The sequence below is a fragment of the Populus trichocarpa genome, chromosome 4 (assembly GCF_000002775.5).
Source record: "Populus trichocarpa isolate Nisqually-1 chromosome 4, P.trichocarpa_v4.1, whole genome shotgun sequence".
In the NCBI taxonomy this organism is placed as follows: Eukaryota; Viridiplantae; Streptophyta; class Magnoliopsida; order Malpighiales; family Salicaceae; genus Populus; species Populus trichocarpa.
The window spans coordinates 11,245,550-11,317,638 of record NC_037288.2 but is presented as its reverse complement, the minus strand read 5'-3'; the positions used below and the strand labels follow the sequence as shown (position 1 = coordinate 11,317,638).

At 33.0% G+C, this 72,089-nt stretch overlaps 6 protein-coding genes across 8 annotated transcripts; 3 read left to right on the top strand and 3 right to left on the bottom strand.

The window, feature by feature from the left end:
• Positions 1 to 17,463: 17,463 nt before the first annotated feature.
• LOC7461180 (F-box protein At5g39250) lies at positions 17,464 to 19,774 on the top strand. 2 transcript variants are annotated; one of them, XM_002306032.4, is made up of 3 exons: positions 17,464 to 17,676; positions 17,996 to 18,046; positions 18,633 to 19,774. In XM_002306032.4, the coding sequence occupies exon 3, from the start codon at positions 18,711 to 18,713 to the stop codon at positions 19,458 to 19,460; it is 750 nt and encodes a 249-aa protein (XP_002306068.1). In that variant the 5' UTR covers positions 17,464 to 17,676; positions 17,996 to 18,046; positions 18,633 to 18,710; the 3' UTR covers positions 19,461 to 19,774. The 2 variants fall into 2 exon arrangements, with proteins under 2 accessions (XP_002306068.1, XP_052307853.1); XM_052451893.1 differs by lacking the exon at positions 17,996 to 18,046.
• A 6,849-nt stretch (positions 19,775 to 26,623) lies between these two features.
• LOC7480602 (NAC domain-containing protein 83) lies at positions 26,624 to 28,118 on the top strand. Of its 2 annotated transcripts, none has more exons than XM_024598484.1 (3): positions 26,624 to 27,021; positions 27,339 to 27,616; positions 27,776 to 28,118. In XM_024598484.1, the coding sequence occupies exons 1-3, from the start codon at positions 26,931 to 26,933 to the stop codon at positions 27,830 to 27,832; spliced, it is 426 nt and encodes a 141-aa protein (XP_024454252.1). In that variant the 5' UTR covers positions 26,624 to 26,930; the 3' UTR covers positions 27,833 to 28,118. The 2 variants fall into 2 exon arrangements, with proteins under 2 accessions (XP_024454252.1, XP_002306067.2); XM_002306031.3 differs by having other exon boundaries at positions 26,624 to 27,093; positions 27,776 to 28,051.
• A 19,376-nt stretch (positions 28,119 to 47,494) lies between these two features.
• Positions 47,495 to 50,179, bottom strand: LOC7480599 (biotin carboxyl carrier protein of acetyl-CoA carboxylase 2, chloroplastic). The gene is made up of 7 exons (XM_002305363.4): positions 49,598 to 50,179; positions 48,898 to 48,951; positions 48,661 to 48,812; positions 48,238 to 48,550; positions 48,041 to 48,112; positions 47,828 to 47,893; positions 47,495 to 47,737 (listed from the first exon to the last, which is right to left on the bottom strand). Exons 1-7 carry the CDS (start codon positions 49,760 to 49,762, stop codon positions 47,714 to 47,716), a joined length of 846 nt encoding a protein of 281 aa, XP_002305399.1. The 5' UTR covers positions 49,763 to 50,179; the 3' UTR covers positions 47,495 to 47,713.
• Positions 50,180 to 50,205: 26 nt separating this feature from the next.
• On the top strand, positions 50,206 to 51,363 carry LOC112327121 (uncharacterized). The gene is made up of 2 exons (XM_024598532.2): positions 50,206 to 50,594; positions 50,683 to 51,363. The coding sequence occupies exons 1-2, from the start codon at positions 50,588 to 50,590 to the stop codon at positions 50,994 to 50,996; spliced, it is 321 nt and encodes a 106-aa protein (XP_024454300.1). The 5' UTR covers positions 50,206 to 50,587; the 3' UTR covers positions 50,997 to 51,363.
• A 7,351-nt stretch (positions 51,364 to 58,714) lies between these two features.
• Positions 58,715 to 64,807, bottom strand: LOC7480598 (probable mitochondrial-processing peptidase subunit beta, mitochondrial). Its single transcript, XM_002305362.4, has 9 exons — positions 63,992 to 64,807; positions 63,010 to 63,174; positions 62,762 to 62,899; positions 62,520 to 62,671; positions 62,037 to 62,145; positions 61,605 to 61,703; positions 60,474 to 60,539; positions 59,511 to 59,618; positions 58,715 to 59,019 (listed from the first exon to the last, which is right to left on the bottom strand). The coding sequence occupies exons 1-9, from the start codon at positions 64,646 to 64,648 to the stop codon at positions 58,933 to 58,935; spliced, it is 1,581 nt and encodes a 526-aa protein (XP_002305398.3). The 5' UTR covers positions 64,649 to 64,807; the 3' UTR covers positions 58,715 to 58,932.
• Positions 64,808 to 66,519: 1,712 nt separating this feature from the next.
• Positions 66,520 to 68,419, bottom strand: LOC7461178 (40S ribosomal protein S19-3). Its single transcript, XM_002305361.4, has 4 exons — positions 68,197 to 68,419; positions 67,309 to 67,399; positions 66,991 to 67,174; positions 66,520 to 66,781 (listed from the first exon to the last, which is right to left on the bottom strand). The coding sequence occupies exons 1-4, from the start codon at positions 68,278 to 68,280 to the stop codon at positions 66,709 to 66,711; spliced, it is 432 nt and encodes a 143-aa protein (XP_002305397.1). The 5' UTR covers positions 68,281 to 68,419; the 3' UTR covers positions 66,520 to 66,708.
• Positions 68,420 to 72,089: the final 3,670 nt, after the last annotated feature.

Genomic DNA, 72,089 nt, shown 5'->3' with positions numbered 1-72,089 from the left:
ATCTAAACCAATCAGATTTCTTCTTGTGATCATTGTTGTTACTCTTGTTTCTCTTATTATTATTCTATGATTATTGTTCTTGATGATCATCATCATCATGATTATTATCATTCTCTTCTTGGATATGAAACTCTGATTGTTGTTGTTCGGCAGATGTGGATTGGAGGCACTCATTTTACTTGAATTTGATTGCACATTCATCCTACACATGCAGTAGCCGTGTATAGGTTTTTTCGGTTTTTGACATAAAAACCCAAACCGAAACGAATTGAAACCGGTTGGTTGGAATCGGTTTTAGGTTTATTTATTTATTTTTTACAAAATTTTAGTTTGGTTGTTTTTATAGGTAAAAACTAAACCGAACAAAAAATGATCATCCCTAACTAACAGAGCTTATCCATCATAACTTCCACTTAATTTAATATACAATAAAAACTCACACTTATAAACATTTAGAAGAAAGTGTTTCTTTATAATATAGGATAGACATCTTTTTTATTATTATTATTTATAAACTACACCAACAATGCCCTCTAATTATTTTTACCTTTTCACTTTAGCCATGTATAATTTTCACTTTTTCATGTCCAAATAACTACATGTCTGTCATCGTATGACCTATGCACCATCATTACGAAATCCTCGCTATGAAAGGAAATGCAACATTGAAATTCATACGCTATATACATTAGTTTTCTTCATTTACATGTTCGTCAGTTTTCAGATAAAAAGGAAAAGGTAAACAGTTCTCTGTCATGCCAGCTTTGTTGAAACAATGTATATATGGTTTTGGACCCAACAAGAAACACAAAGTAATCCAAAATTCAACCATGAAAATTGAGAAAAGAGAAAACAACAATCTACAAGTGTATCATGTTAGACAAAACAAGAGGGCCATGCATGAGCTCCCAGCCCAAGAAAAGGTTAGTGACCCCGTTGTTTATTGTGTTAGCGATCCCAGAAAACAAAAGTATCAAAGCAAATACCAGCACATGACTAGCGCGGCAGAAACCTCCTTTCTTTTTCTTCTCCAAAAATAGCAGCAGGAAGCAGAGAGAAAGAAGATGATGTCTCTTCACATCTCTGTCGTATATGAATTTAATAATGTCCTTTTGTCATCTTCTTCTTCAATTCCATGCATGTGTTTCTTCGAAACAAACCCAGTTGATATTCATTTATTACACAAATCAAATGTAGTTAACCCTAATTAATATAGCCTGAACCCGACTGTTTATACGAATTCACTTCTCAATTCTGTTCCCTTTAAACTAAACCATAAATCCTCCTTTTAATTATACTAACCAAATCAAAAAGTCACGTGCTGCATGTAGCTTGAAAACCAAGGGAAAACATGTGTATCCAGTCTTAAGTCCTATTGTAATTACAATATATATATATATATTTGAAAGGAAAGATGAGGAGAAAAAGAGAGGCAAAAAAGGAGAAGAGGATGCAGGGAATGTGCAGAACATGCTGTACAATTCATTCATGCTGCTTCACTGTCTCTCCCTCCCTTTGTCACATGCCAATCCTTTCCTTCCACAAAGGCAAAGATAATTGAACTTCTTCCCTCTTCTCTCTTTCCATGTGCAAACCCATGTGCTCTCTCTCTCTCGCATTTCAGGCTTTGCTGGTCCATATCACTTTCACATGCTCCCTTTAGAGGAAGCCACATTCCCAAATTAGTACAACATGTGATTTTTCACTCACTGATTTGCCCTCATCATTGCTCCATTACTTCTAAACTACCACCATATGTCTTTATTTTATGAAACCTTGAGATGATCAACCTGGGATTTTGGCGACACTGTTTTTTTTAACTACCTTTTTCTTCTTTGGATCATTTGGCTCTCAATTGTCAATTAATTTACTAATCTTTCTTGTCGCTTCACTTCCTATAAGTACTACTAGCTAGAAGCTAATTAATAAATTAGGGCAAAGCTTCTCTCCACGTTCCATGTGTAGGAATGTGAACTCTCAACCGCACCTATCAACCTTGGAAACATGTTCACCCAATATATTGATTTGTATTAAATTAGTTTGCATCAGCTGCCATCTCTATCCATCCAGTTTTATCCATTAATCTTCAGCCTATATATCAACAATATATAAACAGTACATGCGACATCATTGGATTTTGTGTGCTAACTTTTTTTTAATTATTATTATTATTACGAGAATTCAGTTACTTTACAAAACTATGCTTGCAGAATTAATAAAAATAAAAATTAAGTATTGGCAACATGATAGGGAGGGGGGTGTGGGGGGGCTACACTGGAAATGAAGAATTTGAAATCTTTACATGTGCAAATACAGATAGGCAAGCTTTTGGTGCCAGTGCCAAGGACTCTCTCCTTGTGGCTTGCAAGTAGTGCCCACCTTCCCGCTTTAACTTTTCAATCAAAATACGAAATTGGTGTCGTTTTCTACGTAAAACTGCAATAACAACCTTGAAATGCATAGAAAAATCTGTAGAAGTAGGACCTGATCCCCACTGAAAGGACCCCCAATGTTCTTATCATTAGTGACCCATCAACAACAAATTACTGTTGAATGAATCTGTCTATGTTGTAGATTTCTTGGTTCCCATATCCTACCTGCTCACCTTCACCATTCCTTTCCATCTTTCTTTTGCAATGCAAACGAGGGTCAAGGGATATATAAATATATGTACTTTGGGGTTACATGCTTAAAACATGCATGATCATTTCATGTAGATGACATCGACTGAGCAAAAGTTGTGTGGTTATTTTCTGCGATTAAAGAGTGAATATATAGCTCATGCTTGTAATTAATGTAAAAGTTAAAGGTTACAAAATTAACTATATTGGCACTCTTTTTTTAAAAAAAAAAGATTTGTTTTGTCTTAGAGGTTTTAACTTTGATCTCTAATAACTTAATTAAATTATCTAATTTTACTAGTATTTTATCAGAGTTAATCTTGTAAATTTAAAGATTTGCAAACATTTATATTTGTAGACACTGTATAATAATTGTGAAATATTTTTATCCATGCAAGGAAAAATTGTTTGATTCTTGTTGAAGATTCTAGAAATAATTTCAAGTTGGTATACTTCCATATGATTGTAAATATGTTCCTAGATTAGAGATATCTTTGCTGGCTTACATATTTGTAATCCTAAATGTTATACGCAGTAAAAATAATAAAACAAAATTATTCGGGAGTCTCTAAAATCTTATTAGACAGATTTAGAGTTGTTTAGAAATTTATTGTCTTAAGATCTGATTTTTTTCGTCTTTGAATAATTATTTAAAGGTTGAGTTGTTGCAAACCACAAGCCGTCTAATTATTCAACCTCCAACGGTAATCCACATAAACCACCAGTGAGAAATCTCTTAAATCCCTATTTAGGAGAGAGGAATTGCTATACCTAGAGTGCTAACTTTATTTGTGACTTATATAATTTTTTTTTGTTTAACAGAAAACCTTTTAAGAAATAAAAGTCATAACTTTATATTTATAGGGAATCCTAAAAACCTTATAAATGACAAAATATCTATTTGCTCCTTAAATAATATCCATATATTATTTAGAAATTTATTGTCTTAAGATCTGATCTTCTTCGTCTTTGAATAATTATTTAAAAGCTGGGTTGTTGCAAACCACAAGCCGTCTAATATTATTCAGTCTCCAACGGTAATCCACATGAACCACGAGTGAGAAATCTCTTAAATCTCTATTTAGGAGAGAGGAATTACTATGTCTAGAGTGCTAACTCTTATTTATGACTTACATAATTTATTTTTGTTTAACAGACAACCTTTTAAGAAATAAAAGTCATAACTTTATATTTATAGGGAATCCTAAAAATGTTATAAACGATAAAATATCTATTTGCCCCTTAAATAATATCCATATATTATTTAGGAATTTATTATCTTAAAATCTGATCTTCTTCATCTTTGAATAATTATTTAAAGGTTGGGTTTTCGCAAACCACAAGCCGCCTAATTATTCAGCATCCAACGGTAATCCACATGAAACCACCAGTGAGAAATCTCTTAAATTCCTATTTAGAAGAGAGGAATTGTTATGCCTAGAGTGTTAACTCTTTATTTGTGACTTCCATAATTTTTTTTTTGTTTAACAGACAACCATTTAAGAAATAAAAGTCATAACTTTATATTTATAGGGAATCCTAAAAACGTTATAAATAGCAAAATATCTATTTTCCCTTTAAATAATATCCATATATTATTTAAGAATAATTTTAGAAATTTAATCAATCAAGTCCCTATTTGATTTCTAAGACTAGAATTATAATCTGAATTAAATATATATTCTCTAATTCATCTAGAGTGATGAATCATCTCTTGATAAATCAAATACCTTCATATAGTTTATGTTATATCAAATGTCTGCCTATTTTATTTTTTATTTTTGCCTTTACCAAGATAATATGTAACATGATCAAAACATAACACTCCTTATATAAGATAACTTAGTGATCTCAAGTCTAAGGATCACTTACACAACCGTCACGTGAGCCTTTCTAAAGACACATGCGATCTCCATATAAAATTACTCATATGAGTCAGTTTAGTGTACATGTCTTATGAAAAACACATACATATTAGTTATAGGTATCATTTGTACCTCAACTTTTGAGAACAACTACTTTATTTCATAAAGGAAAGAACATAATATGTACCAGTCTCGATGACTCTAATGAATGTCCAAGTATTTAAGAGAGCATTGACTAGGAACATTTTATAAACATTTTAGGAATAATTATGATTTGATGAAATAAGAATTTCATAATTATAACAACTTCATAATTTCCTTTACAAAATATTTTTGTCCCATAGACTTTATCTATACTCTAGATTCATATATCAAATATTAGATTCATTAATCTAATATTATATGAATATTAAAGATAAATTATGTCTTTATTAATAATAAATATGTATTTACATGAATATAATAATGTCACGTGTAACCAATTGATTGGCTACAAGGCATATTAAACTAATACTAAACTCTAGCATTCTAATTATGTATAATTGCTATTTATACCCATCATATTAAAGAGAAATGAATGAATGAATGAATGATACCAAATTTTAACTTGGCATAACAGCCTTCCAAAAACCTTCATTGAAACATAAACCTCTCTTACTATTTTGAACAACCATCGCAGCAAACAATTACCATCATATGGCTCCCGAATCCTCTACTCTCAAACCATCAACCTTAGTAATCCTTATTCTATCCAAAAATTTTGGCTTTTATACCGGAGTTGTCCTCACCAAAACTAAGTATGATGTATAGTCCAAAATAATAGAGATGTAAATCGTAAAACGTGAGAAGCTCAAATATATTATGGGAAAACTGATCCACCGAAGTAAATTGAGGCTACCTATACGAAGTGATATGCAGAGAACTAAAAAGGTCAGGGGCTAGTTGTTGACCTCTATGTCGCTAGAGATAATGAAACGTTATTTGTGAATGCATATTGTAAGAGAAATCTGGAGTGCTTTTACCAAAACATTCTATGATGGATCGAATGAGACACATCTCTTTGCATTGAATCGATATGCCTTTACCATCAAACATGCTGGTAGACCTCTGTTAACTTATTATGTTGAGCTTGTTGAAATTTTCCAAGAATTAGATTATTATGATAAAGTTATCGTGAAATATCTCGATGATATTGTCACCTATAAGAAATTTATTACATGGTTAAGAGTGCACATCTTTTTTAGTGGCCTGGATACACATTTCGAATAGATTAAAGGTGAGGTTCTTTATAAAGATCTTTCTATAGACCTCGATGACACCTATGCCTATGTTCATCGAGATTATATATACAAAGTTACCTTAAATGTTGAACCCAATAATCTTGAATCTTCTACTCTAGTGGCTCAACGTGCTAAGCCACAACCTTGACAATCTGCTCACAAGATTGATTCTCACCAAACACCATCTTAGAAGGGCAGTTATAAGATAAGTACTATGAAATCTGAATGTTTGTGCACTCATTGTGATGAGACAGACCATACAAAGGAATAATGTTATGTCTTGATTGACTATCCAAATTGGTGGGATCCAGAAAAAGAACCTAGCAAGCACAATTTGAAGCCAAAACACAAAACCTCTATTTTCATGACCAAACCTTCCAATGATGTTGCAAAAACTTCCTCTTTTATTGCTACTTCAGGTAACATTGGTTAGGTTTTCCATACTTTTACATCAGATGGTAGTAGAAGTACATAGATAATTGATTTTAGTGCTACGGATCACATGACATTTGACAGTTAACATGTTCCGTTTATAAAACAGTCCACTATATATATTATCTTTACCATAAATGGCAATCCCTCACCTGTTATTGGAGAATGTTCAATTTATCTCTCCAATAATTTGAATCTTGATTATGTTTTAGTTATATCTTCTCTTAACCATAATTTATTGTTTGTTCAAATAACCAATGTGTTGTATTATGTTTTGCTTTTCTAGCATGACCTTTGAGTTTTTAAGGATATTCAAACTCAAAAGATGATTGGTTGTGGTATTAGAATGAGAAAGTTGTACTATCTAGATTGGAAACCTAGCTACTAGCTCTTATCAGTTGGCTTAAGGTTATTTTAATATATCGAATTAACAAGTCCTTCAAAATTTAGTTGTGGCACAGATACTTGGGTCATGCATCTTTTGGATATTTAAGAATATTGTTACTAAAGTTGTTTTCTCAATTAATTTTTTCAAATTTCAAATGTGGTATTTATGAACTTATAAAAAGTCATTATGTATTGTTCCCATTAAGCATGAAAAAAAGTCCAATACCTTTTATATTGATTCACTTTAATGTATGGGGTTGGCCAAACACCATTCCTTTAATACTTTGCATGGTTTATCTTATTTATTGATGATCACAGTCATATGACTTGGGTTTGCTTAATGAAATCAAAGAATGAAGTTAGGTTTTTATTTCAGAAACTTCATAAGATGATTTCCGGTCAATACCAGTCTCACATACAAGTTTTTTGCACTGATAATAGTGGAGAATTTGATAGTCAAGATTTGAAGAAGTACTTGTAAGAACATGACATATCTCACCAAATGACTTACCCCTGATTTGCTCAACAAAATATAGTTGTGGAGCATAAGAATTTCCACCTACTAGAAGTTATAAGAGCCTTTTTATTTGGATCTCACATGCCCGCTATTTATTAGGGTGAAACACTCAGTGTTACGGTTTACCTCATTAACTATATACCCTTTAGCTCATTGAATTTTTAGACTCCCTTTGAAGTCCTTTATTTGACTGTAGTGCTTATCGCTCTGAATTTATGACCTAGAATTTTCAGGTACGTGAATTTTATGCATCTTCCCAAGCCATTGCATGACAAACTGGAACCACGAGCCTTATGATATGTCTTTATTGGCTATTCCTCACTTCAGAAAGGCTAATGTTATTATCATTCCTCATCCTAAAAGATATATGTCACCATTGATGTTGTCTTTCATGAAAATGAAATGTACTATATTGTTCTTGAGTTTTCAATCCAAGGGGAGAAATGACATGAATTGCAGACTCTAAATTTAAATCCTTCTTTGAATCATTCAAAATATAAATGGTGATGTTTTGGATAAAAGTGAGCAATCTGCTTTCGACCTATCAGACCACCCATTGAATGGTGACCAACTTGTTCTTGACCAACTGATTGACCATTTGAATGGTGAACAACCTATTCTCGACCAACCAGTTGACTTTTTAGGTAGGGAAAATAATCGAAATCAAATGGAAGCAACTCTACTTAAAGTACCACCTTACGAATTATTTTATGAGGAAAATTCTTTTCTTGGACCCCAGATACAACCCTAGGTACATTCTGAATCTCAATTTGTTTTTAAAAGCACTACCCAATTGAGCTACTAGAGGTATATCTAGAGTTAACTATGAACCTGTTCTTAGTACCAATCCTAGGTACATTCTTAACTATTTATTGTATCTATTCTTACTAACATGCAGGAAGCTCTTAGAGACCCTAAGTGGAAGGAAGCTATGAATGAAGAAATGAAGTCACTTCAAAAGAACTTAGCTTGGTAAGTTATTGAATCGCTTGAAGGAAAGAAACTTGTTGGATTTAGATGGGTTTTCACAGTCAAATACAAGGCAGATGGAACCATTGAACGATTCAAAATGAGACAACTCGCTAAGAGATACAATCAAATTTATAGAATTGACTACATAGAGACATCTGCATCAGTAGCAAAAATAAATATTGTTCATATTCTTATATACCTAATGGTGAATCTTGACTAGCCATTACACCAATTTGATGTGAATAAGGCTTTTTTGCATAAAGATCTTCAAGAAAAAGTATACATGGAGTTGCCTCCCATATGCAACATTCAGTCAGAAGGTGGAAAACATGTTTGCAGATTAAAAAAGGCCCTATACAGTCTGAAGCAATCTTCAGGAGCATGGTTTGAAAGGTTTACAAAGTCAATAAAAGCTTATGGATACAAGCAGAGTAACTTAGATCATACTCTTTTTATGAAGCATAATAAAGGAATGATTACTTGTCTCATTGTGTATATTGATGATATGATACTAACAAGAAATGATTTAGAAGAAAAGAGTGCATTGTAGAACCACTTAGCTTGATAATTTGAGATAAAAGACCTTATTCCATTGAAATACTTTCTTGGTATCGAAGTGTCAATATTAAAAGAAGGTATCTTTTTATCTCAATAAAAATATGCATTATACTTATTAAATGAGACTGTTATGATGACATGTAGTCTAATTAGCATTCCCATTGAAGAAAATTTAAAGTTAGGCATATATCCGGATTAGTTTCCAATATACAAGAAGAGTTATAAAAAACTAGTTGGGACACTAATGTATCTTGCACATTCCTAGCCTGACTTGGCATATGCAATAAGTATTGTCATCCAATTCATATATTCTCCAAACGAAAAACATATGAATGTAGTTACCCGTATTTTATGTTACTTGAAGTCATCTATAGGAAAAGGGATTATGTTAAAGAAAAAAAAGAATAATCTAGATTTCAAGGGATACACTAATACTGATTGGGCTGGATCAATAAAAAATGGATGGTCTACAACAAGATATTTTATTTTTGTAGGTGAAAATCTGGTTATTTAATAAAGCAAGTTGTAATTAATTGCTCTATCTAGTGTTAAATCTGAGTTTAAAAGAATGGCTAAGGTAATATGAAAATTATTGTGGATCCATAATTTATTAGAAGATCTAAAAATTAAGCATGACAACTCCATGAAGTCATATTGTGTTAACAAGGCAACTTGTGATATTTGCCCACAACTCAATTTAGCATGATCGAACCAAATATATGAAAGTTAATAGGCATTTCATCAATGAGAAACTAGAAGCAAGGATCATTGAAACACCTTATGTCTTGTCTTAATAACAATATGGTGACCTTTTGACCAAAGTTGTATCAAGTCGAGCATTTCATGATGGTCTCAATAGATTAAGAATGAACGACATCTACGCATCAATTTAAAGGGAAGTGTTGAAGATTCTAGAAATAATTACAAGTTGATATATTTCCATTTATAGATTGATTGTAAATACGTTTTCTAGATTAAAGATATGCTCTACTAGCTGATAAATTTTTAGTTCTAATAAATTCTAGCATTTCAATTATGTTCTAAATTCTAGCATTTCAATTATGTACGGTGGTTATTCAAAGAGAAATGTATGAATGAATGATACCAAATTTTAACTATTTCTTTCTCTTAAATTTCATGAGAAGATTTGAACTCAAAACATCATTTCTTCTCTTCTTTTTTTCTCCTTTTGTAACCAACATTCTCATGCTAATACTATATATATATATATATATACACACACACACACACACTTGAACACATGTTGTATTGCGTGCCATGATTGGGTGACGACAAAATGGAAATTGCCCATGTTTTTTGTGAGACTTTCATTTGTTGTCTTCTTGCCACCGACACTTGATTTGTCTGTTTACAATAACAGGTAATATTTGTAGAAACAAACCTAAAACAAATGAGCTTAAAATAAAAAGGAATTCAAAACAGTTGAGTCGAAAAGATATACGCTCTAAACAGATAAGCTTGAGAAAGCCTGAAATACTCTTTATATATATATATATATATATATATATATATATATATATATATATATATATATATATATATATATATATATATAATATGCATAGCTTCAATATTCTATCTACATCAATAAATTTTATCATAGTTAAATTTTAAAACTCAAAATAACTTTCCAATAAATTTCTAATGAATACAAGGCTATAAAAATAAACAATTCAAAGCACAATCTTATAAATATCTAAAAGAAAAGGGGAAAAAAGCAAGAAAATAATAAGACAAGCAACAGGCCAATGAGTGGTACATTTGTAGTTAACCAACAAAACCAGTTGCCATGTGCAATCACTCCACTACTTATACCACGAGCTGACTCAAATTCTCTCCTACTATCAAGAAGGAAAACTCTATATCCTTCTTCCCCTCTCTCTCTCTTTCAGCCAAACAGCTCTCTCTTACCATGAGTTCAACTCTAAAAAAGTCCAAGGTTTCACTAGGAAGAACGGAAAGAAGAAGAAGAAGAAGACCACATGGACGTTCTTGCAGAGCTCAAAGAAGCATTTGCAGTGGTGGGTTCGTGACAAGCCCCAACAAGGTATCGGACAAGATGGAGGCTCTCAAGAACCTCATTCCAGCTACCCATAATGGAGAGGTAAAAGCTGACCAGTTGTTCCAAGAAACTGCTGATTATATTGTCCTCTTGAGGACCCAAGTTCTTGTATTGAAGGGTCTGATTGACTTTTATGGATCCAGTACCGAAAGAGACAATTAATGATTCTGTGTTCTAGTAATATCTTTAGTTTCAACATCAATGAAAAAAGAGAGGATCTCTTGGTGTTTTAGATTTATAATTAGTGGTCTTGTTTGGTGGAGGAAAGAGTGGATGGAAATGAGAAAGAAAATTTGGCACTTCAAGATATAGTGTAGTAGTACAACCATTTTATCAGGCCATATAGTAATGGTTGTGTTGTTTCCAAATTTTCTTTACTTCATGTTATTGACATCAAATTAGAGTTTTTCTTTGATGAGTTCGTGCCCCCCCACCCTTTTTTTTTTTTGAGGTAATGTTATTGGCGAAACTGAAAGAAGAACCCTAGTTCTTGCTTTGGGGTTTGATATTTGATATTTTCTCAGAAATACTCTATGTTTGGCTCGTAGATAAAAAAAAATGTATATTTATTGGGAAGAGTTTTTCAAAAATGGCCTTCAGTGTTGTTTTTGCAACTTAGAATGTGATTTGAAAGCGTACAAAGTTTAGGGAATGCTGCATCAACCCCTACTAGCTAGTAATAGCAAAGGCAACGCCATCTCTCTCTCTCTCTCTCTCTCTCTCAGACATACGCAGAGACTCACACAATTGTTATATTCTCCTTAAAGGGATTGGTGCAAAGAGAAGGGCTGCCTGGCATTTTGACAGCAGAATTCAGTATGTGTAGAGTGGTATGGGGGTCGGAAGCATGGTGACAGTCATTCACATTTGCACTGCAAAGAATGGGTGGGAGCATTCTGAATATTTGGCATGATATCTCGGCGAAATGGCCAGCTTTGTCTATGTCTCATGGCGTGGCGCACACACTGGCACACTGTGATTGTGATGATAGTGACAAGTTACTCAGCTGTCATGGGAAACCCACGTGCAAAAGCCAAATTTTAAGGGGCTTTTTGCCTTCTTTAATTTTCCTTTAAATTTCCTTTTTACCGGTGAGGGGCTTGGCTGTATGGTATGGATGAGTGTAAGATCAATTAATGATATATGGTTGCCTATGTAGATAGAAAATTAAAAAAAAAAAATTAGAAAGAGTTTGATCACCGATGTCCTCAGTTTTTCTAAAGCCAATATATTTTATTGGTTAATAGTTGTTATAATCCTATAAAGTAAAATGGGGGTGCTTAATTTCTATATATATATATATATATATATATATATATATATATCTTGACACTTGTCTTTCAAAAACCTAAAAGTATTCAATATTGAATGAAAACCGAACCAATATGCATATTATTTTCAAATGGTTTTATTATACGATAGTTTGCATCCACAGTGTTATTAGATTTTTCATTATATAATTTTTTTCTTCGACAACATCCATGCCATATTTCATATTATTTTTATATCAAATTAATTATATATATTAATGAATTTAATGAAATTTTGACGGAATTTACCCTACTCAAAATTTTGTCTTGCTAATCCCTGTATAAAAACTGCATCACAATTTTAATTCCACACCATAGCCTTAGGCGTACTCTTAATTTATTTATTCATTATTTAATCCTTTCACATCATAATTCATAATCATTATATAACACCTCCATACATCAATTTCTTACATTACACATGCACACAATATATATATATATATATATATATATATATATATATATATATATATATATATATATATATATATATATTAAAAGTAAATTATATATTACAAAGATAGTTACCATGCACATGTTAAAAACAAAATTACAACATTTAATACATAAGAAAATGAAATCATCAAACATATACAACTACAGACACTACAACATTTAACAGTTTTACCGACAAAATTTTTCTATCAGCGTGACATTACCATTCTGTTGGTGAAAATTTTTCTAACTAATTTACCGACGGAATGCATCCGTCGGTAATTCCATTTCTGTCACTAATTATATCAATAAAAAAAACTGATTGTTTTACAGATAAAAAATGCGCGTCAAAAAAAAATTACCCGCTGAAAATAGGCTGACGAAATTATTCCGTCGGCATATGTTCGTTAGTGATAGTGGTATATGTAGTAATGTTTTTCTAACTCTTTGGAATATACATAAGGATTGAGCCTGTTGGTATTCCTATCGGTAAATCACCGACGGACAAATTCTGTCGATGATAGTGGCATATGCAGTAAAGTTTTTTCAACTCTCTAGAAAATACCGACGGATTAATCCGTCGGTAACTCTGACACGATCAAAGAGTTGATGTCTTATCCCAAGTGCAGGAGTGTCGAAGTAATAAATAACCCGGCAAGACCGAAGTCGAACCATAGGGAGGTGAACTATATAAATTATAAATAATAATAATAATGATGATGATGATGATGATGATGATTTAAAGAGGACTTTGAGATGAAAAGACTAAACAATGATAAAAACAGTTGTCAAGGTTAGAGGATCCACTAATGGTATTTTAAATAAGTATAATAAACTCTTTTTATTACTCAACTGGAAACCACACACAAAGGAGGTTCCAATCGGATGATTTATCTTTAATGGCTCATTATAAAGGATTAACATGATCATATTAATTATCTTATTTAAGTAACACCATACTTATAAATATCAGCAGGCATTCATATTGCTAGCTTATGTTAACAACAAATCAAGTTCCTATCATAATAACAATGTCGGCCGAAGACTATGAAGGATCAAGCATTTGATGTACCAAGTGTTTTACAACACAAATCTAGATTAACCATTTAACAAGCAAGGTATTAAGAATTAGTAAGATAAAAAGATAAAACATGTTAATAACAAACTTTCTTGGATATAAACATTGAAGTCCATGTTGAGTTTATATTATACATATTCTAACACCATTAGTGAAACCTTTTCACCTTGACATAATTAACTTAGCTAAACATAATAAAGAAGAAAAACATAAATAAACAATATAAGAACATAAACATGATATAAGTTAACTAAGTATAGGAAAGGAAATGAAAAAGCATAAACAAGAGATTAATATAGCATGAAAGAAAACTTGAACATTACAAAGAGAGAAAGCAAGAAGATGATTTTGATCTGAAAAATAAGATGACTAAATACATGGAAAATGCCTTCTTTTATAGGCTAAAATTTGAAACTATTGATTGGTTGACAAACTATTTAGTTAGTGGCCAACCATTGATTTGGTGGCTGGTTTTTGACATTGTTGGCTGCCCAAAACGTCATTGTTAACATCAAAATTTGAGCCCTTTGTTCCATGAAAGCTGTGGGCAATTGTCTTAGCTTTCCAACAAAAAAACCCATAGCTCATTTGGACTTCTAGAACTCAAGATATGAACTGAAAACCGAATAATGTCTGAGCTGCAGGACAGATTCTGACTTCTCTGTTGTTGCTAAGATTTGAACTTGAAAACGGCAGAATTGAGTCTTGAACTCCCCATGAAAGTTTTAGGTCTATGTCTTAGCTTTCCATCCATATAAAGCAGACCAAAATCCAAGGTCTATAGCTCCAGTTATGATCCAATAACCGAATAGTGTTTCAGTTTGAAATTGAACCAGCATCTCCTCTTAGCCTAGTCCTCTTTTTGTCTCTTCACTTTCAATAGTTAATCACATCAATCAATCATTTGAATTGTGAGATATACCTGCATTCAAAACAAGAATTTACCATAAATTAAAGATATATTATATTATCAGACTTGTTATTATAAAACATGCTTTAGTTAGGGAATTTAATGATACTTTAGTGTAATATGATGATATAAAGCCTTAATGAGAATGCACTTTTAAGTACTAATCAAACTCCGTCCGTGATAATTAAAAAATATTTTTAAAAGTAAAATTGTATAAAATTGAAATATGTAAAAAAAAACTTGAATAATATAAAATTCAAATATTCATTACAATTTTATTTGTACAAATAAAAATTAAACTACAACAATGGCGGCGCTAGTGGAGGAGGAGGAGGAGGCTAGTTGTTCCCGGGATCATATGGCTAAAAAGGAAGCGCACACATACCACCCATCTATGATCTTATGTCCATGATTATTTGGCAGAATTGTTCATAATCCGCCGAGAGTTGCTCATATTTTTTTGTGAGACGAGTCGTGTGTTGTTGTAAGGCCACGAACTCCTGAGACTGGATGCTCGATATCGATTGGGAGCTCCCAATGGTTGAGACACTACAGGCCGCCCACAAGTTCTTGGCTATAGTGTTGGAGAGTCTGTACACTCGATTTCTATCGAGTCCACCAGATGATCCTGCCTCCATCCATAAAACCGAGCTCGGATATGTTTTTTCATGAACTTTAAAAGTAAAAAAAACACCTAATATGAACTCTTCTCATCAAATAAAACCATTTAACACAAATATCATCCGTTTTGGTAGCTTAAATTGGTGTCAATGACACTTTTCTCTCTCTACTGTCAAAATCTAGCAACCTCTATCCCTTCTCTCTCAACCATGGACTAAAAAAATTTTAAAAAATAAATTTTTGTATCAAAATTGAATTGGAAAAATATTGAGGTATTAAAATTGTATAATTTTCGTGATTTTTAAAGTTCAAGGACCAAAGTGTATCTTTTGTGAAACTTATAGCATGCCACCTATGTGTGGCACCTTTTTCCATTTCGGTTCCTCGTCTTTTAATCCCATCTTTTCATAAAAAATCAATATCAATTGGTCTTCAATTAAGACTAAATCTCTAAAGAAAAAAGTTTGAGGATCAAATTGAAAAAATATAAAATTTTGCACAGCTCATCAACGGTAATGTAGAAGAGGATGAATACTGAAGTCTTGCACACGAAAAACCCATATCTTTTAGAGTAATACTTATAAAGGTTGTTATAATTATATATTTATTTTATAAATATATGTGTTCAGTTCAGATATGTATGGTATATTTGAAAGTTGAATTCAGTTTAAATATGTAGAAATTGATTTGAGAATACTGTAAAAAACACCAAAAAAGAAAAGTAAAGAAAAGTTCCTGCCTTGTTTTTTTGTTCATATTTTCCGTTTGTGTGGCTGCTGCTTTCCTTAGAAATCCTTCATCTTTGTTTTCTTTCTTCATGCTGGCTTATTGGACATACGATGCTTTATTTCATTCAACCTAGCTTATCAAAATAAAATAAATAAATAAATCACACTTATAATAAAATCAGCTACAAGTTATACAGGAAGAAAAAAAAACAAATTTAGGTTGCACTAGATAAATAATACACACTATAATGTGAGTCGGGTTAAAATTTTTCTAACATAATAAAAAGATATCAAGGTGATAATAATATTTTTAAAGGAGCATGAAAAAATAAGGACTCAGATCATTGTTTCAAATAAGTTCAATAAACTCAGTTAATTTAGTAATATAATTATAAAAAAGGCTAATGACAATAATAAAAAACAACAATGACTAATTAAGAAAATAATCATTTGTCAATATTATGAAAATATATCCTCTAAATATTCTTAAAAAAATTTAACAATCTTATTCGATAATAAAACAAAAATTAAATGAAAACGAGATAACCTTATAAAAAAATCAAGCTTAATTACTAGCAAATTAACCGTTGAAGAACGAATTGAAAGAAAAAATCAATTTTCAAAGAGGACAAAAAACTTGACTTGAGTCATTATGCCAAATTCATGACCTGGTTGTGAGGTCAGGATAAACTTGTAAAAAAATTAAATAAATGAAAGACAAAACTGAAAAAAAAATCAATTAAAAAAACATTAAAAAAAATCTGAGTTAACCTGAGTTAACACAACTAACCCTCAACCTAGAATAACCTCATAGAAAGGGAAGCAGCAAAAATCATGAAGTTGAATGCTCAATAACCTAATGTCGAATGATAAAAATAAAAAAACAAAATCAATTAAAAATAACAAACTAAAATAATTGAAGTCAAATCGGGCTGATTTTCAAAACTTATAACCTGAGTCATGAGATTAGGTTATCCCATAAAAGGCAAATCTAAAAAAATAATATAGCAAAATTCACGATTTCAAAATTAAAAATAAAAAATAAATAGTAATTAAAATAATAAGAAACAGATTTGTATAAAAACTAAATGAAATAAAAATAAATAAGGGATGAAATATATATATATATATATATATATATATATATCAATTAAAAGATAAAAAAAGATTGTTATAAGAAGGCTTAATATTATTTTTTATAAAGAGCAAAATAATTATTTTATTGTTTAACAAGATAGTAAATGTAATCTGGGTATATAATTAAAAACTAACCACATATAAGTTTTTGTTAATTTCCAACCACATCCGTTAGGATTAGCATTGATTTGGTTTGTGGCAGCAAAGAGATTTTTGGATGCTATTGTCATTGAACATTGAATATCATCTTTTGACCCTTTCATCTTCAAAAGATTTTAGGTTTACTCTTCTTCAAGTTAATTAATTTGTATGAGATTGGTTTGGACTAAATTGAAAATAATGGGTTTGTACAAATCATGCTACTTTTAATTAAAAAAGAAAAAGAAAAAGAAAAGATAGCTATGGTGGATCGAATTAGAAGAGAAAACAAAACTTCAAGGGACCTTTTTGCTTAAATAGAAACATCTATGGATGTTTGTATATCGTTGATTTAATTAATTAAATACACTCTCTAATGAAAGATTTATTAACAAGCAGGCAGTCAATCAATCTATCTTCTAGTACCACTGTATTTTTCTTAACCTGACTTTTTCTCTTCTTCTTCTTCCGTTTTTTTACAAAAAGAAAGCATAAGCAAAGATCTCTCTTTTCTTTATTTTCTTTCTTAATTTTTTTCTTGTGGTCTCAAACCAGAAATCCCAACAAAATCAAATCAAGCGTGTTTCCAGAAAATTACTAGGTACCCTTTACTCTCATCTCTTTCTTCTTCATTTATGTCTTCGATCTCTCTCTCTCTCTATTCATGTTCTTGTGAAAATAGTGTGTGTGTGTGTGTGTGTATTATGCGATTTGCTACTCATTTATTAATTTACGGGCTATTAATTTATGGGTTCTTGATAGATTGACTTGGGTTTATGTAAGTTTTGGTTGTTATTTATAGCAGTTTTAGTGGAAGAATTTGTGGGGTTATGCATGGCCATGAGGGTAAATTTCACTTTTTTGGGTCAATTTATAGAGTTTTCGCAATATCTGATTTTGGTTTTGTTTTTGAGTTTTAGGGCGTCAAAGGGTCAGTGATTGGAGCTTCGGATAGCAATTCGATCTATGATGTATTTTTTGAGAAACTGTGTGCTAAGTCTTGATATTGGTTATGACTGTGCGAAAGGGAATAGTGTTATTTAGTGACTGGTCATTCAAGTTGTTATTACAGGAAAGGAGTTAAGAGTGTGGAGAAACTAAATTAGTGGTGCAAAGTGTTTTGTTTTTGGATCTGAAATTTTAGTTTGAGATCATTTTTTTTAAAAGTATTATTGTGCTGCATTTTTGGTGTTCTATGACATGCGCAACAATGTGATTGTTCTAGTTGACATGAACCATTCAAAATTAGTCCGATGCATTTAATTGACCTAATTAGATTACTTGGTAAGAGGAAAGAAAGAAAGTGGTTCTGCTGTTCAGGAGGGCCTTTTGGATCACCAATGTTAATAGAAAGTGATAAATAGAGGAGGTTGAAGTACCCTTTTGGATATAATTGTTTATGACAATTGTTTGTAGCTTCTGTATTTTGTGTAGATTATCGAAATTTGTTCTCTGGCAACTTCTTGTTGGCATTTTCAAGCACATTGGCTGTAAGCTCCAATACTGTTTGTTACATAGGATGCTTTTGAATCTAAATTCTGTGTAACTTCTTCTCAGGGAAATCTTCCAGGCGCTGAGATGCTTTAAGTGATTGCTGAGGCATATCTTCTTTTAATTGTTCCTTCCTGGCTGAAAATGTCATATGAAGAAATTCTGAAGGTTGTTTTCCCTTTATTGGAGGGTGCAGACCTTGCTTCTTGCATGGCAGTGTGCAAACAGTGGAGAGATATGGCGCAAGATGATTACTTTTGGAAATGTGTTTGTGCCAAGAGATGGCCTTCCATTTGCAAGAGGTCAGATCCTCCAACTGTCACATACTACAAACTATACCAGACCTTTTACAAGCGACAGCATCGACAAATCCTGCTTCCTCCTAGACTTTCCTTTGACAATTTGGAGTTCTTCATCGACATTTGGACTGATGATAAATTGATATTTTCTGAAGTGGTCCCAGGCCCTGTTCTGCACACTGGAATCAAAAGCCCACCTCCTGGAATTTGTGATAGGCTTAGATTTCAGCTTGAAGGCCCTGATTGTAAGATGACTCTACCTGTTGAGCCGAGATTCAAAGTCCCTTTAGGCGAGACTGTAAGTGTTTCAGTGCTTGTGGGGCGGAAGGATTCCAATAGGGTTGCTTGCATAATCAATAAATCTGTCTTTGATTATATAGATCGGACATCCTATAGGGCCATGGCATTTGACTATCTTGGCCTCTCACCAGCCCACCCTTTTGTTCCAGGAATCCGGGCTTGGATTTCTTTGCTATTCATGGATGATAGAAATGACAGTGTCATTGATGTCTTTGGGATTGAAATGGATTTTTGTGATGCTGCAAAATCCAGGGACGAGGTTTTGTGGCTGCTTGACATACTTGATTGGAAGTGAAGGGTTCATCAGCCGAGCGATGAGAAGAACTGAGCTCATTGAGAATGTTTCAAACGTCAAAGTTCCTAACCTTCAGTACCAGTATGGCTCGATTTATATCATTTTATTTAATGTTTAAATTCGTAAACACTCTTCATTGGTTGTCGACTTGTGTCAATAAATATGAAAATCTTTGTGATGAATTCCTAAATTTTCTGTGGCAATCTATTCACTCATTTGGAATGGGAGCGTCTGTACAGAGTCCTCTACGTATCTCAATCCAATCTAAGCATAAAGTAATTCATGAATAACATGGTGTTTTTATCCTTGATGTATTTGTTTGTAGCTTTTGGTTGAGGTGCGTAATTAAAGCATTTGCTCTATGTTGTTATATGTGATTTAGCTATTCCTCTTGTTTAACCTATTTTTTTAAGGCACATGTGGGAGAAGCCCTTGACTATGGGGATTATGCTTTGTTTTTGTATATCAAGTTCAGCCAACTGTGTTCCTTTCCAATTGATCACCATGAATGTGGTAAATGGATGACTCGAGAAAATGATATTATATAACCAAGGATTCATGTCTTGCTCAAGCATTACTAGGAATGTGATGCTGTTTTTTGCTGCCGCCAAGGCAATTGACCTTGCATATTGTCATCTGTAGCCCTTCTTTCAGCAAATGTCGAAAGGGAAAGGCATAGCAGCTTTTGCATTTTCATTTGTCAAGTTCTGCACTCCTTTTGTCCCATTGGCACATCCATCTTGCATGTGATAAAAAAGAAAGAAGGAAAGTTGGCTGGTGAGCACTCCCCGCCTGATGGTGCTCTTCGTCAACCCTCAACCTGTTCAGAAAACCACCATACCAACCTGCAGGTAAAGCTGCAGAAAACTTGTTTGCAGAGCCTCGAATCTGGTACCATCAGATTACCGGCTTTTAGCTTGAGGTAATTCAAACAATTAAAGGAGCTAATTATTTTGTCTAAGTACGGATTTTGTTTAAAACATAATATTTTCCAATAAATTATTTAGATAATTACAAATTTCTTTATTCACTTGTGGAATTTTCATGAAGTCACCGAGAAGAATGGTGAACGAAACATTTCACTTACATTTGTTAGTTTAATTAATGCAGCCAACATTTGATATTATTATATTTATATAAATATATTTTTAAATAAAAGTTGAATTTATCTTTAATATTTATATAATATTAGATTAATAAATCTAAAATTTAATTTACGAATTTAGAGTAATGATAAAGTTCATAGGATAAAAATATTTTGTAAAGAAAATTATAAAAGTTATGATTACATTAAATCATTGTTTATAAAATATTTCTGGTCGACGCTATCTTAAATACTTATTTTTTAGAGTTACAGAGACTGATATATATTATTATGTTCTTTTCTTTATGAAAGTAAGTAGGTGTTCATATAAGCTGAGGTATGAGGGATACCTAGAACTAATATGTAAGTGCTTGTCATAAGACGTGTAGACTGAAATGACTCGTATGAGAATTTCATATGTGGAGATTAACTATGTCTATGGAAAGGCTCACATGATAGTTGTGTAACTGATCTTTAGACTTATGATCACTAAGTTATCTTATATAAAGAATGTTATGTTTTAATCTTGTTACATGTTATTTTAATTTAGGTAACGAAGGGGCAAATATTGGGTATAACAAGAACTTTATGAAGGTATTTGAGTGATCAAGAGATGATTCATTACTATAGGTGAATTAAGAAAAATGTTTTTTCTATTCTCAAATTTTATCAATCGAGAAATCCATGGCCAAAGTTGAATTAGATTTGAAAAGAGTTTCAAATCTTATTTAAACAATCAATGACTATTATACAGAAAATAAACATGATTTAACATGACAGACATACTTCATATTTTAATATTCAATTGGAACATTATTGATGAAAGAATATTATTTACACTGATAAACCGGTAACTAAAAAGTTAAGTCAAATCAATAATAACTTTTCTAATATTTGAAGGATCATGATATGTTGCTAGACAATGCACCTGATCTTCAAAGATACATTAATCAATTGTTGAATTGATAATAAATTAAATTGTTTAATTCTATTTAATTAGAATTATAATGTATTGATAATAAATTAAATTGTTTAATTCTATTTAATTAGAACTATAATGTATATTTGAGCTAACATATTAGGAACCTAATGAATCACACACATTAAAAATCATTAGTCAGAAATTAAACTGGGATGATTTAATTAAGTATGACTTGATTAAAATATATTTTAGAAATTAAGGACTAGAATATAATTAATACAGGGATTATATTTCTAGACCTAGAAAAATCAAGTAAGGACTTGATTGAGTTAATTTCTAAAATTGTCTTGAATTAGCATATGAATATTATCCAGGCGGTGAATTGATATTTTGCCAATTATAGAGTTTTTTGAATTTTTCTATAAATAGTAAGCTATATCTCTTTCTTTTTTTGTGATTATCTATTAGTAAAAAAAACTATGTAAGTCACATAATAGAGAGTTAGCACTCTAGGCATAGCAATCCCTCTATTCTAAATAGGGATTTAAGAGATTTTTTAATGGTAGTTTGTGTGGATTACGGTTAGAGGCTAAACAATTGGATGTCTTGTGATTTGCGACAATCCAACCTTTAAAGAATTATTCAAAGCTAAAAAAAATTAAATTTTCAAGTAATAAATCCCTAAACTCCTTTAGATCTATATAACAGGATCATAACAAGTCCTAAAAATTTTTGTTTTACAGTTTTTACTACGTGTGTGATATTTGAGAACCCAACAATTGTAGCGGAACCTTTGCTAGACAATTAGTGTTGTTGATTGGCGTTAACTACGAATTAAATTTATGTGCAAATTTATTTTTCCCAAAAGTATTGTTTTCTCTTATTATTCTTTTTTGTTACTGTTTTGACCAAATCTGACTGGAATTCACCACTGATTTTTTTTAAAATGGTTTTAGGTCGTTACAACAACCACCAATGGCAGCACCAATGTTGTTGGCACGCTTGGTTATGCAACGCGCACAGCCAGTCACTGTTGGTAGAAGGCCACAATAGCGCCAAACGTTGTTGGTGCTGCCATGGGCGCTGCGCAAGTAGTGCGAGGGCTCTTGCCCGGCGTAGCCACTAGGTGTAGCGGCAATACTGCTACCACCGATTATGGTTACCGCTGGCATGGGCAGACCATGCCAGCAACAACAACAGCTGCAAAAGGAAGAAAATGACATGGGAAAAATTACAATTCTACCCCTACTACTTAGATTAAGGTTTTTGAGGGTAGAATTATGTATCTATCCATACAATTTATATATAATTATTTTTAGGTATTGGGGCTGAAATTATGATTTTAGCCCTTCATATATAAAATAATGATTTTATATTAAAATTGAAACCCAAAATTAAATTAATTATAGAATTAATTTTTCTAATTAGATTAGGATTGAATTAAAATGTTTATAACCAATATTTTTTAGTTTTGTCATATCCTAATAGGTTTAGGATTTAATTAAAATATTTAATTAAATAATGTTTAGAAAAATATTTTTTCTAAAGTAAAGAGAGTTTTTAAACTAAAATATTTTTATTTAATTGATCCTAAAATAGTTTAGGATATTAATAAGAATTTTAATATAATTAATTTTATTATTAAATTTTGAAACTTATTTTTTTCAATAAAAGAATCTATATTTAAAAAAATTTATTATATTTGGAAAATTATCAAATTGGATTTGAATTTAATATTTATAAGTGTTAGAAATATTATTATAAATTGCATATAAAGCCAATAATTAAAATTGAAGCATGCAATAATTTTATTATACATATTAATATGTTCTTATGCATGATGGATGATGATGAACATTAAAGACCAATATGATTGTGTTTTTATGGTTGAATAGTTGTAATATTAAATAGGGTTTGTGTGTTCTGTCTTTTCTCTATTTTTTTTCTAGATTGTAAAATTAATTTCTCATTTAATTCTCCTCTAATTTAACTCGAGGTTTTTTTAATTAATTATGTAAATTTTATGTAATTTAGAAATGTCGGAATTTAGATAGGAAAAATATTTTGTAATCCAAGACGAATAAATTATAGCAATAGAAGGATTCAACCATAGTGCTCGCAAAGGATACACACACCATCCTTTTAGGCATAATCTCAATTCAAGGTTAATGAAAGACAATAAATGTTTTTTCAACCCATCTTATATGCTAAATCTTTACCAAAATCTTCATAGAGTTTTCTTTGTATTCTGAACATCTTGAGTGTTGACATCAAGTTAATCACACATCAATGATCATCATTATATACTTACACGCAATGGTCTAATCATCCTAAGCCTTTCCATCATCCATAATAATCCAAACATCTCGTACAAAAATATTAAACTAAGTTAATTACATAATTCTTCTCATTATATCATTACTAAACAAAACTATTTACAACAAAATACATATAAAAGAGATTTAATTACAGTAGAGCATTAATCCTGATGAGTATGAGATGAACCTGAAATTTAAGAATTATATTATTATCAATACATTAATTAAATTACCACCACCACTGATAATAATAATAATAATAATAATTTCTTAGAAGGAATAATCAATCCAATAACTCTAACAAAAAATTTTGACTATCCATTCGATAAATAATTTAAATCCAGCGATTATATGTCATTGCCAAAATCGTTGGTAATTCTCTCCGATTACTCTATTTCTTTGTCTAATGATCCTAACGATGTATTTATTTACCAACATTTTCTAACAAAAATCCTACAAGTCCTATATTTTCTTCAATACCAATGAATTCTAGTATCCTCACATGGATACTCATAAATCCGGCATTCCCTTTTTTTAAGCCAAATCAACCCGATATTCTCTTTTGAATACCATATAGATTCTAGTATCCTCAAACGATTACTCATAAATTCAGCATTCCCTTTTTTTAAGCCAAATCAACTCGATATTCTCTTTCGAATACCACATGAACTCTAGTATTCACACATGGATACTCATTAAATCTGGCATTTCCATTTTAAAAGCCAAATCAATCTTGTATTCTTTTCTGAATACCACATGAACTTTAGTATCCCCATATGGATGCTCATTAAATTCAGCATTCCCATTTTTAGAAGCCAAATCATATCGTTATTCTCTTTTGAATACTAATTCTCTATATATTAAGTCATTTATGTTTCTCACATGATAATTTCAACCAAATAATAAAAGTAAACATTATAGTAACTACAAATACTAACATCCTAAAATATTATTTACATATTAAGTCATTTACGTTTATCACGTGGATTTGTTCAAGGGTATACAATTTTGATCGGATGTTCACATTCTCCTCACCTAATAAAAATGTCATCCTTGAAATTCACATCACATACCTGATTCCAAAAATAATTTAAGGTACTTCTTCCATTTTTCAGACTCTCTCTCACAAGTCTCCTCTTTAATTTGAGAGCTTTTCCACAATATTTTCCATATGTGAATTATTTTATTTCTAAGTTCATTCTCACTTTATTCTAAGATTCTTATTGGCTTCACTTTTAGTATCAAATCTTTTTCAATTTCCAAGGAAACCTAGGGCATTATTTTGGAAGGGTCCATTTCAGCTTGTTAAAGAAGTGAGACATGGGATACATCATGTATCATGGCCAGATGAAGAGGTAAGGCTAGCTTATAGGCTATATAAGCCCAATTCTTTTTATCACCTCAAAAGACCTTATATATCTTGATGTCAATTTCCTTTTAATTCCAAATCTCAACAAATGCTTTCATAGGGTAACCTTTAGAAACATTTTATTTCCTTCATGAAATTTAAGGGGTCTCCACCTAGTGTTAGCATAACTTTTATGTCTGTCTTGAGCTGCTTTCATTTTGTTCCATATAATTCTCTCTTTTTTATAAGTAACTTGCATTAACTCGGGTCAAATCATCTTTTCATCCCTAACTTCTTCCCAGCATATCAATGTTCTACATCTTCTACCATACAATGCCTTATAAGAAGCCATCTCCACTGTGGCTTGATGGCTATTCTTATACGTGAATTCTACAGGTGGTAAATGATCTTCCTAGTTGCCACCACATTCTAGTATACATGCTCTTAACAAATCTTGGAGAGTCTAAATTGTTCTTTCAAATTGCCTATTTGTCTAGGGATGAAAAACAACACTCAGATTCAACTTTTTTTTCAAAGCATGTTGTGTGCTAGGACACAACTATGAAGTAAACCTGGGATCCCGGTCTAAAAAGATTGTCTCTGGCACCCCATGTAACCATATTATTGAATAATTTTCTCTTTAATTGTCTTCCTCTCCAAAGAGGATTACAACCTTTAAATAGGTTCGAAACCAACTCTTACAAGAAAGGAAAATAAAAATCCCTACACAAATAATAGAGAAATAAAAATCAAAATCAAAATTAAGGCTGAAAATCCAAAGTTGAATAGAAAATTAACATAACTAAATCAAATAACATCTTTTGAAGACCTTTCCAATGCATGTAAATCGGAATAGCCAACTAACCACAATATAGAAAGAGACTTTTAGAATATCTTGGTAAAATTTAAACAAAATATAACAATTAAGTTGAGAGTTATTAATTGTTTGATAATACGAAACCTCTTCTTAATTAGACTTAAACCTTTTTCCACTAGTTTATAAATGTGTTTTTAATGTACATATTGACTGTTTAAAATCCCTATATCACTCACATATTTGATGCACCGGTATCAATATTGTTATGAATTACTGAGTATATCAACCTCCGAAAACATATTGAGCTATAATTGGCTAGCTTGAAAGATTTTGAGTTGTATATTTTTGTATTTAAAAAGCATTTTTGAAAATTTATTTATTTATTTTTGTTTCAAATTAATTTTTTTATAATTTTGAATCGTTTTGACGTACTGATATCAAAAATAAATTTTAAAACATAAAAAAATATTATTTTAATATATTTTTAAATAAAAATTATCTAAAAAAATAACCACTACACAATATTAATAAAAAGCTAAAAAATAAAATATAAGAAGGGACTGGCCCTTACATTAGCCTTAGGTCAAAAAACCTGGATAGGAAAATTCAGTTTTCCGCCGCTCATCCTTTTTCTATTTGGAGACTCATGCAATTAGTCCCTTTAAAATGTAAATACCGTGCTGATTTTTAGATCAAAACGATGCTCTTTTTATTTCCCCTTTTCCACGTAGAATCCATGTTAACAGTGCAGTCTTAAAGAAATGGAAAACATCTTTCTGGAATGCAGCCTCAGGATCAAGTTCTAGAAATTGGACTTGATTCAGCTTCCAGTCTCTCTCTCTCTCTATATATATATATATGCTACAACCCCCACCATCCACAAATCATACTGTCATCTATTAACTAGCTAGTCTCTTAATTCTTATTACAATTACAATACAATCATTGTTCCTCTCTCTATACGCTTTTGTACACCTCAAAATGTCTAGTGGCGTGCCTGTCGCTGCTGGCTATAAGTTTTGCCCCATGGATGATGATCTTGTTGTATATTATTTGAAGAGGAAAATTCTAGGTGAACAACTTCCTGCTAACCTTATTCCTACCATTGATGTTTACGCATCAAGCCCAGATAAACTCCCTTTGGGTAAATTTTCCATATTTTTTTTAAAAAAATTGTTTGTCTTATGATTAATTGGTTTTAACCCCCCCTGCTGTTGTGTTTATGCACCCTACATGTTTGATAGTAGATATATACAAGGCTTCAACATAATGTTGAAGGCAAAAATGATTGTAGACTGGCCACGACTGCTAAAATGGTCACCTCCATTTTTTCTCTGTCTCTATAATCAAGTTCTTGTTCAGAATTTAACTTTTGTAATTGATCTCTAGGTTTATTTCAATTGGGGCAGGCCAACGAGTGGTTTTTCTTTTCCACCAAGAGTAAAGACGACGACATTACGGTAATAGATGGTGGTTACTATGAGATCGATCCTGACGGTGCAGCTCCGATCACATGGGAGGGTAAAATTGTTGGTCATGTGAAGACACTGTTTTTCTATCAAGGAAGTCCTCCTAATGGAACTGACACTGAATGGATGGTAGAGGAATTTAGAATTAATCCTGAGTTTGTTCCAGTTGACAAAGCTGACCATAACACTCAAGAGAAGGTAATTTGACAATTCACTTGCTTCATGTTTGGCAATGTCTTGCATTCGGGAAGAGACTTAATTAAATCTGAAAATTTTTGTTTATTTATTTTTTCAATTATTTATAAATTACACTTTGTCTAATATTAGTGATTTGTGTTGTTTATGTTTATATTATAGATTACAAACCTTGTTGTATGCAAAATTTATCGAATGCGGCCACTACCTGAACCCTAAACGGCGCTGTCAGGTCAATTCAGAAGTGCAAGAGAAGTCGTTTTTTAGTTCCAGTCCAGCAAGCAGGTTGAAGGGATAAGCTTCTTGATGCTATTAGTGTAGCAACAAGTAGTGTTTTTTAATCTTTTTTTTTTCTTTTTGCACTCAGACCTTATATTAAGTTACATATATTTTTTCATGAAGTTTAAAAATATTCCAAATGGTCCAGTGGGTTTAAGAGTTGGAGGGAGGCTATCTTCTGTTCAAAACTAATCCGTTTTGGAATTTATATATGTGTGTGTGTGTGTGTGTGGATTTTCTACGATGGAATTACCACTCGATGCTTGCCTCAAAGCATCAGGAAGGTATGCACTGCTCTGAACCAACTGAATCAGCAAAGCAGTGATCATCTGAATCTGCCTTTGTTCTTCATCAGGAAGGTGATAGGCTCTTAGTGCTCGCTTTGAGAATGGTAACTTCCAGAGTAGCTGAGCTATTTCGTCTATGATGCCTGGGCGATGCTGTGCATATGAATAGAATATCTGTACCACAATTAACAAAAATACAGTAAGAGATCTCAAAACCATATGATCCATATGTATACAAGAATGCATGCACATACAAATGGTTGAATGAAAGTCATGGTTGCTGCCCCTTTTCCTAACAAACCAAGACCATGAGAGATGTTCTACCAACAAAAATCATTAAGAATGTGGAGCAATTACCAGAAGAATATGCAGATAACATGCCAATCTTCTATATTATCTCAACAGCTCAAACTTTTTGAGACTGCCATACTCATAACAAACAAGAAAACGAGTTTAACGAGAATTATAACTTTAAACATACATTAGAGTTGAATGATCATGATCAAAACCAATTTATTTCTATTATTAAAAGGGAAGCTACTGCAATGTTCAAGTTATTGCATTTTGCAAGACAAAACAAAGTAGCAGTAACATGAACCTAGTAGGCCCTTTAGCCACATAACAATTTTCAAGCGAAATAATTGAATGATCTGAGGTAGAATATCATACCTGAAACTACAGTAACCCTTGTATATCTGCTACTTGCAGTTAATTATTGTTGTATTTTCTACTAGTTTTGTTGTTTCATCTCTTTTTGCCGAGTTTCCTAGCTAGCCATAATTACACAATGACTTTACAAATCAAAAGCTTAGTTTTGCCTCATCCTTACACTTATTTAATTTCTCTCTATTTTCCTTGTTCTTTGCTTGTTCTCTCTCTTTTCCTCTATTTCTTTTTTCTCTTCTCTCTCTCCTTTTCTTTTCTTTCTCTATATTCATTCCACTGTTTTCTCTTCTTTGTTGCTCTCTTTACTTGGGGTTGGGTGGTTTTGATATGTCAAGATCAAGATCATTGAGCATTGGGCATAAGAGTAACACTTTTATCTTTGTTTTACATGTTTTTAGTGTCAGCTTTGATAGTGGTTTTGGCTGGTATGGGCACTATATTTAAGGATTAAGAAAAAAGGAGCTGTAAGTGAGGTACGAGATCAGGGGTAAGGAGGAGCGCGTTTTCTTGCTTGGATGGTGGGTGGACCATTGAGAAAGAATTGGCCAAAAATTACTCTCTTATTGTCAAGTACAACTAGAAAAAGAGTAGGATTAATTCGAGAAAATCCACAGCCTTCAATATTTCACTAATTGCAAATGTTTTTGATGCCTTTCTCATTAACAAGAAGACTTTAAATACAACTGGAATAACAACTGACCGGATTACCAGCACTAAAAAATAGCATAACTACTTATGCTGATATTCAGCTAACAACCTAAGCTGAAGACCTATTCTTAAGCTAAAATACTTGGCTGTAATTCAACAGATTAGAAACAAGTCTTAACCTGATGCCACGTATAATTATTGGATTCAATATCAAACTCAACTGGACTCTGGACTTAACTAAATTAAATAATAAGCAAATAAATACTGGGGTCTTTATGCAGCCATAACCCAGCTCTGGTGACATGACATTGTGCACATAACATTGTCCCCCCCTAAATGACCTTGTCCACAAGGTCTGGAAATTCGTTGACTAAGATAGAATATTCCACCCAAGATGCTTCCTCTGCACCTAGTCCCTTCCATTTCACCAATACTTCGGTCACCGCATGATTTTTTTTCTTCTTCAACCGTCTGTGCAATATTTCTTCTGGTTCAGGCCGGATAATTCCATTCTTGTCTGTTGGTGGAAGAGTAACAACCACATGTTGTCTTTCTCCCAAATTCTTCTTTAAGCAAGAGACATGAAACACTGGGTGTATCTTTGCTGCAGGAGGAAGCTCAAGCCGATAAGCAACAGTACCAATCTTCTCCAGCACTTGATATGGACCATAGAATCGTGGAGACAATTTCAAATTCCTCCTTTGCACCACCGATTGCTGCTTGTACGGTTGTAATCGAAGGTAAACCAAATCTCCCACATCGAAGCTTCTCTCAGTCCTCTTAATATCTGCAAATTTTTTCATTCTGTCTTGTGCCAACTGCAGATTCGCACGAAGAATGCGGATGATGTCGTCTCTGGTCTTCAAGGTATTTTCTACTTCTTGAATTTGTGTGGTGCCTGCCGTATAGGGAATTAACTTTGGGGCCGGGTAGCCATAGACAGATTCAAAAGGGGATAATTTGGTAGAAGCATGAATGTTGGTGTTGTACCACCACTCAGCCAACGGAAGCCATTTAACCCATCCTTTTGGCTTGTCCCCCGAGAAACACCTAAGATATTGCTCAACCATCTTGTTGACAATTTATGTCTGGCCATCTGTTTGGGGATGGTAAGCTGATGAAAATTTCAAAGTGGTTCCCTGCAGTTTAAAGAGCTCCTTCCAAAATGTACTCGTGAAAGTAGGATCTCTATCAGTAACAATAGAATTAGGCAACCCATGTAATTTAAAAATATTGGCTAGGAACACCTGAGCAATCTTTGAGGCAGTGTACGGATGAGAAATAGGAATAAAGTGAGCGTACTTAGACAACCGATCCACTACCACCATAATAACACTATAACCTTCAGAGTTTGGTAATCCCTCAATGAAATCAAGGGAAATATCAGTCCATATCTTCATAGGAATTGGCAATGGTTGCAGCAATCCAGCAGGGTGGATATTCTCAGACTTGTTCTGCTGACATATATCACATTCCTTGATAAACCTTCTGACCTCCTTCCTCATACCTTCCCAATAAAACTCAGATTTAGCTCTATGAAGAGTCTTGTGGAATCCTGAGTGTCCTCCTTGTGGGCTACTGTGCAACAAATGAAGAATTTGTTCTCTCAACTCCCTTGAGGCAGGGATGGACAATCTTCCTTTGTAAAATAATAGTCCATCCTGCTGTTTATAATTCTGGGATGCAAGACTTCCTTGTTCCAGCTTTTTAATAATCTGCTGCAGTTTAGGATCTATAGCATAATTGGTTCTAAGTTGTTCCAACCAAGTGTTTGCTGGTGCAGTAATAGCAGATAGATTCCCTTCCTTCGACTCTTCCATTTTTCGGGACAAGGCATCAGCAACCTTGTTTTCCTTCCCTGGTTTGTATTCTACCACAAACTCGTATCCCAAAAGTTTGGTAATCCATTTTTGCTGAAGAGGAGTACCCACCTTTTGTTCCAGCAAGTACTTGAGACTCTGGTGATCAGTCTGTATCTTAAAGTTGTGTCCTAAAAGATAAGACCTCCATTTCTTCACTGCTAAAACCAATGCCATTAGCTCCTTCTCGTAGGTAGATAGTTGCAAGGCTTTTTCATGAATTGCTTGACTCATGTATGCTAATGGCCTACCCTGTTGCATTAATACAGCTCCAACACCAATACCAGAAGCATCACATTGAATAGTAAAAGGAATAGAAAATTCTGGTAAAGCTAAGACAGGAGGGCTAGTTACAGCATGTTTAAGATCTTGAAAGGCCCTTTTTGCTGATTCAGTCCATTGGAATGAATTTTTTTTTTAAAAGGGTTGTTAAGGGGGCTGCTATAAGTCCATATCCTTTGATAAATTTCCTGTAATATCCAGTTAAACCTAGGAATCCTCTAAGAGATTTAAGGCTGGTAGGGAATGGCCATTTAAGCATTGCTTCAATTTTGGTAGGATCAGCTCGTACCCCCTCTTTTGAGATTAAGTGACCAAGATACTCAATTTCAGCACAACCAAAACAACACTTAGATTTTTTTGCAAAAAGCTGGTGTTGTTTTAAAATGTCCAAAAAAATTTGTAAATGATGAACATGGTCAGACATATTTTTACTATAAACAAGAATGTCATAAAAAAAAACCAATATAAATTTTCGTAAATAAGGTTTAAAGATGTCATTCATAAGACTTTGGAAGGTTGCCGGAGCGTTGGTAAGCCCGAAGGGCATTACCAAGAATTCATAATGGCCTTCATGGGTACGGAAGGCTGTTTTAGGTATATCCTCTGGTTGAACCCTAATTTGGTGATATCCCGACCTTAGATCCAGCTTACTAAAGATGGTTGATCCATGAAGCTCATCAAGAAGTTCGTCAACTATAGGTATAGGAAATTTAACCTTAATGGTTTCTTTGTTAAGGGCTCTATAGTTAACACAAAGCCTCCAACTTCCATCATGTTTTCTTACTAATAAGACCGGGGATGAGAATGGACTTTGGCTAGGTCTAACAATACCAGATTATAACATTTCATGTACTATTTTTTCAATTTCAGATTTTTGAAAGTAAGGGTATCTATAAGGTCCTACACAAACTGGTTTTGCACCTGACTGTAATACAATATGGTGGTCATGATTTCGAGTAGGGGGTAATCCCTTGGGTTCTAAAAACACTTCTGAATATCGATTAAGAAGGTCAAATATTTGTGGCTCAACAGAAGTTTCAATAGACAGCAAACTGGAATTTTCAAAATCAATAAACTGAATAACTAGTCCTCTTTTATTTTGCCTAGAAACTTTACCAAATTTTTCTCCTTCTACTAATGAGATACCAGTTGATGTCATACCTTGTAGTCTTCTAGGATTGTCCATGACTGAGAACTCCATTTGAAGTCGTGAGAAATTCCAAAGGATAGGTCCCAATGTTTGAAGCCATTGAACACCCAAAACAATATCACATCCCCCCAGGGTCAAAATATAAAAATCAATGGTATAGAGATTACCCTGTATGTGTAAAGGTACTGCTGCACAACTCCCATCACTACGAATTGCTTGCCCGTTAGCCACTTTGACAGAAAGTCTTTCTGTTGGATCAGATGGTAGATGAACCCTTTGAACAACAGATGGATCCATGAAATTGTGTGTACTTCCCGTATCAACCAGGATAACTACTGCTCTTCCACAAATGTGCCCCACAAACCTCATTGTTTTTGGGTTTGGTGATCCAGATAATGCATGGATGGATATTCCAGGTTCTAAATCCACTATAAGTGTTTCTTCCTTAGACTTGCCAGCATTCCCGTCTGCAACTTCAGATTTGGGCACCTCATCATCACTTGATTCATCACACTCCATGATAAATAGTCGAGCTGACTTGCACTTATGCCCCTGAGCCCATTTGTCATCACAATTATAACAAAGCCCCTTATCCCGTCGCTCTTTCATTTGGCTTGGTGATAACCTCTGTATTGGAACAATGGCCCTTTTTTCATGTGGGTTCGAAGATCCAATAGCCAAACGAGTAGGAATAGACCCTGCTTTTGCAGTTCTCCTAAGGGCAGCAACATTCTCTTCTTGCATTTTTGCTAACCCAAAAGCAATATGTAAATTTGAAGGATTTAACATACGTACCATAAACCGAATATCTTCCCGCAACCCACTTAGGAAACAACTGAGTTTGTAAGACTCAGCCAGTCCTCTAAGTTGGTTTGAAAGAGCCTCAAATTGGCTCTTATAATCTTCCACTGTTGAAGTTTGCTTCAGCCGAATAAGAGCTTCCATGGGATCTTCATAAGGTGATGACCCAAACCTTGTCTGAAGTGCACGTACAAATCCTTCCCAACTACTAATTCCTCCTGCAGCTTCAATGTCCTGGAACCAAACCAAGGCCTTCCCTTCCATATGAAAGGATGCCAATAAGACTCTATGATGTGGATTGGTTTGATGATAATTGAAGAATTGATTAGCTCGATAGACCCACCCACTGGGATCTTCTCCATGAAATTTAGGGAAATCCAACCGCACTGCGCGAGTCTGAATTCCCCCATTATCTTCAAAAGGAGGATTAGTCATTTGTCGTGTAGATCCTTCTGGATCACCAGAATTATGCACAGTCTTCATCTGTACCAATGTCTTCACATTCGAGGCAACCACTTCTAATTGATGGGCCAGCCCTTCAACCATTTGTTGCAAAGAATTATGATTTTGCTGATACTGCTCTTGATTTTGTTTGACAGTTGCCAAAGATTCTGCAAGCTGGGAATATCTGGTACCTGCACCCTCAGCCATTGGAACTTGGCTCTGATACCAATTGTCAAGTACAACTAGAAAAAGAATAGGATTAATTCGAGGAAATCCACAGCCTCCAATATTTCACTAATTGCAAATGTTTTTGATGCCTTTCTCATTAACAAGAAGACTTTAAATACAACTGGAATAACAACTGACTGGATTACCAGCACTAAAAAATAGCATAACTACTTATGCTGATATTCAGCTAACAACCTAAGCTGAAGACCTATTCTTAAGCTAAAATACTTGGCTGTAATTCAACAGATTAGAAACAAGTCTTAACCTGATGCCACGTATAATTATTGGATTCAATATCAAACTCAACTGGACTCTGGACTTAACTAAATTAAATAATAAGCAAATAAATACTGGGGTCTTTATACAGCCATAACCCAGCTCTGGTGACATGACATTGTGCACATAACACTTATGTTGGCTATAAAACCAAAGTTTCAAGGTTGAAGAAGAAAACAAGCAACACGTCGTTCTTCCTTTTATTAATTAGGGTTTGTAATTTTAAATTAAACAACTTCCATTTGGACCATTTAAAGCAGACGACAACATTCATGTATTGGGGCAGACTTAGGATTGTTTAATTGAAACAACGTCGTTACGTGAAGTCCAACCCAAACCTGGAACTTTGGCACTTTTTAAATTTTAGTCATTGGTTTTTGAAAATCTTCAATTTAGTCTTAAATTTAGCTTTAGTTTTTAAAATCCTTTCAATTTCATCTTTAATCATTTTTAATTTGGTTCGTGTATTTTGACACGCTTCACTACATGGTCCTTAGTTTCTCAATTTATGTAATTTATATCAAATTGACTCTTTTTAAAAAAATTCTCTTCAATTAGATCCCTAATTGAAACCAAAAGTACCTTATGATTTCAATGCCTTTTCATTTTAGTCCTTGGACCTTGAATCCTTTTTTTTTTAATCAAATTGAGTTTAAATCTCTATTTTTTCTTTAATTAAGCCCCTGATTGAATTAACATGGCCCTAAGAACTTTTCCACCATTTTCATTTTGGTGTTTAGCTTGCAAATTTGGTCTGTTTGAACCTTTTTATTTAATTAAAATTTTAATTACAAGCCCACATTATTTTTATGACCATATGTGAATTAAATTCTTACCTGATTGTAACCCAAAAACTTTTTCCTTGAAAACTTTTCTTTGAAAATTATTTTAAAAAAAATATTTTTTTTCCGAAAATTTAGGGGGGGTAAAAATTGTGTCATGACAATTTTTATCCACCAACTCATCCTTAGGGCATATATGGTTTGGTTTGCAAAAACAGTGACTCTCTAAGGACCAAATGGTAGGAGAGTGATAGTTATAGGGAAGAGAAACATCATCTCAAACTGTATCATCTCAACAATAACCGTAAAGAGATTGATGAACAAGGGATGTGAAGCCTATCTTGCTTATGTATTAGAGTCGAAGAAGGAAGAAAACCAATTGGCAAATCTCTCTATAGTGAGAGAATTTCCAAATGTATTTCCACATGAGTTACCAAGGGTATCACCAGAAAGGGAGGTGGAAGTCTTTATCGATGCACTACTGCCTGATACATCCCTGATAGCCCAGTCTCCATAAAGAATTGCGCCGGATGGATTAGTTGAGTTGAAGATTCAACTGCAGGAATTACTAGATAAGGGATTTATACGTCCAAGTAATTCACCCTGTGGAGCTGCGGTGCTGTTTTAAAGAAGAAGGATGGAACCCTTAGGCTCTGCATAGATTATAGACAGTTGAATAGGGCAACAATGAAAAATAAATATCTGCTTCCATGGATAAATGACCTATTTGATCAACTCAATGGAGCCACGGTATTTTCAAAAATAGACTTGAGATCTAGGTACTATTAATTACGAATTAAGGAACTGGATGTGGCCAAGATCACATTTAGAACCCGTTATGGGCATTACAAGTTTTTAATAATGTCATTTGGGTTAACAAATGCACTTGCAATGTTCATGAACCTAATTAATCGAGTTTTTTTTACCCTACCTAGACAAGTTTGTAATGGTGTTCATCGACGATATCTTAGTCTATTCTAGCTCATACTCGGAGCATGAACAACATTTGAGACATGTATTAATGACCCTGAGAAAGCATCAACTATATGCCAAGCTGAGTAATTATGGGTTTTGGCTTAAAGAAGTTTTTCTAGGGCACGTCATATCGGTGAAAGGAATACTTATGGATCTTGGAAAGGTTGAGGCAATACTGAAATGGGAAAGACTTGGGAAAGTGAAATAAATCTGTAGCTTTCTTGGGTTAGCGAGGTATTATAGAAGATTTATATAAGGATTATCTACTATAGTTATACCGATGACCCAATTAACTCAGAAGGAGATGAAGTGGAAATGGACCAAGGAGTGCGAAGAGAGCTTTCAAGAGTTAAAATGAAGGTTTACAACTGTACCAGTGTTAACAATCCCTTCGAGAACTAAAGGATTAATGGTTTACAATGATGCATCAAAGAAGGGTTTGGGTTGTGTACTGATGCAACATGGTAGGGTGATTGCTTACGCCTCAAGACAGCTAAAAACTCATGAGATCAATTTAGTCTAAGGTTTGAAGGCACTACTTATATGGGTCTCGAGTCTAAATATTTATGGATTATAAGAGTTTGAGGCATTTAATGACTCAGAAGGAAGTGAACATACGACAGAGATGCTAGGTGGAATTGATAAAAGATTATGGTTGTGTAATTAATTATGATCTAGGGAGAGAAAATTTGTCATAGATGCTCTTAGTTTAAAAATAAGGTAGACGATACCCCATTGGATCATAGTGATGAAAAAGAATTATTGGAGTTGAGAAAGATTGATGCCAAACTAGAAAATGTTCCTAGGGAATCCTTGTTGGCTCAATTAAAACTGAGATCGTTGCTCCGAGATAGACTATTAGAAGCTCAACAGAAAGATGTCGAAGTAGGTAAGATAAGGGACAAAGTGAAGTTAGGGGTTGAGACTCCTTTTCTAAATTTTAGAAGATGGACTATTAGTTTATAGGAGGCAAATGATTTTGCTTGAAGATGAGACCTTACAAAGAGAAGTATTACGAGAAGCCCATGAATCGAGGCTCGTAACCCATCATGGGAATACAAAAATGTACCAGGACTTAAGGGAATTTTATTGGTGGCCAAATATGAAAAGAAAAGTGACGGAATATATGGCCAAGTGTGAAGTGTGCCAACATGTAAATATGGAGCACCAAAAGCCAACATGGTTTCTGCAAAGTTACGTGAATGAAGTGGTGAGACTACATGAAGTACCTGTATCAATAGTTTTGGATCAAGACCTCAGGTTTACCTTTTGATTATGGGCAAATGTTCAACAGGCTCTAGGAACAAAGTTGAATTTGAGTACGGCTTATCATCCTCAAACTGATGGATAATTTGAGAGAACAATTCAAGTATTGGAAGATTTATTGAGGGCTTGTATATCGGAGTTTGGTGGTAATTAGAAAGATTACCTACTCCTGGTAGAATTCACAAATAACAACAGCTATCAGGATACAATAGGAATGGCTCCCTATAAAGCTTTATATGGTAGAAGATGTTGAACTCTCGTATGCTGGGAAGAAGTAGGGGATGGGAAACTGTTGGGGCTAAAGTTGATACAGGTTACCTCAGAAAAGATAAAGACCATAAAGGGTAGGATGAAAGCGGCTCAAGATAGACAAGAGAGCTATGCAGATAACAGAAAAAGATCTCTTGAATTAAATGTTGGGGATAATGTATTTTTAAAGGTCGCCCCGTGGAAATATATGTTAAGATTTAACATGAAAGAAAAATTAGCACCAAGATACATCAGACCTTTTGAAATCACCTAGAGGGTTAGACCTGTGGCTTACAAATTGGCTTTGCTTTCGTATCTGGCCAAGATCTATGACATGTTTCATGTCTCCTTGCTAAGAAAGGCCAGAATGGAGCTATCTTGGGTTCTGCCATAAATTCCCCTAGGAATTTATGAAGATTTGACATTTGAGGTGAGGCCGATGAAAATGTTAAACCATAGTGAGAAGGAACTTAGAAGCAAGAGGATTTTGATGATAAAAATATTATGGAGAAGCTTCCAAATCAAAGAGGTAACTTGGGAAAAGAATTAGAAATGAAGAAGAAATACCCCAAATTGTTTCTAGATTCAGGTTTGAGGCTCAAATTTCAAAGATAAAATTTTCTTTTAAAAGGGGAGAATGTAAAAACCCGGTTAAAAACCTATCCTGAGCAAAATAAAATCTTATCTAATCCAAAAATAACATATAGGTTAAATTGAATAAAAGAACTTTAGATAACAAAGAGAGAGATGAAATTAAATAAGGGAAAGAGTGTCATGGTACAATAAATATAAGAGGGTAAAGTAATGGGGCAAAAAGAAAAACAATGAGAAAGAAAAAGGGTTAACATGTAATTAGTAAAACTTTGACTATAAATGCCCATTTTTCTTCTCCTTGGCTGACGATTTTCTACACAAAGAAAGGGTAATGGTTGTTTGATTTTTTTCTATTTATTTTCTTGTTAAATTCACTCAAAAAAAAAGTGTAATTTGAGTGATTAAACATAGTTAGGCAAATAATAGAGGTGATTATATGTTGGAGGGTTATTTTGAAGAGAAAAGTCCTAAAGCTAGGATTTGAAAAGGGAAGAGAAGGGAACTAGGATTTTTCTTGAATCCATTCCTTGAAACACAACCAATTAAGGTAAAATAGCATATTCAAGTAATTAATTGTTATGATTTTGTGTTTTATGAAGAAATTCAATTGTTAGGACTTTGTGAACTTGGAGTTTTATAGTATTAATTATAGAATTGTTACAAATTTTGATTGAATAGTATTTGTATCCCCTCCCTCCTTAATTAATGGTTTCAGCCATAGAAAAACAAATTGAGAAATTGGAGAATTTGATGCATTGTTTGGAATTGTGTGAAATGGTGTGTTTAGGATTGCTAATAGATGTGAAGGAAGGAAACAATTCCAAAAGAAAAGAGAAAGAACTCTTGCAACTCTTTCTCCCAAGGTTTCGATCAAAACCACCTTAAAAAGGGAGGGTTTAAGTTTGATCTTATCAATGTAGGAAGTCATGTTTACTAAAAATAGTTAAATTGTTTATATATATATACTCAACAAATATTTTTAGATACCTCACACTCTTGGGTTGATAAGTAATTTATAGATAGGACTTTTTGTTTAAATGAACGGTGCATTTGGAAGAATCTTTATTCTGTTGTAATAAACTTTTTTTAAAAAATAATTGTAATGTTTAACTTATTAATTATGAATAATGTAATTCAAGAAAGTTGTTTTCATTAAGTTGGTTTATAGTCTTGTTGTATACTTATTTAACCATATTTATTTTCTAAAAGAAAATGATGTATGTTATGGACTAATTAGCTTTAAATATTTGTTCCATGGAATATCAAAATATTAATTCTACAAAAAATGAAAAGCTAATACTATGGTTGAGTTATGAAAGTCTTGTATGATAGGATGTGCATTATGAATAATGTTGCACGTTAAGAAATTATTGAGTCAATAACTTGTTATTAAAAATACAAAAAAGACTCTGTCGATTTTTTTAAAATTGCATTGTTTTGAAATTACTAATTCCGAATAAATGATCACAAATTGTAATTTAAATTTGGGATATTTCAATCATGTTGGGATGTTTTTATGCTATCTTTAATTGAGTTTTAGTTACTATCATTATGATTTTCAAGCTGTGTTTAGATTCTTTATGACAAGGATAAAAAAAATGGCAACTACATGTGTATAGTTTATAAAGGAAACAAATATATTTGTTTGTTTGATAGAGAAAATGGTAAATGAGGGTAATAAAGATGACACATGTCAATTCAGACTTGGAACATTTGAAAAAATTGAAATTATTATAAATAAAAAATTTCCTAAATGTGGTCACACTACAAAACATTGAAGAACAAGCATAAGAGATTGAAATAAAAATACCAAACCGCAACAAACATGTTTAATTATAGTGGATTTAGTTTGAATGATGAGAAACAATGTGTGAAAGTGGATAGCAAACAAGTCCTAAATGAGTGGTTAAAGGTGGTTTAGTTTATTTTAATTATCATACATTATATTTCACTTTGATTGAGTTCAGTATATTAAATATATATACATTTATTTATTTATTTTATAGAAAAACCCCTTAAGATTCTAAAGTCCTGGAAGACCATTTCCACTTTATAATCCTTCCTAATTTGTGTTTCGAAAGGATTTAGCTATTAGAAACATTTCTTTGAGCGGTAATGATGCAAATGAAGAAATGCTAGTTAAGTATCAAGTTAAAATGGAATTGTGTGGTGTTGGAATCAATGAAATACCCCACTCTAATGTTAGTAGTTCTTCAATTGGGTGTTTCCATAATAATTTATTCATATAATAACCAAGTAAAGAAATTACCTATAAAGAGAAAGAGTCATAGTCTAGAGGTGTTAGGAAAATTGGTTGACACTGTTAGGTATACAATTGATTCACAAGGAAAGCATATTCGAGTTTTTGAGGGATGTAACTCAACTGGTTAGGTTTTGGGTTTGCTCTCTAGAGGTCACCAGTTCGAGTGTCATAAACCTCAAAGCCACTGGAAACTTACATGGTCGTTAATTTTAGGGCATTAGGAGATTAGTTGAGGTGTGTGTAAACTGACCCGGACATCCACGGTTACCTAAAAAAAAATGTTTTCGCGAAGGCTATAACTCGTGTGAATGATGAGGCAAAAATTGGTTATGTGTTTAATGATATTGGATTAAAAGATGATAAGATGGTACAAGTTATCTTTAAGTTTACATAAAACCCTCATTTTAAAATAAGATTATGGGGATCGAATGATAACAAAAAAATATTCATTTGTAATAACACTTGTCAATTCAACCTAATTTAGATTTCAATATTTATAATTATAAACCTTTGTAAAATATGGCTATATGTTGTTAGCTTAAGTAATTTTAATTTTAATATATGTAGGTTGAGTTGGTGAAATTATTATATTTGATTTTAGATTTTAACTTGTGTTGATACAAAAAATTCACTCTTCATAACCATAAACATGTAAATGAATGAAAATGTACATTATTAATAAGCCATTTTAACTTGATATTTACTACTAAATCTCTAACTAAGTTATGTAAGGATAAAAATGTTTATTATACTATTATTAATTTCAACACTCGATATAAACTAAAGTAAAAAAAATATGTAATTATTTTTTAAATATATAAGTTTGATAACAATATATATTAAGGGTAAAACAAATTGTTTTATATTTTATGATGTCTTGTTCACCATCAAGCAAACAAGATACAAAAATAATTACTATGTCTTGTCCACCATCAAGCAAATAAGATATATAGACAATTACTATATCTTATAAACCACTACTAAAGATAATTTTATCGTTAAATTAGATGAACTTCTACAATTATTCAAAACTTAGTAAAGTGTGTTCATGATAAAAAAAATTTAAATAAATATTTTGACCCTTTGAAAGTTTGCACATGATTTCACTTCTCCTTCATAGTTTTAGAAATTACATTTTATCTAATGGATAAATGCAAGATTTAAATTTTGATGGAAAAAAAAACCCTTTTATAGAATATAACCCAAATGTAAGACCATTTTAGTCATTAATTCAAGTATATTTGCAATCTTATAATTTTTAATAACTTTTTTGTTGACTAATTTCTCATGCGCTCAAGTCAGTATGTAAAGTGTTACAAACTTTATAAGCAGTGATTTATAAAGTGTAATTTCTGAAACTACAAAGGGAAAGTGAAATCACGTGCTAACATTGGGAGTGTCAAAATAATTTTCCCTTTTAAAAAATTCACTTTTGATATTTTCTTATATGATATTAATTTATTTAAGATCCATTGCTGACTTTTTTTAGACACATACTTATAATATAAAAAAAAAAAAAACTTGAATGAATACACATTAATTTCATTATATGATAAGATGTAGAACAATAAACTTTTACTTTTAATATCTGGTTTATCATCAAGCTTAATGATGTACAAAATTCATATTGCTCACTCATTTAGTTAGGGATTGAGATATAATTGATATTATTGTTGTTGTTGTTGAATAATATTATATAAGGTTAAGTTTTTATAATGAAGATTCAATTCATTGCTACTTTTTTCTTATATGGAAACATTTTTCATATAGAAGGTTTTTAAGGAAAATTACTTTTTCCTTAATTATTTTCAATTTTTTCTATTTAATTTCGTAAATTAAATAATATACTTAATAATTTTATTTTCCTAGTTTGTTCATGAATTTTACTACTTTTTCTTTATTTTCAAGTTTCCTAATTTGTTTAGGTTGGTGTTTGAATTTATTTAAGGAGTTGTATACCTCTTAGAGAGACAGACTACTTGAAAAGAAATATTCAGTAATAAAATTATCAATTAGAGTTTTTGTATGATCATTTATTTTGAAAATTTTATGCTTATTTCTTTCTTGTGTTGTTTTTGTCTATGTTAATTGGTATCAGAGCTTTGCATCAGTTAGTATCAGAGCCCAATAATCCTATTGATTATTTGCTTGTTGTATGCTGGAATAACCATGGCTGAAAAAGGTAATAGAACATGACATGCTTATATAGAAAAGGATGAAGAGATTTTTCTTTAGGAAAAAGAAATTCAAGAACTGGTGATAAAAGACATGCAGAGACAAATAACAAAACTAACTTATTAACTAGAGATAATAAATATGAAGATGTAAGTTGAAGAATTATTTCATCAATTAGAAGAGGTGATGAAGAGAAATTGGAGGATCATGAGTATAGTGGTCACATATTCATGACCAGTTTTAAGAGTGCATTTTAGAGGCATGGGTAAGGGAGACAAATTTGGTTTTAAAATTGAAATATTTGATGATTCTAGTTATTTTATGGATTTGAATCAATCACCAATTTATAATGATTTTTTTAATAATGATGTTATAAATAATGATATTAATGGTAGTGATGACATCATTAATGATGTCTTAGTTGATAAATTAGAGGTTAAGTGCAAAGAAAATATAAAAAAAAATGCTTGACAAAAGAAAATTGTTGATTTAAATTGTGCTGATCTATTTGATTATAAGGTTACTGTTATCATTTATTAAAAGGTTACGCCAGTAAAAAAGAAATCATTTGTCAATTCATGTTTTTTATGAAAAATTTAGCATGAAGGGATTTTAGTTATATAAAATTGTTATACATATAAAGTGAAAAAACAAAAAAGATCGGAAAGACTTGACTGGACATCAACTCGAGGGGGACAGGTATAGGAGATGCTTTGCTTGACATCAAATTTAGAATAATAAATCAGAAGAGAAGAATGAGTTCCGTACTTACACCTAGATTCCAAAGAAAGTTATTTAACTGTTAGGGATTATTTAACTCCATTATCTTCCCTGTAAGAGCTACAAAATCATGGGAGCTTGACATTTTAATTTAGAGCTGAAAACTCACGAATGGAAGTTCATATCAGCTTGGCTCAATACATCAATGTGCGATGGCTGTAGGTCTAATGCTGTTCTTGCACATGTTTTGCAGATAAAGGATACCATGTATGAGAATATATCAGCATGACCATTTGAGTCCTTTTATGTGCTCCAAACCATAGTATTTACTGTCAGATATAGGTTCTGATAGCTTCTTGAAAGTGGGTTTGGTTATGAAATCTCGATGCATTTTGCAGCACAGAGCTTGAGATATCATGCCAGACTCATGATTGTACATGCAATGGGTAGTTGTCAGGCTGTAGACGCGGGAGAGAAACTAACTTAATTAGACTAGGACAAAACCAGGGTGAATGCCTTTCTAACCTTGCACTTCTCTGTTCTCCAGTCTCTTTACTCTTGCTAAAATTAGTTTTGCCAGCCATTTTCTCCACATGTTTGATATGCTATAGATAAAAGATGGATGTGTAATTGATAGAAAAGCTAATGGATGATTACAGATCAAGGAGGACAGTTGTTCTCTCAGCCAAAGATTGAATATTAAAGTTAAGACAATAGGATTTTTTAATCCCAACTGATGTCAGGCAGAAAACTCTAAAAGCATTTGTGAAGTGGCGATCCATAATGAAGCCAGAGAAACTGTCTTGCCCCTTAATTGATTTACCTGTGACGAGTTCTTGCTTGAGTTAACTGAATCTGCTGGCAGAACTTGTGTGAAGAGCAGTGCCCCGCACATATCTGTTGCATATTCCATTGGTTATGAATATTGTTTTTATTGAGTTCAGCTCATGTTTTGGGTGTATATTCTTCCTTTCATGAAATGATAATTAAAAGATAGGAAATATATGGAACTGGAATATAAACTAATACCAACTCCACCAGCAAATCACAGCTAGCGGGCCGTTCTTTGTTCTGTCTTGGATTGCTTATTCGCCATGGGAACTCTTTGCTGAATACCTCCAATAACAAAAATATTGATGTTACAAGCAGTCTCTGTTTGTCTAAAAAGTATCTCCTTATGGACGATTTTGGTATAAAAGTCAGATCTTTGCAGGTATGCATGCTTTCCTTCTCCCTTGTCAATTTCTCGGATGCCTGCTTTGATATTAATGTCTAATCATCTAATTTTGTAATTCTTGCAGGCATTAGGACCTTGGGAAAATAGTGGAGGCAACTTTATCTTCTGGTTCTCACATTCGTCTTAAGGTACTAATGCACTAGCCTCTTTTTATCTTTCCATTTTTCATGGTGTACTAAATCATTCTTCTCACCAGATGAAAGCTTTGCAAAATATGCATGAATATCTTCTGGATGCTGAAAGCCAAATGGAAACAGATAAGACTGGTAATAATGCAGCTCTTCATCCTGTAGAAGGGAGCAACAGTGTACCTGTTGCTGCTGGTGCAGGTGATGCTAACATTTGTGGAGGTATAGTCCAGCTGTATTGGGATCGCATTTTGGGAAGGTGCTTCGACTTCCATGATCAAGTTCGCCAGACTGCCCTCAAGGTGAGAACCTACACTTGGTATTCTTGTCCCTGTAAGAGCTTTAGACAAGGATGCATATCCCTGGCCTCATTTTAGTGAAAAAAAGAACAAAGAAAAAACCCACAAAGAAAGACTTGTAAGAAATTTAGAAAGAGATAGGCATTTAACTGATTCATAACACTAGATGGTAATTTTCTTGGTCTGGCCACTGACAGGCTCCTGATTGACGAGGAGAGGTTAAATTTCAAATGTGAGTGAAATTTGGAGTTGTTACTGCTTGTCTGAGTTCTATATTTCTTGATTTGTTATCATTGCAGATTGTGGAAGGAGTACTACGCCAGGGTCTCTCCTCCATCCTATAACCTGTGTTCCATACCTTATAGCACTGGAGACAGATCCTCAAGAGTTGAACTCAAGTTTGGTATGATATTTTAGAAATTGTTTTCTTTTTAACAGGTACTGCTCAGAAATACTTGCTTTGCTTCCATTTACTTTACTCGATGCACCCCTGTATTTGATTTATGCGATAAATCGAATTATTCAAGTAAGAGCAGGGGCACTTGAAGCAAATATGAAGGGGTTGATCTTACATTTGTCCCAAAGAAATACTCGAATGGTTAGTGACAATGGAGTCCTTCAAAGTGAATTTGCGGAGCCTATTTCCCATCACATAGACTTGAATGGCACAATTCAACCAAAGCCAGCTGGTCAGTCTGATTACAGTCCTTTGAGATCATTTGATCTGAGTGGAACAGTTCAAGAACAGCCTTTTGTCTTTGAACAAATACAAGATGAAAATCTTTACACAAGGTGAGAATCCTGAACTTCACATACCCAGTAGTGCTTCTAACTCATCTTTCTTGGTCATTATACAGGTTGACTGCCTTGCAGCAACTGCATTGCAGCTGCTTTTGAAGCTCAAGAGGCACCTGAAAACTGTGTATAGCCTAAATGATTCCCGGTGCCAGGTAAAAATTGTATACATTTGGTTTCTCTCATTACTTTGCCCTACAGCATGGTGTGTCTGCCTAGATCATGTATCACTAATTTTACATGACATATCTGCCAGGCTTTTTCTCCAACTGAACCCCCAAAGCCAGGAGAGCCTCTCTCGAGGCAGAACATTCCCTTTGACATCAATCACGCATGCACCGGTGTGCCATCCAAGTATCAAGATTTGGTTCAGAGATATCAGGTAACTTGAACAACGATGGCATGGTCACACTCACATGGCTTGAGTTTTAGTCTCTAAATGGTTTGTTGTTGCACAGGAATTCAAAGGTGCCTTAAAGGAGGATACAGTTGATTATTCAACGTACACAGCAAACATCAAGCGGAAAAGACTGACCCCAAGAAAGTTGAAATCTGGACGTATGATGGGAGATGATGAAGATGAATATGACGATGAAGATTGGGCGGGTGGGGGTTGGAGGCAAGGTAGTGGGAGGAAAGACAACAGCATTAGAGGCGGTAGGCACCGACGATAGTTTTGTAAATATGAAACAGGGTAGGCTAACACGTGTAGATTATTGTGCAGGAGAGAGGGAAATAGCAGTAGGATAGAATGACAGCAAAAGAATAGAATTTTTGGAAACGGGAGAAAGAAGCATGGTCGGTCTTCATGGTAGGGAAGCAGTTTTTCAAGCTATCCATCTCCCTTTTGTAATTTGTTTGACAATTGACACGACTACATTCTTTGCCTTCAATGAAATTCAAGAATCCTGCGTTGGTTACATAATGCTTTGCAGAAACAAGAATGGGAAATTGAGACTGAAATACTAAAAAGGTTGTAAACAGCAATGTGGAAAGTGAAGTCATTTTGTTGCATCTTCACTCACGCTAGCATCCATCACTATGCCTTTCTTTGTACGTGAAATGACGTTTTCTTCCCCGTGCAGGATTAATTTTGATCTCATCTATCTCAAATTTGTTATCCCAGCATGCGACGTTAGTTACTACAATTGAATTTTCGTTTTGGCTTTAAAAAACTTGGAACACCTTGTGTTTGGAATGCTTGGTCGAGGGAGCTCAGCGTCCTTGCTGTTCAGGGAAATAGGGTTCAACCCATTCTTGAAGCCTAAGATTTTCAAGTTAAGATAAGGACAGCAACAGCTTGTAATATTTGCAGCCACGGATAAAAAGTAGACTATCATTTTAGTTTAATGTGATTTACTCGAATCTACCACTTATTGCCCCGTTAGCACTTAGCATCACAGAGGAGAGACGACTGGTAAGTCACTGCAGGTTAAAAAAAAAACACAGGTTTCCAACTGATGCTATTGAATACTGTGTTTGAAAAAAGCTCAAACCCTTGCATTGATTGTATCACCTAAGGCTTGGTCCACACATCCAATACAATACTAAAGGGTATAGAAGAGAGGCTTTCCTGAACCAAGATGAGACAATTATTCCTTTAAAGTTACAGAGAAAAATAAAAAATAAAAAGACTTTTCAAGTTACTTCTCCAAAAACAGTGCCCGCTACAAAGTTTGAAGCTCCTTGCAACTTATTCATGGCGCAATGACAAAAAGAGGCTGCATGGAAGGAACAAAAAAAAAAAGAGCGTTTGGAATTATACGAGTCTACAATAAGTTGGACGAGAGGGGTAGGGAGAAAGAGATTACCGTGTCCACACTAACTGGTTTCCCATCCGCTGCCACGATCTCGGTAATGGTTCCAGATTGATCAGCCTATGAAACCACAAGATAGAATAAGAAGCAAAATTAAATGATAAGTATCAACCACCCAATGCTTGGAACAAAAGCACAGCAAATGAGAGAGGATACTAAAAAGTAATAAGCTTAAAGAGACTTGGGACAAAAAGAGGTGATACATACTTCAATTTCATTCATTAGCTTCATGGCCTCAATGATACAAACAACTTGACCTTTCTGCACTTTATCCCCCACCTGTAGAATGAAAGCACACAGAGATGGGAAAAGGGTTATCTTGTCATCGAACTTTAAGAACATTAGAATCTTCACATATGCACTTGGGAAATCTTGCAAGGATTCTCTCTTGGAGCTGGACTTACCTTCACAAATGGGGGTTCACCTGGAGCTGGACTCCGATAAAAGGTTCCAGCCATGGGGCATTTCAGTGGTGGATGAGACGATGAACTTGCCTTTGCAGGGGGGGGCAAGGCAGGAGCTGAAGAGGGACTTGCTGGAGCCGGGGCAGGAGCAGCTACTGGTGGAGCAGGAAACATTGCATGCGGGTAAGGAGATTGCATTGGAAGAACAGGAGCTGCTGGTTCTGACTGCTGCAAAGCCTCCTTTTTCCTTATTATGAGTTCACAACCTGATTGCTTCAATTGCAGCTCTGTGATATCTCTTGAATCCACAAGTCTGCTCATGAGGATTACATTAACTCAAACAATGAAATAGCGTTGCCAAGCACAAAACAGCCAGTGACATATGCACACTTGGATATTACAAAATTTAAGTCTTTGACTCACTTGACAAGTTCTGATACTTGTGTCATAAATGCTGAAATGGATGACACGTCAGGGATTTTACTTTCTGTGGGCTCATCCTTTCCCTCGGATGATGCCGCTTTGGATTCAGAGTCCCCCACCAGTACAGAATTTGAAGATTTCTCAACCATAACCTTCGATTAAGGAGCAGGTTTTGTAAATAGATAATGATACAGCCTCCAGTAAACATACAATTTTAACTTCTCGAGTACAACTTACCTCATTCAGCTGCGCCTGTGCCTTCATAACAGCTTGCTGCTTCCTGTTAGGCCACTGCACAGGATAACCGAATCCTTGAACATTCAATAACAACAACAGCAAATTTTTACGGAGACATTAGTCTCCTGCAAATTAAACAGATTGCACTTTAGTCTTCGTACAATCGTCATATCACATCAATGAAAATTCAATCACAAGAAAAGATCTTGACAAGTCAAGCAAGAGAAAAGCTCAATTCGCGTTGATAGAATCAGATACTAGTGATTCAAAATTCTGACATATAAGGTATATTGGTTCTATAACACCCCCTTTTCAGCTTGCTTTAAATTACCAAAGTAGCCGGGATAAAAAGTCAAAAGATTCAAGGTTTGCAAGCTACATGCTTTCATTTAATATATCAAAAACACAGGATAGGAATCGATAACTGAAACTTCAATTTTTTTTAAGGAAAAAAACAACCTAAAGTACTGTTTTATTACACTATGATCACAGTCAACTATCAGACCATATAAAAGGCAAACAAATTCAACATATTAATCGCAAAACAAATTCCTTGAGGCCACATAAACTTTCCAGCATATGAATATAAAATATCAAAGATTCAAGCTTTTTACACAAACACATGGATGAAACATAGAACCATTCATGTCTTGCTCGAAAACATAGTGAAAGGCGGCAAATCACCGGAAGAAGGACTGACCTCAAAACCAGAGAATGTAGATCCCAAAGAGAGAGGAGGGTTCTGATTGGAAATTGGTGCTCGGGGAAAAGAGATCATGGGCTTTGGTTGTGAATTTTGAGCATTGGATCCAACACCGGCGGCAACCAAAATAGTCTTGGGGCATGGAACAGAGATTGAAGCCATGCTCTCTCTTCTCAGTGCAAAACCCAACAAGGATTGATGTAGAAAGTTAATGAGTTTTCTCTTCTACTGACAGAAAGATTGATGAAGGGCGGAGTTTTGTAGGGAAATGTGGCGATGAGATCGAAGAGAGTGTGCGTGTGTGTGTTGTGGGAAATCTGAGAAACCAAAATAAGAAGGGGTTTTGAGTAATTTTCACAATTGAGTCCTTGATTTTATTTTATTTTTTATTTATTTATTCTGTTCAAATAGGTTTTTATTTTGCACATTAGTCGAATGAAATAGAGACTCACACCTAAAATAATATTTAGAAACAACATCATTAAAATAAAAATAAAAAACCAAACATTTATGTAAACAAAATTAGAAACTAAATACTAAATTGTAAGAATCACATAAATCCAAGCACTCAAGAGCAAGGCAAAAAGAAAAGAAAAGGGCACAAAATTTACGTGTTTCGATACTTACAAGGGAGGGAGGGAGGGAGCCATTCACACACGTACACGGTTTTAGGTCTTGGGTATAGCCCACCCAACGGCACATGGAAGTGGCAACAAAGAGAGTGTTTCCCTCCAACAACTGTGCTGTGCACACGACTACCCAGTCGGAATAAAGAGTCAATAATAATGTATGATTTCTGATATGGATTTTGTTTGTGGGGGCTCCTCTCTGTGAATGCCTTCTCTCCCTTCCCTTCTCTCTCTCATAATTTCGAGTCTTTGATGATGAAGAATCAACCCCATTGACGAACGAATCCATGGAATATCTCGACTACTGCAATATCACACCAAAATCCAAAGAAACAAAGCAGTGTTCTCAGATGGAGCTATGAGTGGTAAGCAAGCCATTAAATGATAAAATCTTGGAATTTAATTGCTTTTATATCTAAGACTTGCTATGCTATGGTCATGGAAACTACACAGAGGAGGATGAATTTGAGGATGTGGGTCCTGCTGATTTTGATTACTTGAAGAAGCATGTGATGCAATGCTATCATAAAGATGATGAGGGGGAGATTTCTGGGGATGCTAGAAATAGATCTGCTACTAAAACTAAGTTGAATAGAGGGATTTTGGAGGAGGATTTGAAGATTGAATTGCTTAGAAGGCTCAAGAGTACTACTCAAGCTGATGTTGATCTAGGGTTTAGCCCAGGAATAATTCGGTGGTCTCAGGTGGTGGTTTTTCACTTGGAGAGAAAGCTCAGCATGTGGTATTTTTCTCACACAGTGGGATAGTGCTTGCAGATATTGAAACCGAGGGCATTTTCATGCGTGCAAACGGGATAAAGAAAGTTGTGGAGACATCTGGAGGAATAAATCTTAGAGAGTTCACATGGTGGCATCCGAGGAAAACAATGGTGATGATGAGATGGCTAATGGAAAACTTGAAATTTCATGCCAAGCAACCGGCAATGAGATAGAAACTTTTCTAATATTTGATCGGTTTCTCTTACTATAAATGAAACATGAGTAGAGTAATTGTTCGATGAAATGCCTGAAAGAGATGTCACCTAGGAGAGAGTGGTAATTTTGTAATTTTACACTACAAGGGTTTTTCTTTTATCATTAAATAGAATATAAGCACTCTGATTTTTTTGTTTTTTTTTTTTTTTTTCTTAATAGAGTAAGGATATAACTGTTATGAAATTATAAAGTATATAAGATGTAAAGTGTAATTTAATGTAAAAAACTAATTAAACTAAAGGAGGTTTTTTATAATTAGTCCTTTAAAAAAACTAAAAGAAATTAGACACTCTTTGTGAGGTGGTTTACTTTGAGTTGCATGGTGTTTTACTTCTTTTTTTATTCTTTTTTTTTTAATTATCAATTTATTTTTTATTTCATTTTTTATTATAATTATTTAGATTTGGGGTTAGTAATTTATTTTCATTTTCCTTTTATGTGGTTACTGAGGACTCGGAAAAATATTCTAGCATCGGGCAGGAGCTCGATTTCATGAAAAATAATTTAATTTTATTGTTTGCAAGAAATTGAAAATGAGAGGACCAAAACTTAAACTAAGAAAAAATGGTAGGCCTTTTAATTTTTTAAAAAAATATATTGTCAACTCTACTCCTTTTTATTTTCTTTGTTGCCTTTGATCATTGATTTTTTTTTCTTTTCAATTTGATTCTTCGATGTTGTGTTAATTGGGATTTGGGTTGACAATTTGTTTCGATCTACTTGATCTCAAAAAAAATCCTACAATTGAGTTAGTGCTTGATTTCACAACAAAATAATTAGATTTTATTATTTGAGAAATATTAAAAATGCAAGGACCAAAATTAAAATAGAGAAAAATTATGATGTTTTTTTTTCTTAAAAAAACTTGTGTCAACACCTTTATGCCTTGGGATTTTGTCAAACTATTTTTTTTTTATTTAGTTTAGAAATTAAATGATTTAGTCCATAACTTAATTTTGCTCACATTTTATTCTTTAAGTTTGAGAGAGAAGAAATAGAGAGAGACATCGGATTATGAAAAATGAGGGAGAAAGTTGATGAGCATCCCATTTTCATGATGAGTGTAAATTAAATTTTTACATTAAGAGAATGATAATGAATAGGAAAATTTGGAATAAAAGGTTTAGGTGCTTCTTTAAAAAATGAAAATATAGAAAATGGCTGAAAAATAAAAGAAATATAGAAACACGAATAAAAACTGAATGGAAATGAGTTATGCGGAAAAACAAATATTGGAGTGTAATTTGGTGATATTCAAAATAGTCTAACTTAGTTTTCATATAAACAGGTAACGGAATATGAGATAAATTACCCAGTAAACCTGAAAGGTTATAAAGGAGGGATATAATGGGAATATTTTAAATTGTTATGTATAAATATATGGCTCATGGTCAGCCATACAAAGAGGAGAGAAAAGAAAAAAGAAGCTTAAGACATCTTAGAAAACTTTAGAAAAAATAAGAAAATTAAAGGGAAACCTTGCAAATTTGTGAGAGATAAACCTCCTAAACACTAAATTGAGAAGAAATCAAGTGAGGAAAAGTGAAAAGAAGTGGATTTGAGAGAGAGGTGGTCATGGCAACAAGGGGAGGAAGAGAGAAAAGTGGATAAAAATCTTGTTCCTCTTACAAATTCTTCTTGATTAATTGTGATTTGAAGGTGAGAATTCTTGTTGCTAAGAATAATTGTGTTTTTTATGAGATTAGAGGTGTGAAAGTTAGGGTTTATAATTATGAGAAATTGAGTGTAATGAGTAGAAATGATATTGATGAAAATTTTGATTTAATTGGTATTCATTAACATGTGAATTTAATGGTTTTAGTGTTAACTGAAAGATTGAGAAAATTGAATGCGTTCTTATGCTTGAAAATTTTGGCCAACACATGGTATTTAGGAGAGAATTTTATTAATTTTAATTTTATAGAATTTATGTTTAAATGGGTTAATTGAAGTATTTAATGCATGGAAATTAAGTGAAATTGCATAAAAAAAATTTGGAATGAATGCATGGATTTCATATATGAGAAGTGGGGTTAATTGTAGAGATTGTGAATAAAATTAATTAATTGTGTTATTAATTCTATGTAGTTAGACTTGATTAAGGAAAGTTGGGAAATTGGGAAAATAAAAGAAATAAGAAATAATTGAAGTGTGATTTATAATGAATTGTAATAGAAATTATGATATAGAATGAAGTTATGAAATGTTGCGGTGACAAAATAATCCTACATTGATAGGGGATACCTTAGTAACTCGATCACAGGCATAAACTAGTGTTGAGGCTTCACGAGCAATAAATAGGTGTTTAAAATCTATTTCTAGTCATTTACAGATAATACAGAAGACTAATGACATCAATATGAGGATATTCGCATCAATATTTTTTAGTAGTCATTTCTGGAAAATAAAGAAGACTAATGATGCCAATACAAGGATATTGGCATCAACATTATTGACTAGTCATTTCTGGATAATAGAGAAGACTAATAATATCAATACAAGGATATTGACATCGACATTATTGATTAGTCGTTTTCAGATAATAGGTAGGGAAGACTAATGAATCAATACAAGGATATTTTCATCAATATTATTGATTAGTCATTTTTGAAAAATAGAGAAGACTAATGATGTCAATATGAGGAGATTGACATCAACATTTATTGATTAGTCATTCCTAGAAGATTAGGAAAGGCTAATGATGTCAACATAAGTATGTTGGCATCGACATTTATTGATTAGCCGACCAGTGAATTGGTGGCTAATGATACCAAGTCATTTGGTATCAATATATTTTTTTATTAACCATACTGAGAGGAGATGATTATGATATCAATTTGAAAATTGATATCGATGTTGGGTTGTTGATATAAATATTATCAAGTAAATGATATTTGGTAGTAATGAAATGATGAAAGTGAAGATATTGTTTTAATTCTTTGTTGTTGGAATTATTTATTTACTTGGATTGTTTATATTATTTGTAGTCTTATTTTTAGGTTCTTCGCGATAATTTCAGGAGTAGAACACCTTGTATTTTGTTCACCTTGTATTTTGTTCATGTAACATAATAATACTAGATCTATTTTGGACTTATAAAATATATGTATGAATATTTTGTTATGAGTATGTAAATAGTAATGTTAAATTTTTTATTGTAGATACATGTGAATTAAATGTTTAGTGCATTAAATTTCTTTTGTTATAGATGTAGAATTGTTATGAAATAATATATTCTTATGAATATGTTGTGTGGTTGGTTAATATTAAAAAAAGAGAAATTTATGTTGTGATGTTACCATATTGTGAAGTAATTAATTTGCTAGAAATGTATTGATGAGGTAATGATCTAAGAGATATTGGATCAAGAAAATGGAAATATTGGTTTAAGAATTTTGCTTATTAAACATGAAATTGTCGACAACTTGAAACATTCTATTTTAGAAAAAACTCACATTCTATTTTAGGGAAAACTCTACTGGAATTTTAAGTAGAATTATAAAAAAAAATCAGGTTACTAATAATTTTCGACGAGGTCAATTGAAAATATATGTTTAATCAGTTGAGATGTTACACGGGTTTATGACTCGAGCGGCAAGTTATGCAAGTCACCCGAATCGATCCAATATATCTCAGTCTCAATATTTAAAACAAATGTTATTTTGAAATTTTGTTTCAAGTCAAACGATTTTTTTTATTAATCATCTAAATTATCTACGGACCCGCTAAATCAACCAGGTCACATTAGATTAACCGACACAGGGTTCAATATTAACAAGTTGAGTTGAGTTTTGAGTTAATGAATAAGAATTTTCTTGTTGCTGAAAAATATATTAAAAATGCATGTACATTTATTTTTTATGTTCAAAGACTCTCTTATCATCCACGCGACATAGCACAAGACAATTATCTAAAAGAGAACTATATGGGATTGTGGAAGGACCAAAAGATTGAAAATAGAAGTTGCAGAATGAGGAGGAAAAACAATCAATCAACACAAAAACATAGAATTTGCAAACTGCAAACAGCTCTCAATTTTTTTTCTCACCAAGGTTAAATTAATAAAATATATATATATATATATATATATATATATATATATATATATATTATAAAAAAATAAATCGAGCCTGCCATAATCAACTCGGCTAACCCAAACCAAATTATAGCACAACTGAAGCTTGTTATTTATAGCATCATAGGCTAATAAAAGATAGATTTACAGGCTGATAGTTCAGTTACTAAGAAAACACCATGTTTGTAAATAGAATTTCGCATTCCTTTTTTTGGTCTTGTAAGTTATTAAAGTTACTTGCTTCCGTTATTTTTCTAGTGCTTGATGCCAGAGTTAATTGCAAAAAGGCCCTTGAAGTACATACATATTTTAATTGCAAAAAGGCCCCTGAAGTATATAGATTATCAGTTTAGAGCGATCATCATTGTTAATAATTAACCTCGCAACTCGTCTTCCAATTTGTCTGAGTAGACCCCAAACTATCAATGGGGTGTGCAAGAAGATTTCAATTCACTTAATTTAGTTTATTATAATAAAAAGAGTGGAATAAATTATTAGAGTAAAAACTCGCAATCTATATCATAAGATTGTGATAACCTCAGCAAAGAGAATCATGAAGCTCGACTTCTAACAAACTCACTCTTAAATGATGAAATTAAAGAAAAATCATTGTAAAAAAAACATAAAAAAGATCAATGTTAACTAGGGTTAACTTTTCAAACCCATGAATTGGGTCATGAGAACAGGATCACCCCATTAAAATAATCATGAACCCAACCTCCAATAAACTCATTGTTGAATAATGAAGTTGAAAAAAAATCAGTGTAAAAAAAAAACAAAAAAATATCGATGTCAACCCATGTTAACTTTTCAAACTTGTGACTCGATCATGAGAAGTGGATCGTCCTATTGAAAAAAATCATGAAACTCAATTCCTAATCAATCAATGTTGAAGGATGAAATTAAATAAAAAAAAAGTCAATTTTAAAAAAGGACCTAAAACCAAAATCAGCAATAAAAAGAATGAGACCAAATTTAATATAAAAACAAGATTATAAGACACTTTTTAATTTTGGCAGACCAATATGAATCATGAGTATAAGATAGAAAAAAGAGGGAGGAGAATAAAGAAAAGGTTGGCAGAGCCCCCTGACACTCTTGTCGACACGCGCCACACTCATCGACAAGAGCTCCCCACGTGTCTTCCAACATAACCATGAACATCGATGTTCCACCACCATAGGAAGCCACATGCATTGCTAGAGGGCAACAACTTACCCCACATGCTAGTGTATGCATTACACATGTCATCCAAGTTGTTCTGCTTGTTCTTTTCAATCCCTTGAAGTTTTTTTTTTAATTTTAAATTTAACCCCTCAATCCTTAATTGTTTTAGATCGATAAAATTAAATTTTATTTTTCAAATCTAAGCATCAAATGCATTTTAAATTTAACCCTTCAAGCCTTAATTGTTTTAGATCGATAAAATTAAATTAAAATTTTCAAATCTGAGCATCAAACGCGTATTATAATTTTTCCTTGCCATTGTTGGATTCTCATATCTATATCTAGGCAACAAAAAAAAAACTATCAAGCTTAATCTTAAATAAACTCAATGTGAAAGAATCAAGTTAAAATAGAAAAATCGAGGAACAAAAAAAAGGGTTGAATCTCTCCCCTACTTGTGCATTTTAGTCCTTGATGTTTGCAAGAAAAAAAGGATTAATACTTGTCTAGTGTTCGAATTCATTCCTCTTAGCTTTATTTGTTCTAATTCAATCTAATTTCATTTAATTTTATTAAATCAAGCATCAATCGAGATGTGATTTTGTTTCTCAACACTACGAGTAGCCAATACCAAGCCAAATAAAACAAACACTGAATCTCAATCTCAAATCAATCTAATATAAAATGATCAAATCAAGAGAGAGAGAGATACTAAGTGGCTGAAAAAAATAGATTAAATAAAAAGAAAACATTGTGTGATTCCACAATGTTTTTTCTCCCAGTGCACAAAATCATCTCTTTTAGTTTTTTTTTCCCTTAAAATCAATAAAAAATAAATAGAGTATGATAATTGAACTGCCTTGTATATCATTATCCATCCATCCTTTTATAATTTTATTAAAACTCCCTGAACATCAAAGCGAAAAAAAAAATACCAACAGTTGGGCAATTATCAAAATATCTTCTTATATTACTTTTATCTTGGGTTTGGATCTAAGTGCCAAGTTATGTACAATGATTTTTTTTAAAAAAAAAATGAGTAATCCTTAAAAAACAATTGGCAAAATAACAAAGTTTGAAATTTTTTTTTAGCAAAATAACACAATTTCCTACATTTCGCTATTAAAAAATGCAACATGTTAATATGTCATGTGCAGAGAAATTAAATGAGTTGGCACATATTATGATGATGAGAGGAAAAAAAAGATTTTTGAGGTAAATTTTGATTAAGACATCAGCAGTGCTATAAAAAATATCTTAATAAGATAAATTTAACAATATTAAAAAAAATAAGCCAATGATTATCAAAGTGAATCACAATCTCCGCTTAAAAGCAAGTAAACCACTCAATGTCTATGGCCCACTCTGATTATTGTGGGTAATCTTTCTTGATGTCATTGAATTCATCAATATTTTTATAATAATATTGGTTATAATGTAACTAGAGTTTTGGTATATTTTCAAAGTTATTTTTTATTATTTTACTCTTTTCTCGTTGTAAAGTGTAACAATTTCTTTGAAATAACATATTTATTAATCGAGAATTGCATATTTCACATAAACTTTTTCGACTACTTGTGTTGTTAATAAACGAAAATACCATATGGTCGGACAATAGCACTTGGAAACGACGTCCTTTACTTGGTTTTGTGTGTTAGTTTTCCTTTCCCCTCTGGATAACTGTGATTTGGATGGGAGAACCAAAGCAAAACACAGAAGAGAAAAACCAAAAACCCGTAACCATTGATGGATCAGATACATTCGTTAATATGTGAAATTTACTAATGCAAGTCAAATACATACAAAGAAGATTCTATCAACGCTAGGGATGTAATTGCAAATCAATTCTCATAAAGGAAACAAGCCCAAATATCAGACTCGGACCACTTTTTTTGGTCCAAAAAGCACATGCTGCAAAACACAGATGAAATGGAGACAGCTCTTTCAAGCAGTGACCAACGAGTAAAGCTTTTATGGTGTAAAAACTAGAACAAGTAGCCAAGAGTTTCAGCAAAAACGATTCAATCATTATAAAACAAAAGCTGCAAAAACCATGTACAGATCCAACATATCCAAGGAAACTCTCTGTTCATTCTTTCCAGGGTACACATTCCTCAGCACGAGGGAGCAGGACCTCGACAAAATTTATCTATGAAAACAGCACACTGGTGGGCAAGCTAACAGTTGGAACCAGAAAAACAAAGCCATATTCTTTTCCCATACAAGCAAGGTAAGATGCAAGCTCAAGTATCAACCAAAAAAAACTTATAATTAGAAATCCCTTTTAACAGCCTGGACATATACTGGAGACTGCATTCTTATTATGGTAACAATGATACCATTACAGACGCAAGAACCTAAAAAAATAATTGGACTTCGGCAGCCATATCGGTTGTGTAAAAGCAACAAAATGTTTGGCAACTGCCCAAAACAAAAGGATGCAGCAATAAACAACGGCATGACAATCTAGTAGCGGTTTAAGTAAGTCCTGCGTCTGAACCAGTTGTAGTCAGGCAACCCTTGGATGGGACCCATGGCAGCAATTGCAATATCCTGCAAAAACAAAACATTATGTAGCACATAAATCCAAAACTTCCAGCCAGTTCAGTTCAGAAAGCACAAGCCCTGTTTTCTTGTTTTATATATATATAAAGGCATGCAGAATAAAAGAAATTTGTTTTTGAAATGTAATTTCTTTTACTACTAAAATCTGTACGGATTTCTGTCTTCCATTAGAATACAGCCATATTTTTATTTACAAGGTTCTTTAACAGGAAAAAACATCTCTCATCTTCAGGATTAACTTTTTGTGCGCACTCATTATTTGCGCAACACTTTCCCATTTTAACAAATTGATTCATTTTAAAAGTTTTTATGGAAAGAGGAAATAGATAAATAGAAATAAAACTTGAGGTAGAAATTTGTTTTCTGCAACTAACAGAGCCTCTGGCTTCAAAGAAATTCTTGCAATTAGATACTAATTGATGCTGCTTTTTTTTTTATGATTGATGTTAAAGAAGGATCTAATACTCTGTAGCTCATACCTGGTCATGAATAAATCGGCTGGCAACTCGTTTTATAGTGCTTGGACCAACAGCATCAATCCTTGCAAACAGTTCAGCAAATGGGATTCTTCGACCATAAGTAAGTAGCTGCAACCATATGCAGCCAAAGGTAAGGAAAAACTGAATAGTAATTAAAGCAGATTACAATTCTGCCTTCTGAGCAATGATCCTCCAACTGTTAATCACACAAGAATAATAATCTAAAGCCAGACAATGGAAGCTATGGCAAGTAACTAACTACTATTTTGTTTTAACATAAATATCAAGCAACTCACAGGACTAGGATCTAGTTAAGGTTCTAGAACTGGTAACTAGTAATATATCACATAATAACCTTTAAAAATGATATCATTGTGCTCCTCAAATATCAATACCTTTAACGAACATTTGCAAACACACATTTCTTAGTGACATAGTAGCTTGTAGTTTGATAGGACTAAAAAACTAACAATAAAGTGGTGCATATAAAATAACAGAAATGGATATAAATAAATAAAAAATATCAGTTCATTTAAGTATTCAAGTAACAGAAAATAATTTCATGGACAACATATTCAAATGTGATTATTATTTCGTTTCTGTCGACTTACTAAGCAACACTGACTGAAATAATTAAAAACTTTCGCACCAACTAAAATGTCATCCACTGAAGGATCAGATTGAATCATCTAGATGTATAACCTCTTTAAATTGTAACAAACCACAGTCCAGCTGAGTCAACATTGACAGCACAACAAGTACTCTTCTAGATTGTCTCAGCAGACAATTATGCTTAAAACTACATAAATTATGACTTGGGCCATGTAATTTGGGAAACCATTAGAAAAAATAGTGAGGCATTACATATCTTCAAGCAAAAATATTCATAGTATGGCTACAAGGACTTGTTCAACCTGTCCTAACATTTATTAACAGAATTTTTTTTATAACATTAAGTCATACCTGGCGCCCAATATCTTCGGCTACAGGACTAGTTCCATCAATGTGAAGTAGCAAGGAAGATTTCAACTGCAACCAAACAAAAGAGTACATAGCTAGATAAGCAAAGATGACTAGATTGTAGAGAAAACGGATGGTTCCAGGATCTATAAAACACACACATCACCTACCACACAAGAACTAAAGATAAGATTATGAGGATATAAACACACAAGAAAAGAAATAGTTTTACCCTTTTCATTTTTTTTAAATACGAAGAAGATTATACCATGGAATAGCTTTTTAGCTTCATACGGGACTTAAAATTGAATTAATTGTCACTCATGTCTATTCAGATCAAACATGTGTAGATAATAAACCCCAACATCAATAAGAATGATGGAATTGTCTAAATTTTAAGTAGAAGTGTCAATCAAGTGCTAATCTATTTTAATAGTTTGGTCTTTTTCATGATGTCACTATTAAAATAGATTAGCACTTGATTGACACTTCTACTTAAAATTTAGACAATTCCATCATTCTTATTGATGTTGGGGTTTATTATCTACACATGTTTAAGCTACTTCTTTACAAACAATTCAAAGTGACATCATGAAAAAGACCAATCACTATTAAAATAGATTAGCACTTGATTGACACTTCTACTTAAAATTTAGACAATTCCATCATTCTTATTGATGTTGGGGTTTATTATCTACACATGTTTAAGCTACTTCTTTACAAACAATTCAAAGTGACATCATGAAAAAGACCAAACATTTATAACTCAAGCTATCTTACAAATTCCATAATCTATAGTACAGACAATATTAGTGAATGTTATTCAAGATAATAAATATCCAAAAAGGATAAAAGATAATACGAGCTAGATTAAGATGGCATGGGATTTTTGTAAGTTAAAATCTGCAGGGCTTCATCTGCATATCAGGAAAAAAAAACAGATTGGGCAGTCTGACGACGTGTCATTCCAAAAAAAAAAAAAAAACAGAAAAATTGTAATGCATTGTATGTGGTCAGTAAGCATTGCTACACGTTCTGAGTTACAACTCAATTTTTAAAAAAAGTATTGTCCAGATGCCAGTAACTAACATGTAATACGCACTTCTACAGTAAAGCTTGAACATTAGTAAGTACCTGGTTACAAGCACGAGTGACCTCAGCTTCTGAAACTCGATAGCATAACTTAGTTGTCTCATGCATGATCGCCCAGGCTAAATCATCCAAGGAATCTGGCTGGAAGCATCAAATAATAAATTTCATTGAAAGAAAAGGAAAAATCTTGAAAGAGAATCCAATGAAAAGGCAAAATGACTTAAATTATCGTCTTATATATTATAGCAGGGACTTGCTACACTTCAGCATCCCATGCTTTCAAAGATGAAACAACAACATATCTTAATGAGAGAGAGAGTCAGTCAAGTTTTCTATTGCAGGTTATGTGAAAACATTATTCAAATTGTAAAATTCAATTCAATATGGCTTACAATCTTTCCACTCCTTGCTCTGGTATGCTAAAACTCTAATTTTCCAAATAGTAAGAAGGAAAAGAAAAAATGTCCACCATACCTTAGCAACAGCATAAACACCAAAAAGACCAGTGTCCTTGTAGTTTGTGTTGAACGCCATCATACTTTCTGCTATTTCATCAATGGCAACCCTTTGAACTAGTTCAGAGCTGTCCAATGATTGAAATTTAATCAATGTGCATGCTAACAAGACAAAAGCGTGTTGCACAAATGCTCAACCAATTAATGTTTGAAATTTATCAGGTTGTGGAAAACCACAGACGAGAATAATCATTGAAACATTAGGGGTCAATCATAGAGCCCTATTTGATAGTGTTTGAAATTTCAGTTTTTAAGCTTGATAGCCTGTAGCTCCACCAACACAGGCATGATATCTGTGACTACAGACCACTTTACTACTTTGCTCTCTGGGAATGTTTGGTTAATAAAATTCCTAATGTGTTAAATGAAAGCTTCCTGATAAAAACAAATCTCAAAGGTGAATAGTAAGCAACATGGTAAATTACAGAGAAGGAGAGGTTACCCCATGTGCTTTCCACCTCCAGCACTCTTGTTCCAAGAACCCAACATAGCCTGCATGACCATCAAAGCAATGGAATCTGGATCTGTCCAAGATGCTCCTTGAAAAGCAACCGCAAATTGTGCCAGAGGAATATCATCATCAATTATCCTAACCTGATTTTCACAACAATAAGTGAAGACAATAGTTTAGAGAAAAGAAACTTCGTAGAAGGATGGCATGGATTTCAAGTTATATTTCCCCACCTCAGAGCCAGTGAAAAATGCAGGGTCTTTGGCAACTAACTGTGCAGCAGTGGTTTGATCAGATGATAACTTAGTAAACAACTTCTTTACTTCTCCAACAAATTCCTCATGCTTCACAGCTCCTGAGGCGACAATCACCTGAAATGAAAGTCACACAAACATGCATGATGAAAATTCCACAACAAACCTTCAATCTTATTTGCGGGCAGAAAGGAAAATGGAACAAGCCCACCAACTACAGGCATTACCATTCTAGGAGCTGTGTAGTGTGTTTGTATATAGTTCCGAATGTCATCTCTGGATATTGTTTCAATATTTTTAGCAGGTCCCAGAATAGTTCGAGCTAAAGGAGAGTATTGGAAAGCAGTTGCATGCAAATGGTCAAAAATTACTTCCTCGGTTTGCCCCTCAACCTACAAATTTCCAGACAAAAATCTATAACTGTTAGAAGCAGGAAGTAAAAGAGAGTCAATCAGGCATTATCCATACAAAATGATGAAACTAAACAAACTGAATGCCAGCAGTAACATATACTAGAAATGAAAACGACACTGGCATTTATCACATGGAAATTATCCTCCCTTTCACAGCTATGAAAAGCAATGGAGCATTTTGTTTGGTACACAGCAATATAGCATAGCAAAAAAACTCAGTATGCTTAAAAACAAAGATCCATTTCAGCAAGTATAAAACTCTTATTGCAAGGACATTTAAAAACCATCCACCAACAAATAAGGACAATTTCTCCATAACCAGGATTCACTTAAGCAAGTTTGAAACTTTGATGCAAAGAGAAAATTAAAACTACCCACCAACAAACACATCTTCTAATTCCACAAACTTTATAAAACAAGTACCACCAAAACTAAACTAAATGGCCCACACTAGTAAACAACAAATATATTCCTCATTGTACTTCTAAATCAATCAACAAACCATTAGCGTTTCTAAATTAAGAACCAGCAAGCACAGCTAACTAAGAAACACTAATTCTAATTCCCACAGTCAACCAAAAAAAATGAGCCATGTCAAATCCCATAAACCTAATACTACAAAGGCACCAACTTTCATAACAGTTAAACCGACAAGCACAGAACTTTATAAGCACATAAAGAACAAAACCCCACAACTGCATGACAAAATTTTACAAAAATTGAACACAAAACACCACAAACCCATTTCCTATTCGACTCAAAACAACTTGATAAAAAAAAAAAAACACAAATTTACCTCCTTCATTTCCATAGTAATAACGTCCCTCTCCCTAGACATCCGCTCCTCGTCGAAAGTAGAATTCTGCAAAATATCAGCCAAAATATCCAAGGCTTTATTGACATCTTTATCCATAACCTTAGCATAATATGTAGTCTGTTCTCTACTCGTGTACGCATTCAAATGACCTCCCATATTCTCAATCTCCTCTTCTAACTCCCTCACACCCCTCTTCTCCGTCCCCTTAAATATCATATGTTCCAAAAAATGAGCAGTCCCATTTGTCTCATCGGACTCAAATCTCGACCCGGCATCAATCCAAACCCCGACCGTTGCGGTCTTCGAAGCGAGATTCGACTCTGTAGCGACACGGAGACCATTAGGGAGGGTAGTGATGCGGGTCTCGGGTGCAGAGAGGATATGGGTATGCGTTTTGAGAGTTGGGTGGGGTGACCCGTATTTGAGGAATCTTGGGTCCGGGTTTTCGAGGATTTTGAGCTTTGATTTGACCGATTCAGCTAATCGGTCGTAGATCATGGCGGTTGGTGGTGGTGGGGTTGGTGAAGTCAAGGGACTGGCGGTGGAGACGGCGGCATCGGAAAAGGACCTGGATGCGGTGGTGGAAAGGGGTCTGTGGGAGCGGCGAGACAGGGTTAGAAGGCGCTTCCAAGCCATGATCTTTGGTTTGGCTGTTTAGGGTTTGTTGAATTTGACAGGGGAGACCTAAGAAAGTCTATGATAGTAGTGTGTATTAAAACACCGAGGACTGGAGGCTTCTGGTTTGCATTCCGACGACGTGTCATTCCATTATCATTTACAGATAGCAATGGGAGTGCTAGCTTTTGAATATGTGACTTACTTTGCGATGATTGACCTTTCATGTTTCTCAAAGTTACAATTTAATCCTTAACAATAAACGTCTTGCAATATCAATTGAAAAATAATATTTATTTTAGATGAAAAGGAATTCTTAATTTTTTAAATATTATCTTATCCTTTTTCTTTTCTTTTTCACTTCAATATTACTACCTGCGAAGGATAATTTTGTTACAATATCACTTTTCCTCTTCCACCAACAGAAATTAACATTAGTTTCTAAGGTTATTAAACTCTTTTTTCATCACTCGTTTATTATTATCAAATTGAATTAAGATAAAAAAAAAATTATGATGGCATGTTAAAATGACCATCGTTAAATAATAAAATTAAAAAAAAATTAATTAAAAAAAAATCAAATAAACCCAGATTAACCTATTAAAATCTCAATCTATATCATAAGAACAGAATAATCTCATATAAAATAAATTGAAATAAAATACAGTGTTGAAACATGAAATTGAAAAAAATCAATAAAAATAAAACATAAAAATAAATCGAGTCACCCAGATTAATTAGCCAAACTCATAATACAAGTCATTAGACAAAAATAACCTCATAGAAAACAAACCGAAACAAATCATAAAACTTAATTTTCAATTAAATTTAATATGAAAAAATAAATTTAAAAAACAAAATTCAAATCAACTCAACAAAACTAATGTTAAAGGATGTAATTAAAAAAATATATAAATTAAAAAATAAAAAATAAAACCAAGAAAAAAAACATTATTTTAATAAATATTATTTGTAATGAAAGGTACAATTAAATCCCTTTTTTTTTAAGTTTTTTTTTAATAAAATTCAATCTATAATAAATCTAATGTTGATAAATATAATTAAAATTAAAAAAAAATACCAAAAAAAAGGTTAAAAAAAAGTCCTAGTGTATAGTATAAAATAAAAAAAATATAAATTAAAAAATATAAAAAAGATATAAAAAAAAAACTTGAATTAATGAAACTCATTACTGCAAGTAATAAAATAAAAAGTTCAATTTTCAATTAAAAAAAATAACAAAAACAAACTCAAAACAACCCACAAGCCACAAGACTAGAATATCCTCATAAATAATAAATTAAAAATATATATGAAAATATAATATTAAAAGATATAATTAAAATGGAATAAAAAACAACTACAGATTAAAAACATATTATTATAGTAAATAATATTATATGAAAAAAAATACATTAAAATCTACTCTAGTAAAAACAAAGGCAAATCACAGTTGCACAATTTATCACTTCCACCAAGAACTTTATCCTCTTTTCATTTGGGAAAATTATATTCACTTTCTTGATCAATAAGCTTTTCATAATCCACAAGTTGGACCAATATGCTGGATTTTCTTTTTAAAATTATGATAGATTTCAAAATATTTTCTAAGAAATACCATAAAGCTAAAAACGCACAGTCCAACCACAGAAGCAAACACTGCCTTAACTAATTCTCGAATACTCCACTGAAATTGTGCAATGCTTGTGACTAAACACAAAAATAATCGAGGGCCACAAAAGGTTGATAATCCACAGAACAATTATCAAGGAACACACGAAACATCTAGAAGCGAAATTTGCAGAAGTACCTGCCCTAGTCCGGGGCAAATGGACATTTGAAAACAGTTACTGGTAACAGCACCCCATAACAAAAATGTAAGATAAAAGATCTAGCAAGATAAAAGTGCATAATCATAAAAATGCAACAGAACAAAAACCACGTCCAAATACAAAACATTCAACAGTTGGATCCAAAAATTTCATAACATATAATCTTGTTGCTGCAGTCACATCTCTCCACAGGACTGCAAATTGAAATCTAAAAGTACGAAAGCAGAAACATAGCTCAACACTGATTGTTCAAGGGGCCACCACAATGCGTCCAGCAACTTGGTCAAGATCCCGTTGACCGCTTGAAGTGATTCTCCTCCCACTATTACATAAGCAAAAATAAACACATCAGAATATAGGAAACTCCTTTTTGTATCAGAAGTATTATAATTATCAATCTAGTTCAATTGTTAAATGATAAAGTGAGCAACAAAGCAGGATTTCATTGCAGAACATATTGAAATTTGAACTATGCTAAAGAAACTATAGTTTGAAAACATGATAACATAAGGCATTAAGAAAATAATTCACCCCTTAGGATCAACATCGATGATGTTCATGTTCTGCAATTGTTGAAGAATGTGACGTGCAACAGAACCACTGCTCTTGCAGAAATGAGGTGGACGACTTCCATTCCTTTGGCTCCCACCATAAATCCTACGGAAAGCACCCACACCAAGGCCTCCCCTCAAGTAAATCTTCCTTGCCATGGAGGCTGAAATCAAGATTAAACATTACAAGCATAAAGAAAATATGTTAACAGTGCACCACAAACGCTAAAACAAAACGAGTATGAGCTGGCACCCGTGTGTGCCTGTGTGCACGCGAGTGAGGGAGAGAGAGACCTACCAGCTCTAATATAGTACCAGTCAGGATCATATGGCGCAAGCTCCTTAAATTTAGCAGTCTTCACAATATCAGTCCATGGAGGCAACTCTACCTGTTTGTGGACATAAAAGAAAAGGTTTAGAACTTCTGACCCAACATCAAAATGATGGTTACTTATAACAATACCATTACCAGGTTCACCAATCCAGTAAAGCAAGATAGTATCACAGTCAAAATCAAATAAAGCTTTCATTTTTTAGTGCAGAAAGGACCACAGATAAGGAGAAAAAATAAATCTGTTGAAACAGGCATCTCCAACATACCCATCTCCAAATATTAAAAGTACTAAACCAAATATAAGACACTGAAAACTGTACAACAAACCATGATCATTAAACCTAATTATACATTATGAAATAACTCTAACAAACAGCACAGAGAAAAAAACCATCCAAGAAACAGGTACAACAGTACAGGTAACTTCTCTAGTTTTCCCTATTATGTAACTTCCTCCTCTCCTCCTCACAAGTGCCAAATTAAAAAACCAAATTCCACAATCCTATTAACCTCAACAAATCCAGTAGTGCATATTTTCCAAAGTCCATACTTTCAATCTAAACACGGGCCAGTTCTTACTCCTTAGCAAAAACCTAGCAGACACCGGCAGTCAAAACTTCCACAGGAAACAAACCATAAATTCCTAAGCGCCATAAATTTAACACAAAGCTTATGATTATGCATATATCACAATAAAAACAAAACGAAATGAAAACCAAAGAAAAGAAACTTTGGAAACCAAAAGGTATTTTAACATAAACCCAAATCATCACTCACTAAAACAACAGATCCAGGATGCAAGAATCCGAAAACTATGCTTATAGATTTGTGTGTGTAAAAGAAAATAATTACCTTGCCAGATCGTTTAAGGTGAGCAGAGTATGCCTTGACGAACTCATGAGGAGAAACGTCCTTCACAGTTTTAGCTGTCGCCATTGTTTTTCTGCTAAAAGAGAGCTCTTTTGATTCAAGCGAAAGCTGCGACCTGCTGCGAAGCGCTCTCTCTCTCTCGTAGGGTTTCTGAAGAGATAATATTGGTATTTATATAGCAGCGGCTGATCTCATTAGGGTTTCGTTTCTTTGGGTTTTTTCTTTTTGACCCGATTGGTTTTCAATTTCACAGATAGGGTCACTTGAGATCTGGGCTTTGGTGGGCCGAATGAATGTTAATATCAATTGTGGATCGGACTTAATTGTAGCCCAATAGTTAAAATAAGAGTCTCTCATTTTTATTATTTTTATTTTTATTAAAAGAGAGAGAAGACCTTTTTAACATTTTAAACACCATGCTTATTTTAGGTTTAAGTTGTTCTTTGAGGGAAAAAAAAGTCCGATAAATTTTGATATAGTTATGGATATTTTATCATTCAATTTAATAGAGTTATTTTATGAAAAAAGAAAAAAAAAAGATTAAGATGTCACCATAAATAATACAAGTTCAATGTCCATTTCTAGTATTGAAGTGTTTTACTAATCGATTTAAAACTGTTTTGTTTCTACATTTTAAAAATATTAAAAAAAAAATTAATTTTTGATTTTTTTATTTGCTTCTATTTTTTTTCAGATCGTTTTAATATGTTGGTATTGAAAATATTTTTATAAAAAAAATAATCACTTTCACGTAACAAATATACTTTTCTAAAACGGTTGTTTCATGTAATTTCAAGTTCCATGTCATAATATCCAATAATAAATACATGGAAGAGTGCTTTCTCTTCTTGACTAACCATGTTCAGATCTCAAGCTAGCTTTATCATGTATGAAGAGGTGGACTTACACACCATCAGATGTGTTGGTTATTGGGTTATTAGAGGAATTACTAAAGGAAGTAATCCTCTAATCATATATAAAGGGACATAACCCATATGAAAAGGTCAAGGTTTTTATTTGTTGAATAATCAGTCTCTCCTTTTCTTCTCTCATATTGGACTCTCTGCATTACTTTGACAAGATTTACAAAGACGTTCATACTGTGGAATATCATTTTGGTTCTGGTAATTAAAGTGGCACTGAAGTAATTGATTTAGGAATAAGAAAGCGAATTCTTAAAAGTAAGTTTTCATTTCCAATCTACATTGCCATATTGGTATCAAAGCCATGGTTTTAAATATTGTTTTTATGCAGTATATCTATTATTACATGAACAATAGATGTAAATTTTATGTTAAAAGAATTCTTCGATTGAGAATTTTGAATTTACAAAATTTTATGAAGTAATTTAGTTATGAATTTGTCTTTTCTATAATTAATTAGAAAAGACTTTCTGCATGGTAGTTGTATAATTCTATTATCAATTCATGAGTGAATTGATGATGGAAATGGAGATTGGAAACTGCCATTTCCATTTTCATTTCCAATTGACTATAATTGCAGTAGTTAATTGGAGTCATTTGGTAATTAATTAAATGTCATTTGACAGTTAAAAAAAACCCTGAAAGAACACATCTTTTAAGAGATGTGTAACTGCCATTCGGCAGTTAATATTTCCATTTCCAATTGACTACAATCCCAGTAGTCAATTGGAACTGCCATTTAGCAGTTGAAAAAAAAAACCGAATGAACACATCTTTTAAGAGATATGTAACTGCCATTCGGCAGTTAAAATATATTAATATTAAGAATAATATTAAGACAATTAATATTTTTTTGTTAATATAAATTGTGGTGCCAATTTATTTACTGTTAAAATAAATTGCTTAATTTCTGTATGTTTTTTTTTAACATATATGATGATACATGCTTTAATTAAATATTAAGCATAATATTTATGTGCTTTTTGGAATATTTTGTTGTAGTGGATAGGCAACAACAAATTGATTATTTATTGGGTTATGCCTTTAATCATGTTCACAAAATTCAAGAGCACATTAATTATATGTATCATTAGATGAGTAGACTAGCTATGAGTGGTGTTTACAAACTCTACATGGAACATCAAATGTTAATCATTCTCAATTCTCTGCCTGAGGAATGGATGTTGGTGCGACTATCGTTGGAATATAGGCTGGAATCCTTAGATTTCAACAATCTCGCAGATTAAATGTTGCTTGAGAGGGAATGTCAGTATGCCAAAAAGGGTATACGACGCACTGGAAGAAGCGCAGGTCGTTTGGATGCTGCTGCTAAATTCATTCCATGGTTTGAGCATAATGAACTTGGAGGAGATGACTTTGATGAAGTGGATGACGTAATTGGAGACCCTACTTATGTGCCTACAATATAAAATAATTCTGAAATTTATTATTCTTAATATTGTATTTTTTTTTGTAATTGGTTGTTTATTGTGAACTGCATATTTTATGTAATTTAAGTTTTAATTACATTATATGCATATATATATATATATATATATATGATAATATCTGCAACCCTGATTAGTGGGAGTTGTTAGTTGAAACTAATAACTATAATTTTGGACTCATTTAAATTTCCAATAATAATTAAACCATACAAATAAAAATTGATTAAGTGTTTAACATTCTTTTCAATTCTATTGTATGTGTTAGATTATTATTTGTTTAATTTAGAATGGAGTGGCAAAATATGTCAATCAAATTATACTAGATACTAATATTTGTAATTGTTGTCAATAGCGCTTAATATGGCTGCATCTAAGAGTATTATTGCTGATTTGAACCATGGAGACAAACTAAGTGAAAAGAATTACGATGTTTGGCATCGTAAGATTGAGTATCTCCTGGAAGTACAAGAAATGCTGGAAACAATTACACAACCGATAGTTGAACCTGAGCAAGGAAACACTGTTCAGCACAAGCTTGATATGGAAGCATATCAAACCTATAAACGCAAAGATCGTGCAGCTCGCATTTTGATGTTGAGCAGCATGAGAAATGATATTATGCTATGTTTTGAAAGGCATCGTTCAGCTCAATCTGTTTGGGACACAGTAAAGATTCAGTATAAAGAACCTCCACCACTAGACTTCGCCAACTAACCCTCAAATTCGATGGTTAAAAGAAGCGCCAAAATCAGACAATGAGGCAGCATCTTACAGTCATGTCTAACATGATCAGTGAATTAAGAGGTGCTGGACATGAGATGACTGATGAACAACAAGTCCAAGGAGTTATCTGCTATTTACCAAGCAATTGGGAACACGTGCGTGTTAACCTTACCCACAATGACAACATCAAGACATTTGATGATGTTGCTCGTCATATCAAGCTTGAAGAAGATCGACTTCACGCTGAGAAACCTATAAACGAGGCTTTTATATCTCAGCAGGAACCAAGTGCTAGAGCTATAAAAAAGACAAGAATATGTTTCAATTGTGGTAAACCTGGTCACTTTGCTCGTAATTGCACTGAGCCAAAGGTAATGTTTAACCACAATCATCTCTCTAACTTATACGTTAGCAGTTGTTTAATGCTTGCTGAATCTGTTCCTTTTTGGACTATAGATTCAAGAGCAACTGACCACATAGCAAGGGATCGAACAACCTTTGTGGAATTCCGTCGAATTCCAAAGGGAAGTAAATACATATACATAGGGAATAATGCTTCCACTGTTGTGCTTGGGATCGGTACTTGCAAACTGGATTTACGGGGCGGTCGCACACTTTATCTTCATGATGTACTCTGCGCTCCAAAAGTTTGACGGAATCTTGTGTCTGTTCTTGCTTTACTCCAATTGGGCTTTAATATTGCGTTTGTTGGTTGTTGTGTAAAAATACATCTGGATAATATTTTTTATGGTTCTAGTTTTGTATTAAATGGTTTTATGGT

What these genes read in the sequence shown, in the direction of transcription:
- LOC7461180 (XM_052451893.1), top strand. Translation starts at nt 18,711, where the DNA reads ATGTCATATGAAGAAATTCTGAAGGTTGTTTTCCCTTTATTGGAGGGT.
- LOC7480602 (XM_002306031.3), top strand. Translation starts at nt 26,931, where the DNA reads ATGTCTAGTGGCGTGCCTGTCGCTGCTGGCTATAAGTTTTGCCCCATG. An exon ending in CCCAGATAAACTCCCTTTGG is followed by an intron (nt 27,094 to 27,338) that starts GTAAATTTTCCA and finishes ATTGATCTCTAG; the next exon opens with GTTTATTTCAATTGGGGCAG. An exon ending in ACCATAACACTCAAGAGAAG is followed by an intron (nt 27,617 to 27,775) that starts GTAATTTGACAA and finishes TTTATATTATAG; the next exon opens with ATTACAAACCTTGTTGTATG.
- LOC7480599 (XM_002305363.4), bottom strand. Translation starts at nt 49,762, where the DNA reads ATGGCTTCAATCTCTGTTCCATGCCCCAAGACTATTTTGGTTGCCGCC. An exon ending in CTACATTCTCTGGTTTTGAG is followed by an intron (nt 48,952 to 49,597) that starts GTCAGTCCTTCT and finishes TATCCTGTGCAG; the next exon opens with TGGCCTAACAGGAAGCAGCA. An exon ending in AACCAGTTAGTGTGGACACG is followed by an intron (nt 47,738 to 47,827) that starts GTAATCTCTTTC and finishes CCTTCCATGCAG; the next exon opens with CCTCTTTTTGTCATTGCGCC.
- LOC7480598 (XM_002305362.4), bottom strand. Translation starts at nt 64,648, where the DNA reads ATGGCTTGGAAGCGCCTTCTAACCCTGTCTCGCCGCTCCCACAGACCC. An exon ending in CATTTTTCACTGGCTCTGAG is followed by an intron (nt 62,672 to 62,761) that starts GTGGGGAAATAT and finishes TGTGAAAATCAG; the next exon opens with GTTAGGATAATTGATGATGA. An exon ending in TCACTCGTGCTTGTAACCAG is followed by an intron (nt 60,540 to 61,604) that starts GTACTTACTAAT and finishes GTTTGGTTGCAG; the next exon opens with TTGAAATCTTCCTTGCTACT.
- LOC7461178 (XM_002305361.4), bottom strand. Translation starts at nt 68,280, where the DNA reads ATGGCGACAGCTAAAACTGTGAAGGACGTTTCTCCTCATGAGTTCGTC. An exon ending in ACCTTAAACGATCTGGCAAG is followed by an intron (nt 67,400 to 68,196) that starts GTAATTATTTTC and finishes GTCCACAAACAG; the next exon opens with GTAGAGTTGCCTCCATGGAC. An exon ending in ATCGATGTTGATCCTAAGGG is followed by an intron (nt 66,782 to 66,990) that starts GTGAATTATTTT and finishes CTTATGTAATAG; the next exon opens with TGGGAGGAGAATCACTTCAA.